General features: G+C 39.7%; 1 protein-coding gene and 1 non-coding gene across 3 annotated transcripts; both read right to left on the reverse strand.

Moving 5' to 3' along the window:
• Nucleotides 1-361: 361 nt before the first annotated feature.
• Nucleotides 362-41,287, reverse strand: LOC107813065 (uncharacterized). Of its 2 annotated transcripts, XM_016638272.2 has the most exons (4): nt 40,253-41,287; nt 40,082-40,132; nt 23,651-23,739; nt 22,630-23,022 (listed from the first exon to the last, which is right to left on the reverse strand). In XM_016638272.2, the coding sequence occupies exons 1-3, from the start codon at nt 41,070-41,072 to the stop codon at nt 23,729-23,731; spliced, it is 882 nt and encodes a 293-aa protein (XP_016493758.1). In that variant the 5' UTR covers nt 41,073-41,287; the 3' UTR covers nt 22,630-23,022; nt 23,651-23,728. The 2 variants fall into 2 exon arrangements, with proteins under 2 accessions (XP_016493757.2, XP_016493758.1); XM_016638271.2 differs by lacking the exons at nt 22,630-23,022; nt 23,651-23,739 and adding an exon at nt 362-1,189.
• Nucleotides 3,741-3,847, reverse strand: LOC142175053 (small nucleolar RNA R71). The gene has a single exon (XR_012704243.1). It is a non-coding gene; the product is annotated as a small nucleolar RNA R71 (small nucleolar RNA).
• Nucleotides 41,288-72,089: the final 30,802 nt, after the last annotated feature.

Below are 72,089 nucleotides of genomic sequence, written 5' to 3' on the forward strand. Positions count from 1 at the left end.
ATGCATTGGGGAGTTCGTTACATCTTGCAAGGAATCAAGCCTATGACATTTGAAGAGCTTGCCACCCGTGCTCATGATATGGAGTTGAGCATGGCCTCTGCGGAAAATGAAGGGCTGCCTGTCTACGAACCTCGCAAAAGAAGGGACAAGCAAGAAGTCAATAAATGATCAAAGAACAATAAATGAAATAAGATGGAATGATCAAACCAAAATGATAGTAAGTAAGCATTGTGTTTAACTTAAATGCCAATGATCGGTCTCGATTGAGCTCTCTAGATAGAGCTCGGATCCGAATAAACGAGTAAATAACTGAAGAACACTTAAAACGATGTTGTGGGCTAAAGTAAATTTTATTGCCTTGTTATGCGTGAAAAAGTGAGTGCGAAAAATGAAGGGGTTCTTCTCTTTATATAGTAGAGGAGATTTAACCCTAGTACAAGTCTAATGAAGTAAAAATCTTTGCCTTCTTTATTTCCCACGAAAATAAGATCTGCAGCCAATACCGAGCATGATCCGTGCCGCAATATCCGCTGATGGCAGATTTTTCGGCTTCTCGTTTGTCTCCTTCAACCGCCTTTCCTTTACCCTCGATTCTTCATCTCACTCGAGCTTGGTTACTTCCGGATTCGGCCGTGCTCGAGACCTGTTATATCATTAGTTCGTTCTTCGTTCCGATCTGTGGGTATCTTCAGGCTCACCCGAGCTAGTAGCAAGTAACGTCGTTCCTCGTTTCACAACAAAAAATCGAAGATAACTCTATCCTCGAATTTACCCCTATACAAACTTAAAAAATAAAAGAAGGGATTTATAATCAATCACAATATTTCTAATTAAATTAATATACTAAATTGAAAAAATCAGTAAAAATTTGTTGTCAGTACATGTGACGATATAATCAATTTCTTCATTATTGAAAGACAACTTAAAATTAGGTACGCACAAACAAAACTAGGTTTTAATACCAACCAAGGAATTGTGGCATAATATAAAACACAACCATTCATCTTCCAACTGTGCCCCAGGCGTTGATGTTATTGCTTTGTATTTTTCTTGGCGTCAGTTTCTCAAAAATTGAATTTGAAAATTCCGTTTTTGACTTTTTACAGCACTCGACAAAATCAAGGTCCATGTGGATTTTTGGAAGCAAACTGCTTCTATAATCCAAGTTTGATGGCGAGCTCCCAATTGACTACACATATCGAAAATATTGCATGTTTGCAGGGCTGTTAGTTCCCAAATACATTCAGGATTGCCAAAGAGATAGCAAGAAACATTAAATAATCAGAAATTTTACATGCTCCAAATGCTTGCTACTCAATACTACATCCGTTGCTATTTTATATTATAATTTTTGTCTCGACACAAAATTTAAAGAAGAAATGAAGACTTTTCAAACTTATGATCCGAAATATATCATAAAAATTTTGTGTGGTTATAAATTATTTTATTAGGATAAAATAAAAAGTTTAGGATTAAATTATTATTAAATATGAAAATGTATCATTCTGTTTTGACTCTAAAAAGGGAATTGATGGGACAGAGGGAATTCGTTATACTATTGCACCTATTGTTTTTATGATTCTGACTGTGAACATAGTATACCTATACAGTATGTATTATACTTATATATCTTTTAGCTGAAAGTAATAAGTACCATTGCATTCTGATGTTAGGCTAGAAACCCGTATTTAGCCGTAGTATTACATTCCAATGACTGCATTTTTACGTGCGTTTGAGTTCAAATGATAGTGAATTACACTTAGTACGTGTTTTATGCCTTGCAGGAAGTGATCCTGAGTTCAAAAGTTAATTTGGAGCTAAATTGATCAATTTGGAGCTTTGAAGTCTTAGTAAAAGCCCAATACATTAAGCCGCGATCGTGTTCAGAGGTCGTGTACGAAATCTGGATATTAAAAGAGGACGAAATAAGTTCATTTAGAGAAAATTACACTGCCGCGCCACATGGGGAGCCGCAAGGCACGACGCAGCAGTGTAAAATGATGCCTGACACGAAAAGAAGAGGCTGCAGACAAAGTCCACTAAGCCTGCGGCGCAACTGTTCATTTTTTACAGAGCCAAGTCCTATTTTGCGCAGGAAAGGGTATTTCGTCTGGGCCCGACCTTACTTGGTACAAATACATGTAAAAACGCTATTTTGAAGACTTTTGACATATCTTAGACCTAGGGAGGCTATTTCGGAAGGGAGAAAGCATTTGGAGCAATTTCCGGAGGAGATTGGCATCAAATTCTTGATTCCTTCAGCTTTGCTTTGTAACTTAATTATGCACATTATTTGGGAAATTATGAACACGATTATGAGTAGCTAAATATTTAGTCTAAGGTTTTGATGGAACCTATTGAAGGATGAACTTCTTGTTATGTTAATATAGTTTGCCCGGTTTAATCTCTATTTGTTCAACTACGTTTTTGTTGTAGTTAATTGATAGGTTCCTCAATTATCTATGCATATTTAGTATGTATTACTCGGGAGAGAGTGCATATTTAGGTAATTGTTGAACAACACCACTCCCAGCGTATATGAGGGATCAATAACTGAGGATTTAAAGACGAGATTAGGGATAACGAAGCCTTGGGTGTGATCTAAAGTGAGCTGTATTAAAAGCCAGGTAACGTAACTCGGGAGAGTGCGCCTAGTAAATTGTCGTGATTACTCGGGAAGAGATTTACGGTAATAAGAGTGCTCATGATCAATAGAGACGATTAGGCAAATCTATATGAAACATAACCGGAAGGGATTCCATCAATAGGGGAAATCACAACCTTAGATCCTTCTCTTAATTGTTTACAACTTAATCATAGTTAGTCTTTATTTACTTAATTGCAGTTCGTCATAGTTAGTAAAAATATTTTCAATTGTTATTCAAAATGTTTGGGAAGTTGATTACGTAGAATTTAGTGAGTCTGATAAGAGTAATTGATAGGTTAATTCCTTGTGGGTTCGACTCTGGGCGAAATACTCAGATTATATTTGCAACGTCCGCTTGTCCTTTTTATAAGGCATAGTTGGGCGTGATCAAATTTTGGTACCGTTGCCGGGGAATTAACGGTGTTATCAATTACAATTGAAAGAAAGACAAAAATTCTTAGTGTAGTCAGTTTTCTCTATATCTAATCTATACATTGAAATTTTAACGTTTGTTGACTTGATTGTACAGGTGCATGCCTTGAAACTTATCGAGAACTGGTGAAGTATTTGAAGCATTATCAGATCCCGAGAAAGTTTTCAAGGACTTGAATCGGGCCAACCGGAAAAACAAACAACAACAAACAACTGAACAATTCGAACCAGACATGGGGGATAACGTGGTAGACCCAGCTGCGCCATTAGCGCCAATGACACCTCTTGTGCCAGAGGCTGCTCTATTTGACTGGGCACAACCCACAACAGAGAACTTGGCCACAACGATTTTAGTCCCACAGATATAGGCTGAATCATTTCAAATCACAAACAACAGGATGCACTTATTGCAAAACAAGGGACTATTTTCAGGTTCACAAATCGAAGATCCTCAACAGCACTCGAAGAATTTCCTGTCAATATGCAAAACTTAAAGGCAGCCCAACGTAATGCAGGAAGCAATAAAGCTGTTGTTGTTTCCATTCTCAGTGACAGGAGCTGCCAGACCTGGCTAAACTCACTCCCCGTTAATTCCATAACGACTTGGGAGGAGTTAGTCAAGCAATTTGTGAACAAGTTTCATCCACCCAACAACACTGCTCAACAAATTAATGAAATTTTGAGTTTCAAACAGAAACCAATGGAGACACTACAAGAAATATGGGAACGATTCAAAGGGATGTTGGTTATATGTCCGCACCACTGTATTCCAGATCAGATGTTGGGACAACAGTTTTACATGGGTTTGGAAGATGGCGTGAAGGGTAATGTTGATGCTTCAGCTGGTGGAACATTTTTGAGCAAAACATGGAGAAAAAGCCAGAGTCTGCTTGACAAGATGGCACAGAATTCGGGGTGGACAACTAGGAATGCACCTACTTCAGTGGTTCACTTAGTGCCCTTAGATCCATCCAACATTCTTGCTGAAAACATGGCCACATTAATGACACAAATGAATATACTCACCAAAAAGCTGGAAGAGTCAGGGCAGAAGCAGCAGGTACACATTGTAAATACTACCAATGGGGGCTTATGCATATCTTGCATTAGTCAGCCAATTGGTAACCAGTGGAATGCAGAAAGTGATCATCATCACTACCCTGAGGACATGAATTATGTGTCTAATTATAGAGGCCAGAGACAAGGTGGTCAAAATTGGGGCCAACAAAATCTGTCGTACAAGCCAGACAACCACAACTCAACAATGGAAACATGGGAGGTATGAGACCTCACAATAATATGTCGCCTTACCAAAGGCCACATGGATATAATAATCAAAATCAACAGCAGGGTTATCATCCTCCTCAATAGCAGCATGGGTGGAAGACAGGAAGATGGGTTTGCTAGACTCGAGGCAATGATGCAACAGATTATTGGGTCAAATGCAAAAATGAGTGAAAGAGTAGATGCACATGAGTCAGCTATTAAGAATATTGAAGTGCAGATGGGCCAGATTTCGATGTCTTGGAATAATCGTCCTCTAGGGACATTGCCTACAGACACGCAGGTAAATCCAAAAGATCAAGGCCCGAAGCAGCTGATGGCAATGAGTCTACGTAATGGCAGAGACCTAGACTTGGAGAAAGAGAGGGCCTGGGAAAGCATACAGGCTGAGACACTTGTACCAGTGCCCATTGAGCTAGATGATTCAACGAAACTGATAGAGGTGACAGTGCAGCCTACCTAGGAAACACATAATGCACAGATTGAGGCTGAGAAAGAAATTGAGACAGCCCAGGAACTGGTAGTTGAGGTGGTGTCTGACAAAGAAAATACCCAAATCAATGGGAAGAAGAGACCTCCAGCACCATTCCCACAAAGGCTAGCCAAGTACCAGAAAGGGGAACAATACAGGAAATTCTTGGATATGGTGAAACAAATCCAGGTAAATATTCCATTGATTGATACGTTGAAGGAGATGCCTGGTTATGCAAAAATGATGAAGGACTTGATGTCCCAAAAATTCGATTTTCAAGACTTGACCATAGTGATTCCTACTCAGACCTGCAATGCTGTGGTGACTAGACCAGTTGCTGAGAAGTTGTCTGACCCGGGGAGTTTTACAATTCCCTGCACCATTGGTAACTTTGCTTTTGCCAAGGCACTTTGTGATTTAGGGGCTAGCATAAATCTTATGCCCCTGGAGATTTATAAGAGGTTGGGGATTGGAAGAGCTAGGCCCACCTCTATATTGTTGCAGCTAGCTGACAGGACTGTGAAAATACCTTCTGGTATCTTGGATGACGTGCTGATTCAGGTAGGGAAATTTGTGTTCCCTGCAAATTTTGTGATTCTAGATTGAAATGTGGATGAAGAAATTCCCATATTTTAGGAAGGCCATTCTTGGACACGGGGAGAGCTCTCATTGATTGTGAAACTAGGGAGCTCAAGATGAGATTGAACGATGAGGAGATAACATTCAATGTGCAGAAATCTATGAGGCGACCAAGTGAATTCGCCAATTGTTCTCTTATTGATGCCATAGATGTAATCGTAGAAGCTAATGATAAGACGTTAACTATTGAGGACCCTCTTACTGCATGTCTGGTAAATTCAGATGAGGTAAATGGGGAAGAATTGGCAGAATGGGTGCTGGCTTTAAAGGGCAGAGGGTTTTGTCATAGAACTCTCGAATTCAAGCCTTTGCACTTAGAAAACAGAGAAATTCCTCCAACCAAGCCATCCATAGAAGAACCACCAAAGCTGGAATCGAAGCCACTGCCCGCCCATCTCAGGTATGAGTTCCTAGGACCTAACTCCACATTACCTGTTATTATCTCATGTAGTTTGTTAGATGTGCTGGCACAACAACTTTTGTAGGTACTCAAGGAGTGCAAGACTGCCATTGGGTGGACCATGGCAGACATTAAGGGATCAGCCCAGTATACTGTATGCATAAAATTCTGTTGGAAGAGGGACACAAACCTTTCAGGGAACACAAAAGAAGGCTGAACCCCAACATGAAGGAAGTGATGAAGAAAGAAGTGAATAAGTGGTTGGATGCGGGAATCATTTTCCCAATCTCTAACAGCAACTGGGTTAGCCCAGTGCAATGTGTTCCTAAGAAGGGGGACATGACGGTGGTCAAAAATGATAACAATGTGCTGATCTCTACAAGAACCATCACAGGCTGGAGAATTTGCAAATGGCCACCCCGAAAGACCACTTCCCACTTCCCTTCATTGATCAGATGCTTGATAGATTGGCAGGGAGGTCCCACTTCTGTTTTATGGATGGGTACTCAGAGTACAATCAAATCTCCATTGCACCAGAGGACAGAAGAAGACCTCCTTCACTTGCCCATATGGCATTTATGCTTTTCGGAGGATGCCCTTTGGCCTATACAATGCACCCGCCAGACGAGCATCTATCACGACTTGAAGGAGCTGAAAACTCAATTAAGGTTGAAGATATTCTGGAAACCTTTCTAGATGAGTAGCTACTCGCTACAAGCCTTGAGGAAGTTCCATGGACAAACTTTGCAAATTACCTGGCATGCGGTATAGTTCCCTATGACCTTTCCTCTGTACAAAAGAAAAGGTTTTATCGTGACTGCCGCATGTATTACTGGGATGAACCTTATCTATTTAGAATATATGTTGACAATATGATACAGAGGTGTGTCCCTAAGGTAGAATAATCTTCTGCTTTGCAGGCATGTCACACATCGACATATGACGGGCATTTTGGAGGAGTCAGGAAGACAACGAAAGTGCTAGAAGTCGGGTTCTACTGGGCAACAGTGTTTAAGGATGCACATCAATGGGTGAAGGGCTATAATGAATGTTAGTGAACCGAGAACATTTCCCGTCGCCATAAGATGCCCATGAACCCAATTCAAGAGGTTGAAGTGTTCTATGTTTGGGGATAGACTTCATGGGCCCCTTCGTCAGCTCCTTTGGCAATAAGTACATACTTTTTGCTGTAGATTACGTGTCCAAATGGGTGGAAGCTGCAGCACTTCCCACCAATGATGCAAGAGTGGTGGTGGGGTTTTTAAAGAAGAATATATTCACCCGTTTCGGGACCCCGAGAGCTATTATCAGTGATGGAGGCACTCACTTCTGCAATCGAGCCTTCGAGAAATTGTTAGCAAAATACGATATATGCCACAAAGTGGCAACCCCGTATCATCCTCAGACCAATGGACAGGTCGAAGTGTCTAATAGAGAGATAAAGAGCGTACTGACCAAGACAGTGAATGCCAAAAGAACTGATTGGGCGAAAAAGCTAGATGATACACTCTGGGCCTACAAAACTGCAGTCAAAACACCAATTGGTATGTCACCATACAAGTTGGTGTTTGGGAAGGCCTGTCACTTGCCAGTGGAACTAGAACATAGAGCTTGGTGGGCAATGAAACAGTTGAATCTGGACATTGAGGCTGCGGGCACAAGTAGAGTCACAAAACTGCATGAGCTCGACGAGTTCCGATATCTTGCTTTTGAGAGCACGAGACTGTACAAGGAGAGAATGAAGAGGTTGCACGACAAGAACATTGTTGAGCAAAATTTCAATCCCGGAGACATGGTATTGCTTTATAACTCAAGATTAAGGCTATTTCCGGGAAAACTCAAGTCACGATGGTCTGGACCATTTCGAGTGGTCGAAGTATTCCCTTCAGGTGTCGTAGAGATTGCCTCAGAGAAAGACTCTCATACATTTAGAGTCAATGGGTAGAGATTGAAACTATATGTGGGCATGAATGAACCAAAGGAAGTGTCTGAGATCCACCTGACTGAACCTCAGAGGTCGAGCGAGCCTTAAATGCGCTCATCTGCGTTGTGCGCGATGTTAAATAAGGCGCTTATCGGGAGGCAACCCAATTGTTAACTGCACTAACCCATAATTGTAGTTTAGGATTATTAGAATTTAGGAGTTATGAGACTTGATTGGGTAGGTACAAGAATGAATTGGATATAAAATAAGTATATAATAGAGTTGGGGTGCAACCCGGAAGCTAAATGTCAAAAATAAAGCAAACTCTCTGAAAAATGGCCTACTGCACCGCATGGGTCGCTGTGCCATGCGCCGCACTAGGCCAAACGGGTCTGAGAGACAAAGAGGGCCTCTGATAATTAACACTATCGCGTCTCATGGGGCGCCGCACCCTGCGACACGGCAGTACAACTTTTTTTAAAAAAATAATATTTTTTTAGCTTCTTTTAAACTTTCTGTTCAACGCCCCCAACCCCTTTTTCTCTTTTCTCTTTCAACCCAAATGCCCTAGCCCTTCCCCCAAATACCCCATTCTCTTTTCTTCTCAAATTCCTCTCTCACACACACCTTCCATCCCTTCCATTCATCCTCAAAGTAAGTTCTCTACACTCTTCTCTTTTCTTTAAGTAATTTAGTGTAATGAGTAAAATAGTTTAATTTGAGCTAAACCCTAGGTAGTGTAGTGGTGCTAATTTTTTCAATTTAATTGCTTATTTTGGCTATGATTGATGCTTAACTTGTTGGGTTTCCCTTGTGCTTATACTTGTGGAAGATTTTTAGTATGTCTTGATACTTATAAATTTTTTTATTGTGAAGTTGTGTGGAGGTGCCTTAAAAGCCGAAAATTAGTGGTATATTTGTGCAAATTTGGAGCACTTTGTGACTCTGTTACATTGTGGTAGTGGTAGGATGGTTGATTGGTATAGTTGTACAGTAATCTTGGAAGAATTAAAGTTGTGATTTTGAGGTAACTTTGGTGAATGCCATGTGTTTGATTAAATGCCTCAATGACATATAAAGTGACATTGTAGCTTAGTGGAGAATAATTGCTATGAGAAACTGTGGTGCTAGGTGCTAATTGGAATATTCGATTCATGCTTTGTGCTTGTGTAGTGTTGTGTTGTATTTTGTGAAGTTTGTTAGTAGTGCATTAGTATAACTTCTTTTATTTCTCTTCGTAGTTACTAGATTAGCTTCTTAATTTTATATGTTAAACTAGCATAGTCCGTGGTTTTGTAGTTGTACTATTATGTTGGTGGTTGGGGGATTTTTGATTGCTTGTGGTGCACTTCCATCGGGGTAGTCTGAGTCCCTGATATACATTTTACTTGTGAACATGCCAATAACATAAGTATGGGGTGGTTACCCCGTTTGGTCTTGTTTTGGGTTTTCATGTTGTGGCTAATACTGTTCGTCTTGTGCATGTATAATGTCTCGCCGCCCGAGCAAATGCTCTAACATTGGTTCTTCTGAGGTTGCTTCTAGTAGTTGTCGTAGTGGGAGATGGGCACCTCCCCCCGCCCCATAGAGGAGGAAGAGGAGCGCATTGACCCTGATGCGGATGTGGTACCAGTATGCAAATATGATATACGGGCTGTCCCCCCCATGCTCGACACTGGTTTCAGACATTTGTCCCGTCAGCCAACCCGGATCCTGAGGTTGCTATTGACGATGGGAAGTTGGCCCGTAAATATGGTGAAATTTACAACAACATTTGGGCTTTGGGTTTCGACATCCTGTTCCATCCGGGTGATGTAGTGAATGTGAACCTAGTCACAGAATTTTATGCTAACTGGCAACCTGAAGCCAGCCTGGATGCAGTTTACGAAGTGGAGGTAAGGGGTAAAGTGATTCTATTCTCCTCCCGGGTGATCAATCGGATTATGGGATTCAGAGAGCATCCCCACAAGCTTTTTTAGAGGCTTCTCCGTCGGCCAGACTATCCAGCTATTCATCGCCTGTTATGTGGCGCTGACTGTTCTGTATCATGGACACGAATGCAAATGAATTCCACAAGGACATGAAGAAGGCAACATTCCAGTGGCCAGCCATGGTTGTTTTGCAGTTGATTAATGCCAAGATCACGCCGACTTAAAGTGACATTGATGTCCCCCAACTGAAGGTGTGTTTGATCTATGCCCTGTTGACTCAGATGCAGTTTGACCTGGGTAAAATCATGCTTGAGCATATGGCTAAAGTGCGACCACTTAGGGCTCGCCGTCTATATTACCCGAGTATGTTACTCGATTGTTGCGAGCACACCTTGTGGAAGGAGTACCACTATGACAGGACTATTCCAGTGTCTTACCCTATTAGGCCCTATGATGTGACGTCGGTGATAGACCCCTTAATGCGGCTGTTAATTCAGACCAGAGGATGGTCCGCATTGAGGAGACACTACAACTACTATTTACTGACTTGCACCTTCGGGTTGCTCGGGCCAACTTGGAAGAGTTGCAGCAGGATCACCCCCTTTCTACTATCACTCAGTAGTGGTTGGGGTTGGCGAGAGGAGGACAGCTGCCACCCGATGAAGATGTGAATTCCATTTTCTCAGATGATGAGGAGTATTTGTGCACCTTCGGGGGTGCTGATGATTAGGTCTTGGGCCTCAGGGAGTCACCTTTTCACTTTTGATTCTACTGTTTTGCATTGGGGACAATGCAATCTCTTAAGTGTGGGGTGGGGGGCTCTTATTTGATTGTATTTGTATTTTTTTTTTCATTTGCGAGTTGGTTTTGTTTGATTTGTTTCTTGCTTTCTTAGACAATTGGTCTGTAAACTATAATTCTAAATGCTATCAGGCCTGTAATAGTTAGTAATTAAGTTTGTAGTTCGAATCTTCCCGATGATGGATTTCGTCGACTGGTTTCTTGAGGGAGATGAGTCGAAAGAGAAAAAAAAATTCATATATGTGAAAATCCAAAAATATGTCTTTTATTTTAGTTTGTTTCTTTTAGGTAGTGTAACAATTTCCCCTTGGTTTTTCTTTGTGCCGCAGTTCTTTTCCAAGGGTTTTGCTTGAATCGGGTGTAGTTAAATCTTTTTATTTTTTAGGAATTAAGAATCTTTAGTTAGGAAGCTAAGTTAAAGGATCAATTTCCCTTGATTGAATATGCCTTGAGAGTGGTAAGGGCCTTAGTGTGACACCTAGGATCAATTCTTGACTCTTAAATAAGTGCCCTAAATCGTATGATTAAAACTGTGCTTAACTGCTTTGACTAGAGTGTCTTGATTAGTCCAATCCTGAGTGAGTTATGTGCCATGTGTGTATAAGGTTTTGTGTTATTCTGTGCATTGCATTTGATGTCTAGAACTTACCCCGTGTGTTTGCAAAGCGAAATAGTAGTTTTGTTCAGTCTTGGAAGTGATATAGGCATTTCTTTGTTGAGCCATATATACATATTTTACCCGCCTAATTGTGATGTATCGTAGTTAACCCCTTTGAGCCTATAATCATGTTTCTTTGTCAACCACATTACAAGCCTTATCCAATTGTTTGAATTAACCATATAGTTGAACCATTTCACCTCTCATGAGCACTTGAACTGTTATGAACTTTGTAAAAGTTAAAGTGTGGTTGGTTGGTTTAGCTTTTGAGTGGAACTAATGGAATAAGGAGAAAGGTGCATTGTGTTGAAAAAAAAGTAAGAGCCAGTGGAACGAATAAAGGTGCACTGTTTTGAACAAGTAAGAGCCACTTAAATTGAAAAGAAAATAGTGGATTGTTGTAAAAATAATAATTCCTTGATAAGTGGTGGCTCTTGATGTAAGTGTGCTTCAAGAAGAATGGGGGTAATATACATTGATGTGAAGGTGGAGTTTTGGTTTGACATAAGTATGGGTTTGAATGTTAAAGTATATGTATTAAAGTTCTTAGGGAGGTGTAGGCACTCTTATATCTAGATGTATCATACCCGTCCCGCAGCCTACATTACAACCAAATAAAGTCCTACTTGATCCTAGACTGAATGAGCTCGATTAGTAGAGTCGTACACTACGGGCAAGCCTATGGTGCATCTTTTGTGGCATATGAATGTTATTTCTGAGAGTGAGTGAATTCTTTCTATCTTGAGTTCCTAAATATTCTTAAAATTTATTGTATGGACTATTCTCTTTTGTTGTGTGAGGGCACTTGATTCATAAATGATAGAAAATTTCATTGACTTCTATGTTAGAGTAAGTGGGCGAGTGACCAATGCATGGTACTTTTGAGTCGAATATTAAGGGTGGGATGTTATGATGAGGTGCTCAGTCTAGTTTAATTATTTTTCTCATGATGTATCAGGGAGGTTGTTTGATGAAAGGTTATCCCTAGGTGCAGTGTAGTTCAAATGCTCGAGGACGAGCAATTGTCTAAGTGTGGGGTGTTGATGATAGGCTAGAAACCCGTGTTTTAGCCGAAGTTTTACATTCCAATGACTGCAGTTTTACATGCGTTTGAGTTCAAATGATAGTGAATTACACTTAGTACGTGTTTTATGCCTTGCAGGAAGTGATCCTGAGATCAAAAGTTAATTTGGAGCTAAATTGATCAATTTGGAGCTTTGAAGTCTGAGTAAAAGCCCAATACATTAAGCCGGGATCGTGTTTGAAGGTAGTGTACGAAATCTGGATGTTAAAAGAGGACGAAATAAGTTCTGTCTGAGAAAATTACACTGCCGCACCGCATGGGGCGCCGCAAGGTGCGGCGCAATAGTGTAAAATGATGCCTGACACGAAAAGAAGAGGCTGCAGACAAAGTCCACTAGTGCGCCGCATAGTGCGGCGCTGCTGTTTATTTTTTACAGAGCCAAGTCCTATTTCTCACAGGAAAGGGTGTTTCATCTGGGCCCGACCCTACTTGGTATAAATACATGTAAAAATGTTATTTTGAAGATTTTTGACATATCTTAGACCTAGGGAGGCTATTTCGGAAGGGAGAAAGCATTTGGAGCAATTTTCGGAGGAGATTGGCATCGAATTCTTCATTCCTTCAGCTTTGTTTTGTAATTTAATTATGCACATTGTTTGGAAAATTATGAACACGATTATGAGTAGCTAAATATTTATTCTAAGGTTTTGATGAAACCTATTGAAGGATGATCTTCTAGTTATGTTAATATAGTTTGCCCGGTTTAATATTTATTTGTTCAACTATGTTCTTGTTGTAGTTAATTGATAGGATCCTCAATTAGCTATGCCTATTTAGTATGTATTACTCGGGAGAGAGTGCATATTTAGGTAAATTTTGAACAACACCACTCCCAGAGTATATGAGGGATCAATAATCGAGGGTTTAAAGGTGAGATCAGGGATAATGAAGTCTTGAGTGCGATCTAAAGTGAGCTGTATTAAAAGCCAGGTAGCGTAACTCGGGAGAGATTTACTGTAATAAGAGTGCTCATGATCGATAGAGACGATTAGGCAAATCTATATGAAACATAACCAGAAGGGATTCCATCAATAGGGGAAATCACAACCTTAGATCCTTCTCTTAATTGTTTACAACTTAATCATAGTTAGTCTTTATTTACTTAATTGCAGTCCGTCATAGTTAGTAAAAATATCCTCAATTGTTATTCAAAACGTTTGGGAAGTTGATTACGTATAATTTAGTGAGTCTGACAAGAGTAATTGATAGGTTAATTCCTTGTGGGTTCGACTCTGGGCGAAATACTCAGATTATATTTACAATGTCCGCTTGTCCTTTTTATAAGGCATAGTTGAGCGTGATCACATTCACTGCCAATATATTGAATTTACCACTAGCTAATTACAAATAGGATGAGCCAATGAGTTAAAAACATTAACTACAATATTGTTTTTGGAAAATATATCTGATTAGATTGTTACAGGTTACCTATTTCATTTGGGATATCAAGGATGGAACTACTCCACTCCAATGTTCTTTTTTTTTTCTGGTTAATCATGATTCCAGATCTGGCTGTGGCTTAATTTCCTCAGCTAAATTTATTACTTATTTTTTTGTTTTCCAAGTGTTGAACAGACAAATCTGTTTACAATTAACGTTTTAAAAGCTCTTATTGACAACCCACTCTTTAAAATACGTTTTAGATGAATATTAAATGTCGTACTATAGATTGCAAAAGTACTGTGACGTAGGTGCACATATCAATTAGGAAATATGTATACGGTCGAAATCGAGGAGCATGATATTTTGAAGTCTTAAAACGGGCTACAGGTTTGAGCCCGGGAGACTCGAAGTGGAGATCGGATCCGACTGAGGGATACCCTCCTCGAGGAAGCTAATCGAAGGCCTGACACGATCTATATCGAGGGCATCACAATCTCGAAGTCAATCAAGAAAGAGCGAAAATTTCTCAGGAACACGTGGACCAAGGGATTAATTAAAGGATAAGGTTTGTACGAAATGATACAGATCCATACTAGGCCGTTATATACCTGTACCAATAGAATCCTTTACTTTTATGAGGAATGTACTATATTGGAGTTTTCCCTTCCTATATAAAGGGGACCCCAATAATTTTGTAAGGCATCAGATCTTTCACTGCAATAGAACATTCTTATTCTTTTCTTATTTAACATGCTCAGTAATTATTCTTCGGCTTTATTGCCTTTACTTTATTGTTCTTACTTTGTTGGTCTTACCTGACCTCGAGGTCCCTGGATAGACGAGCTCGAGGCCCCTATTTCAACAATATTGATTTGATTCATTATTCCTTCATACTTAAGCTCAATATTACCTATTTAATCACTAGTATTAGAATATATCACGTATCTTTAAAACCACAAATTATCTTTAACTTTTAAACCAATTTTTCGAGGTAAACAGTTTGGCCCACCGTGGGGCTAAAGATAATAGTGATTATTTTAGTGCTAATTTTCTGATAACACACATTATTCTTCACACTTTTTGTTGTCAAAGTTTTCTTAATTTTTGGCCAAAATATGTCTAGCACACAAAATGCACCTTCTCATGACAGTGATGGACTTGGAGAAGACAACGGCATAGGGCTCGGTGTACCACCCATAAACTCGGAGGGAGTGCCTAACGCGGAGCTAGTTGATATCAACTCCCATAACACCCTAAACACATAATCAGGCACAGACCCCATAGAGAATGGACACAGGGAAGCCCAGGTTGGAGGCCAAGAAACACGAGGACCGAAAGAAGGAGGAGTCAGCCTCCAGGTGATATTCGAGATGTTGCAAGCTCAGCAAGTCGCCATCGCTCAGCTTCAGAGTCAGAATAGGACTCCTAACACCGCCGAACCAGTAAACACACAACACGAACCTGTGCTTGAAAGGCCTGATGAAAGTGGCATGGGGACTGACCCCACAATCATGAAAATGCTCGAGGAACTGACTAGAAGAATCGAGTCAGGAGAAGAGAGGATAGAAGGCAACGATAAAAAGGTGGAAACTTACAACTCCCGGGTGGATCAAATACCGGGAGCACCTCCAGTTTTGAAGGGCCTAGATGCCAAAAAATTCATACAAAAACCTTTCCCCTCGAGCGCGGCCCCAATGCCCATTCCCAAAAAGTTTTGCATGCCCAATATACCGATGTACAACGGGATAACAGACCCTAAAAAAATATTACTTCGTACATTTGCGGGATCAAAGGAAATGACTTGAATGATGTCGAAATCGAGTCAGTATTATTGAATAAGTTTGGAGAAACGTTGTCAAAAGGAGGTATGATCTGGTATCACAACTTAGCTCCTAACTCTATTGATTCATTTGCTATGTTGGCAGATGCTTTTGTAAAAGCACACACCGGGGTCATAAAGGTGGCCACAAGAAAATCGGACGCATTTAAGATAAAGCAAAGAGACGACGAAATGCTAAGAGAGTTCGTGTCCCGATTTTAGATGGAAAGAATGGAATTACCCACGGTCTCCGATGACTGGGCGGTTTAGGCCTTTATGCAAGGTTTAAATGAAAGAAGCTCAATAGCATCTCGACAGCTAAAGCAGAACTTGATTGAGTACCCAGTTGAGACATGGTCAGATATGCACAATCGGTATCCATAAAAAATCAGGGTTGAGGATGAGCAGTTGGGAGCCCCGTCGGGCTCAGTTCACCTAAACAGGTTCGCAGCCAAGCCCCCGAGGGACACAGACTGGGGATCAAGATTCAACAATGAATGGTGTGAGCACCTAGTTTTTGTCCTACATGAAAATAACTCCTAAAATTAGACCAAAAATAATTTCAATTGATTTTTAGGAGTTTTTCTTTATTTAGTTGCATTTCATGCATGTTTAATATTTTTTAAAATCACAGAAAAATCATAAAATTTATCACATTTTAATTTCATGGCATCTTAGGTTCAATTTGCATGTAGGAACTAATTTTATTAAGCAAAAAATTACAAAAATGGTCATGTTTACATATTTAGATTTTAGCCTTTAAAATTAGCATTTTTTCTGTAGTTTTACGGTAATTAGTTGTTTTAATGTTAAAAATAGATAAAGAATTTTAATTTCTACAAAAATAGATTGATTGAGGATTTTAATTAATTAAAAAAAAGAAAAAAAAGGAAAAAAACAAAAAAAATAAAATAGGAAGAATATATTTTAGTCTTGTTTCTTTTAAAGTACTTGGCCTGGGCCAATTCCTAAAAAGGGACCAATTTCCATCTTTCCTGTCCAACCCCGTACCATACCCAATACCTTCCTAGCCCAAACTATATTTTCATTAAAAAGCAAGACCTAGACCTAAGGGACATCAGATGAAAAAAAGGAAAAAGCTCCCTTCTTAAAAAAAATACGCATCTGAGAGAAGGCTTCTTCTCCATTTTCACGCTCGCTCAACTCATTTTTGCTTTCATCTTCTTCCACATCTCTCGCACACACACGAAAAATACACACGCACATATGCGTTCAACAACAAACGAAAAAGAAAGAAAGAAAAATTCGAAATTTTGGTTTTAAAAGAGCTCGAAATTTTGGTTTTAAAATAGGTGATTTAGCCTCAAGTCACTGTTCAATGAAGCTGTCTAATGTTGGTTTTGTGATGCAGAAGCTCCAACCAGTTGTGGTCCTCGCATTTGTTTGGATCCTCTTTTCGTTTCTAGAATTAATCCTTGCACGTTAGCGATTACCTATTGTTCCGAAGATGGAGGAATAAATCGAACAAGAAAGGTCTTTTCTATTCCTCATATCATTTACTAAATCTGCTTATGTATATTAGATGAAGAAGTATCTTATATTTCTTTCATTTGTGCTAGCAAAATTCATAATTCAATAAAGGCAAAAAAAGTATTTTTTTCTCTCTTGGCATATTTGTATGCATGTTGTTCGATAAACTGAAAAAAGTTATCTCTTTGAAATAAGAATATGCATTTATTTTTAGCTAGGATAAGTAAAAAATAAAAAGGAGAAAAGACCTCTATTTCATGCAAATCCCGGATCTAATTTGTAAAGAAAATGAGCACAACCAATACTATTAATATGATGAGGACGTAATATTATATGAGTTTCAAAAATAGACCTACAGTTTCTGAATGCATCTAAATAGCAATAGTTTTGTACAAAATCATCCACTCCTTTATGTGTCCATTTACAGAAGTCAATTTGTGCAATACTTGATGTTAAGTTTCTAAAGTGTTTCCAAGGCAATTGGACTTACTGAATGACCCCTCAAAGTTCAATTGGATCCCATTTCGTAGTAGCATGTGATCTATGAAAGTCCAAATTGGATGCTCAACCTTTTGAACCCAATAACTTTGTAGTTTAGTTGCAAAACTTTTCTAGATTAATTAATGAGGTTTTCATTTGATTATATAACAATTTATCAATCTGCCAACCTTTAGGTGTTTTGGTTACAAATGATTCCATAAACTCTTTGGACCTCCGCAATGTACCTCAAACTTTAGTTGGTTAAACAAATTATGAAGACGCGCTAGTTTCTCTAGGCGCAATTAGTAATAACTCATCGTGTCTATGGGGACGGTTCCCGTGGCATGCTCACGATACCTAATCCCCAAAATCAGGTATGTATTTCATGTGACCGGATCATAACAACTTTGAACAATAATAAAATATACATGTCGCGAGTCGCGAGTGAATTTCATGTAGCGTGGTTTGCGGTTTGTCCCGAAACGGCAAGTGTGCGGCAATCGTACCTTGTTCAAGAAATAATTTCATAAATCCTAAAAAGCAATTATAAAGTTAAAAATGCACACACTAGGTTTAAAACATGTAATTAATCAGATAATTAGGCCAATTATTGATAGTTAAAGCGATCATGCTCGAACCACGGAACCCGGGAATGCCTAACACCTTCTCCCGGGTTAACAAAATTTCTTACCTAGTTTTCTGGTTTCGCAGACTTTTAAATAAAGTCGATTTTCCTCGATTTGGGATTTTTAAAATAAACCGGTGACTTGAGACACCAAAATAATTTTTCCAAGTGGCGACACTAAAATTAAATAAAAAATAATCCCATATCGAATTATGTCACTTTGATTGGAAAAACTCCCTTATACCCCTTCTCGTGTGGTAAAAAGGATGTGCGACAGCTCTGGCAACTCTGCTGGGGAAGTTAGAACCCCGAACTTCTGGTTCAGGGTTCAAGAATTCGAGCTTGTTAATGTGATTTTTATTTGGCTTTATTTATTGTTGATATTATTGTATTTTGTGGACCTAATGTGCTAATTGCCATTTATTTACCGCTTTGATATTACTTGAACTGTATTTAAATGTCTTCTTACGCCTCCCTTCTGAGTCTTCTAAAAAACGGTGCACACGTTCGCGTGACTCACTTTTTCTGTTAGAAGTTATACCAAATAGAACGAGGTTGGGCCATCAAAAAGGCCTGACAGACTTTCGTGCTCCCGGTACGTTTCCCCCTCTTCGGCTCGAGTCTGTTCGCTCTGGTAAGCCAGGTCTAGAACATAATCCCAGGTTTAAACTTAGGATAACGTAACCTAATGCCGGATCCCTAGTAGGAACGTTTGTTTGCATCACGTGCATTTGACTTTGGGGACTCAACACAGGGAGTTGGGTCAGTCTAGGACAGGTATACCCAAAATAACAGACCATCCTGATGCATCCTACGTGCTATGTGAACATTTATTTGTTTCGACTTGCATGTTGACCGACTAGGAAAAGAAAATCAAGAGAAAACCCAAGAGTGTGTTAGGTATTTGGAAAATTCCGAAACTCTACCGAAATTTTGAAAAAAATAGAAGAAAAATAAGCCAATGTTTTCAAAAAGCCATGTTTCCCTTGTTCCGTCAAAATTGACCGAACTACGCGGGTCTGATTCTCACCGGATGTGAGATACGCATGCAAACTTTATCGGTTCCGACCCCAATCTTTAGAAATCTTTCCTTAGAAAATTCAAAAAAAAGTTTTTTTAAACTCAAAAAAGTAGTTTCTTTCTTTCTTTCTAAAGTCTTTCATACGAAAAAATGAAATAAAAAAAACAAAATAAAAAAAAATAAATCAAAATCCAAGATACGGGCTTCCTTCATTTTGAAGTATTTTTCCCAAAAAATCAAAAAAATCCGAAACAAAAATCCAAAAATATCTTTTCTTCTTTGGAGTCTTTCTTTTATAAATGTCATAAAAAATTGAGAAATAAAAATCCAAAAAGTATTTTCGCTTTTCTTTTAAAATACTTTCGTATATTAAAAAGAGAAAAAGGAAAAAAAAGAGAAACTTAGAAATCCAAAATATTTTCTTAAAAGCCCCCCTTTCGAAAATTAGAGGCAACATCCAAAATTCAAAAAAATACTTTCTTTCCTCTTTTTTAGAAAAAGAGAAAATAATTGAAAATTCAAACAAAAATATTTTCTTTTTTACTTTCAAAATTCCCAAAGTTCAAATCAAAAGCAAATAAATGTTTAGAAGTTTTTCTTTAAAAAATTTAAAAAAAAAATCAAAATTTAAAAATTCAAAGAAAATATAATAAAATGTCCTTTCTTCTTTTAAAGCATTTCTTTCGCAAAAAAAAAATAAAAAAAATGTTTTTCTTTTATCTTAAAGCTTTCCTGGTCTGAGTTTTTATAAAAAGTAAAAAAAATAGTTAGTTTATTTCCTTTATTCCTGATCTTTCCGAACTTCGCTAGATCTGATTCATGCGGCGTCATGATACGTAGACAATCCACATCGGATTCGATCATATCCATAAATAAATTGAGTGAAAAATAAATTAAAGAAAAAAAGTTGAGTAGAAAAGAAAGAAAAGAGTGAAAAAAGAAAAAAAGAAAAAGAAAAAAAAGAAAAAAAAAGAAAAAGAAAAAGAAAAAGAAAAAAAAAGAGTGACATGAAATAAAAGTGACAAAAACAAAAAAAAAAGAAAAAAAGAAAAAGAGAGTGCCAAAATAGAAGAGCGACAGAAACAAAACAAAAATCAAGAGTGATTAGAGAAAAGCAAAAATGAAGAAAAGAGGTACCGATTGAGAAAAAAAGGATTAATTAAGGTCGGGATGAAACATGCAACTCGTTCAAGACATAGTAGAAACGTTTAACTATCTAGGTGCATTGCATCCAAATATGCAATTTCCTATCTGTTAAACGTCTCAAAACTAATAAGGTTGTTGGGTGTGCAAATTAGCCAGATTTTTTTCAGGTGGTTGGTTTTATTGGTAATCTGGCTTCCCATCCTTATTTCACAAGATCCAAAGGAAAGGTTCCTATCAACTCTGAAAGCCATCTACAAATCATCGATCTTGAGGATAGCCCAACACTGGCTATCCCACAACCAGAATCAGCAGTTGCTGAAGAGAATAGGATGCTGCGTCTCCGCATATCGGAAATGTGGGTCGCCTGGTCCAATGGTAGGGAACCGCCAAGTGCAATCCTTGGGTTCCGTAAGTTGATCCCCAGGTCAGGTGAGGTTACCAACGCCTATGTGCCCAACCCGCTCATCCCATGCGGGGACCCTCCAATGCCGTTCAATGATCCTGGCATGCCTTCTGTGGTTCGCCCCCAGGCGCCACATTCCTGGGCACCTCCAATATTGTTCTCTACAACACCAGTCTGCACCAGAGCATAACCAACTTTACCACGACCGTATATTGATCCTCCAATGTTCACCATTCAGGGTCCACAACTTCAATCAGAAATAACATATGTGACCCCGTATTCTTTCACTCAACCTCCGCAATATGATCTCTCGGTGGAGCAAGAAAAGGTTGTTAAAAATCCCTTGCAAGAGGAAATGGCTCAGAAAATGAAGAGCCTAGAACAATGCTTGAAAAACATACAAGGTCTGAGTGGCCAAAAGAGTGTCTCATACTCTGACCTCTGTATATTTTCCCATGTCCACTTGCCAACTGGCTTTAAGATGCCAAAATTTGGAAAGTACAATGGGAATGGAGACCCGGTCGCTCACCTGAAACGATACTGTAACCAATTGAGAGGCGCTGGTGGAAAAGAGGAGCTGCTAATGGCCTATTTTGGCTAAAGCCTCACCGGAATCGCTTCTGAGTGGTATACGGATCAAGAAATTAGTCATTGGCACGTGTGGGATAATATGGCCCGAGATTTTGTCCGCCAGTTACAGTATAATATGGACATCGCTCCCGATAGAAACTCTTTGTCCAATTTGAAAAAGAAAACCGCGGAGAGCTTCCGCGAATATGCTGTCAAATGGCGTGAACAAGCTGCCGGGCTAAAGCCTCCAATGGACGAAATTGAAATGGTCGCTGTCTTTCTATAGGCCCAAGAGGCGGACTACTTCCAGAACATGATGTCCGCTATGGGAAAGCCATTTGCTGAGGCTATCAAAATTGGGGAGATGGAAGAAAGTGGGCTAAAAACGGGTCGAATCTGGAGTCATGCTGCTTTTAAAGCTACACCACCAGATGTTCAAAATGGTTTAGAGGGTTTGATAAATGGAAATGGGAGAGAAGAAGGATCCATGATGGCTTCCAGCTAGATGGGGGCCCACAGGTCATTCAGCTAATCATATATGCTTCCTGAGGTCCCTCAATATTATTATCCCCTTCACGATGCTGCTCATGCCGTGGCACCGCCTCCTTATGCGGTGATGAGCGTGCAACCTTACACGCGGCCACAATATTATCCATAAAACCGAGCTCCACCTCTCAGAAATGCCCATCCTTACGAAGCTTCATATAATCCTCAACCAAATGATCCCCAATACAATCCTTGCCCAAGAGAGTCTTTCAGAAAGAATTAGTTCACCCCTATTGGTGAATCGTATTCAAGCTTGTTCCAAAAGCTAATCAGGCTAGATTTATTGTAGCCAGTGGCCCCGGCCTCGAGTCCCCAACGCACCAAGCTGATGCTCGATATGAATACCAATCTGGAGCAGTGTGACACAGTACAGAAGACTGTTGGACCCTCAAAAGGGTAGTTAAAGATTTGATTGAAGTTGAAAGAATTGTTTTTCAGGATGAAGAAGCTCTTGATGTGATGAACAATCTGTTGCCTGCCCACAATAGTGGGCCAATAGTAGGAATGATTTGTGAATATAAGGAATTTGATCCGGCACTGAAGGCTATTGCAGCCATTGCCGAGACAGAAGAAAAGCCAAAAAATGATCGCCAAGCATGAAAGTTACCCATCAGACAAGAGTCTTAGTAGCCAGTCTTGCTATCCTTTCTGCGTCCGGATTATCTTAGGGTGTGATCCGGATGTTTTATTTATTGTCTTACTTTCCAATGTAAACCCTTCTATTTTCAAAAAATTGGAAAAAAAATCAAAAATCAAAAATCAAGAAAATCAAATGAAATTAATATTTTATTGTACAGGAATGTCTTTTTTCTTAATCTTGTCATTTTTCTTATTCTCATTTTAGTTCTGTTGAATGCAGATTTCAATAACATGACTTGCTTGCGGACTTCATGCCCAGATCTTAAAACATTGTCAGACTTCGAAATAATAAGTCAAGAATCAGAATACAATGAGGATAAGTCTAAGGAAATAAAATAAAGAGTTGGAACAGTTGAAGAAAAATTAGTTCCTGATTGGAAAGGTCCATACATTGCAACAAGAGTATTGGCAAAAAGAGTGCGTTGTACTTGGGACACATTGAAGGAAATGTCCCCCAAACAATTGTCAATGCAAATGCAGCCAAAAGGTGCTACGTTGATCCTCTATATGGTATTAATATTCTCCGGTTGGGATGATGAAGACTTTCATTCTCGCTAACCAAACACCGTTAACCTTTTTGTAAACCATTTGAGTCGGTTACTCTTCTTTGATTACCCTCTTTGGAACCTGAAAGTATTATTGAAAAAAAAATTGAAACATTGAGAAAAATGAATTGAAAAAAATGAAAAAAGAGAAAAAAAAATACAAAAAAAACAAAGGTGGAAGAAACGACAAAGAAAATGAAATGAAAAATGAAAAAAAGAGAGGAAAAGGAAAGGAAAAAGAAAGACAAAACAAAACAGAAAAACAAAAGAAAATCAAAAACAAAGTTTCCTGAACTGCGTTCGACTTGATTCCGAAAGGATACATAAGCAGCCTCTCTTTGGGGTTCAGCCACACCAAAATAAAAATCTAAATTCCCCAAAAATGAACTGGGGCAGGTGTTATAATGGTTCAGCGATGATACCGCCTGAATGGTTCCAAAGTTGTAATTCAGTCCAAATCATTTTTACCCAAATCCTTTCAAGTCCTTTAAATTAATCGACAAAGAGGTTCAAAATGGGAGGATACAGTTACTTGGATCCGATGCAATCAAAATAAGAAAAATAAAATGAGAGAGTCTTATTGGTGAAAACCTACACAGGCACTGTAAGGCGACGGTAAGCACAGAGAAATAAAATAAGAGAGTCTTGTTAGTGAAAACTCGCAAAGAGCACTATAAGGCGACAATGAGAAGAGAAATAAAAGAGGTCACCTGGTGAAAACCCGCAAAGGGCGCCCCTGATCGAAAAGAGGATCCTCATAGCTCGGGGTGTTCATGGTTTGGTTTGGATCAGGTTTTCCCTAAAAAGAAACCAACCAAGTAAGTCGATTTTTTAAAAATTAGAACCAAACCAAACCAATTAAGTCGGTTTTTTCTCGATTCGGTTTATGTTGGTTTTTCGATTTTTTCGGTTATTTGTCAGTTTTTCTTAAATATAAGACATACACTACCAAACATACATTTCGGAGACCATATTTTCAACGTAACATTATCAAATCAATTGCCCTTTGAGAAATCTATTATATACCAAGATATATTGATGATAATTGAATCAAATAGTGATGAATAATTTAAGAACTCAGTTAAAAATATACTCCCTCTTTTTAATTTATGTGAACCCGTTTGACTGGGCATAGAGTTTAAGAAAAGAGAGAAGACTTTTGATCTTGTGGTGTAAAATGAGGCAAATATATTTTGTGTGGCTATAAATCATTGTGTAAAGGTAAATTGTTTCTAAATAAGGAAAGGGGTCATTCTTTTTGGCACGGACTAAAAAGGAAATAGGTTCACATAAATTAAAACGGAGGGAGTATTATTTTTAACACGAAAGAAATTCTTACACTTAACAAAAGAAAACTACCAATTAAACTAGAATGTAAAGGTAAAGAACTGTATTAAATGTGCAAACGATTAATATTACTATAATTTTTTTAAAATTTTGCATAAAAGTATACATATATATATAGGTGTAATAATAAATTTAAAATAGCTACTCCTATATTCGGTTTGGTTCGAATTTTTTTTAATTAAAACCAAATCCAAACCAAATTTGATCGATTTTTAAATTTCAAAACCAAACCAAACCAAAAAGTATCGGGTTTTTTGGTCGGTTTAGTTTGGTTTTTGGTTTGGTTCGGGTTTTCAGATTTTTATGAATACCCCTACTCATAGACATCGGCATCGACAAAGTCCTGGCAAAGTTTCTCAATTTTGAGGCAAAAGTTGTGATGAATTTCTGAGAGTCGGACGGTTTACACGGATCAGGCATCCAGTCCAAAAGGCATGTCATGTTCATTGATGTCCGCATATACTCCAGATAAGTCATTCTTTCCTTTTCCCGAAAGGGACACTTCTTGTTTTAAACTTATTCTCCATTCCATTGTTTGTTTTCTTTGAATCTCTATTGGTCTAACTCTGTTCCAAAACTAAGACAAAGAAATGATAGTAAGACTGATTTATAGGGTTCTCATTTGATGCAAGCTAATATGCAAAAAGGCACCCATCCTCGTCGGGGGCATCAAGTCAACCTCGACCGACCATGGAGGCTGATGTTTTGAAATTGAAAAACTCCTGAAAAGAAAGGAAATCAAAGTCAAATACCTATAAAGGCAAAATGAAGTTAAAAAGATTGAGTCCCACGTGGCTAACCGTCTTGGCAAAGGCTTGAAAAGCCAAGGCACCCAAATGATCTAAAATTGAAGTTGGAAGAAAGAAGCCAGAAATGAAAGGCCTATGAAGGCGAAACAAGGTTGGAAAAGGTTAAGTCCCACGCGACTAGCCGTTGCGCCAAAGTTTGAGGAGCAGAAAGTTCCCCAATGCTCCGAAGTTTAAAAAAAAGAAGAAAAAAAAGAAGTCAAAAGGGAAAGGCCCACGAAAGAAAAATAAAGTCGAAAAGGTTGAGTTCCAACCGACCAACCGTCATGGCAAAGTCTGGAAAAACCAGAGGTTCTCCAGGGCCTGAAATGAAATCGGTCCTCAGGGAACAACCAGTTGCAGATGAAAGGGGTCGAGATCAAGCGGTTGAAATAATCAAGGCCACAAAACAAACCACCATTTCGAACTGACAAATTGTTCCTTGTTTGAAAAAACACGAAACATGTGTAATTCAAAGCAACCTTGCAAGAATAAGGTGCAACAAAAAGAAACTGCGCAAGGGCTAGAAACAGCTTTGTAGCAATAATCAATCCAAAAGGGAAGTCTCCTCCAAATTCTTTCCTGCATTTTTACCCATTTTCTTAAATTAAAAAAAAGAAAAATGATGAAAAAAAAGAAAAAAAAAGAAGAAGAAAAATTCATAATTATGGTAGCCTAGGGTCCCCAATCTCTAGCTATATTTTTTTAACGTAGGGTCCCATTCCATAATCGCTGCCAGCATAACCTGGTAGTCTTTTCCAGTATAGGGTCTCACTCCTTAGTTGATCCCTGGTATAACCCGTGGACCTTTTCCGGCATAACCCTATGGCCTCCCCAGCATAACCCGAGGACCTTTTCTGGCATAACCCGATGACCTCCCCAGCATAACCCGAGGACCTTTTCCGGCATAACCCGATGACTCTTCTCGGCATAACCCATGGACCTCCCCGACATAACTCGAGGACCTTTTCTGGCATAACCCGACGACTTTCCCGGCATAACCCATAGACCTTCCCCAGCATAACCCGAGGACCTTTTCTGGCATAACCCGATGACCTCCCTGACCTAACCCGAGGACCTTTTTCGGTATAACCCGATGACTTTCCCGGCATAACCCGTGGGCCTTTTTGGCATAATACGATGACCCCCCGGAATAACCCGAGGACCTTTTCCAGCATAACCCGATGACTTTTCCGACATAACCCGTGGACCTTTCCGGCTTAACTCGATGACTTTCCCGGCATAACCCATGGACCTTTCCGGCATAACCCGATGACTTTTCTGGCATAACCCGAGGACCTTTCGAGCTTAACCCGATGACCTTCCCCGGCATAACCCGAGGACCTTTCCGGTATAATCCGATGACTTCCCTGACATAACCCGAAAACCTTTTACGACATAACCCGATGACTTGCCCAGCATAACCCGAGTACTTTTCCAGCATAACCCGATGATTTTTCTAGCATAACCTGGTAATTTTTTCCAACATAGGGTTCTATCCCCTAGCTGATGCCAGCATAACCTGGTAATCTTTTTCAACATAGGATCCCACTCCCTAGCTTTGCCAGCATAACCTGGTAATCTTTTCCGGCATAGGGTCCCATTCCTTAGTTGATGCCAGCATAACCTGGTAATCTTTCCAACTTAGGGCCTCCAATCCCCAGTTGATTTTATTTTAGATATAGGGTCTCCACTCCCTTATCTCTTTTTTCCAAGGATACACAATCCCGATTTTATTGCTTTCAATAAAGAAGTAATTTAGATTTTTGTTACAATAACTCAAGAAATTTTCCTAGTGAAAATCGAGACAAATTTCGTTTATTTGTTTGTTTTGGTTCCTGAACAGGTTTTTACCTTAAGGCACAAGTTTCGAGGAGACTAAAAGAAGAAGTCTCGATTCAAATAAAAGAAAAGAAAAACAAGGAAAAGAAGTGAGCTCTAAGCGTAGAAGCGGAGAAAAGATGCAGACTGCTCAAGATATGATTGAAGTCACAAACTTTGCATGTCCCACCTTGATCCAAAAAGCCGAAGAAGAATGAACCAGTGGTTGCAGCTAACGAGCATCAAGATTCAGATCAGAGTCTGCAGGAAGAACCAGCCAAGACTCAAGATCAAGCTTTAGAAGGTTTAAGGATAGGAATCTTGTAACTCGTAGTTGATAGGCTTAGCTAGTTTAGCTTTTTATTTTTTATTTTGGGGTAATAAGGAGCTCAGCAAGTAGAAACAACAACAACAACAGTGAAATCAAAGTTTCTTGGTAGTCTCAGCTACCAAACTTCTAGAACTATACTAACCTGGTTCCTTTAAAGCCAAGGATATGTAGGCAACCTCCAAAGCAAGGTTTGGTCAAACTTTTTCAAAAATGCTTCCAAATGGAGTTTCACACGGGCGAAAATTGCTCGTAGTTGCTCTCTTTATCTTTGCCCGAAAACTCTTCATGTTTCCGAGCAAAGAGGGGCAGCTGTGAGCACCTAATTTTTGCCCTACATAAAAATAACTCCTAAAAATAGACCAAAAATAATTTAATTTGATTTTTAGGAGTTTTTATTTAATTAGTTTCATTTCATGCATGTTTAATGTTATTAAAATCATAGAAAATTATAAAATTTTTCACGTTTTAATTTCATACCATCGTAGGTTCAATTTGTACGTAGGAATTAATTTTATTAAGCAAAAAATCACAAAAGATAGTCATGTTTACATATTTAGATTTTAGCCTTTAAAATTAGCATTTTTTCTTTAGTTTTAAGGTAATTACTCCCTCCGTTCTAATTTATGTGAACCTGTTTGATTGGGCACGGAGTTTAAGAAAAAATGAAGACTTTTGAAATTTGTGGTCCTAAACAAATAAAAAATGGCCCAGAGTATTTGTGTGGTTATAAAAGCTTCTTATTAATGGTAGAAATGTAAGTTTAAGCTAAATTAATACCAAATTTAGAAATGAGTCATTCTTTTTGGAATGGACAAAAAAGGAAATAAGTTCACATAAACTGGAACAGAGGGAGTAGTTATTTTAATATTATAAATAGATAAAGAATTTTAACTTCTACAAAAATAGATTGATTTATGATTTTAATTAATTAAAGAAAAGAAAAAAAGGAAAAAAAAACAAAGAAAAAGAAAATAAGAAGAATATATTTTGGTCTTGTTTGTTTTAAAATACTTGGCCTGAGCCAATTCCTAAAAAGGGCCCAATTTTCCTCTTTCTTTCCCAATCCAATATCATACCCAATACCCTCCTGGCCCAAACTCTATTTTTATTAAAAAGCAAGACCTAGACCTAAGGGACATCAAATGAAAAAAAGGAAAAAGCTCCATTCTTCACAAAAATAATAGAGAACGGCGCATCTCACAGAAGGCTTCTTCTCCATTTTCACGCTCGCTCAACCCATTTCTGCTTTCATATTCTTCCCCATCTCTTGCACACACATGAAAAAATACACACGCACATAGGCATTCAACGGCAAACGAAAAAAAAAAAGAAAGAAAAATTCGAAATTCTGGTTTTAAAAGAGCTCGAAATTCTGGTTTTAAAAGAGGTGATTTAGCCTCAAGTCACTGTTCAATGAAGCTGTCTACAGTTGGCTTTGTGGTGCTGAAGCTCCAACCAGTTGTGGTCCTCGCATTTGTTTGGATCCTCTTTTCATTTCTAGAATTAATCCTTACACATAGCGATTGCCTATTGTTCCGGAAGATGGAGGAATAAATCGAACAAGAAAGGTCTTTTCTATTCCTCTTATCATTTACTAAATCTGCTTATGTATATTAGATGAAGAAGTATCTTATATTTCTTTCATTTGTGCTAGAAAAATTCATAATTCAACTAAAGGCAAAAAAAGTATTTTTTTCTCTTGGCATGTTTGTATGCATGTTGTTCAATAAACTGAAAAAAAGTTATCTCTTTGAAATATGCATATGCATTTATTTTTAGCTAGGATAAGTAAAAAATAAAAAGTGAGAAAAGACCTCTATTTCATGCAAATCCCGGATCTAATTTGTAAAGAAAATGAGCACAACCAATACTATTAATATGATGAGGACGTAATATTATATGAGTTTCAAAAATAGACCTACAGTTTCTGAATGCATCTAAATAGCAATTTTGTACAAAATCATCCACCCCCTTTTATGTGTCCATTTACAGAAGTCAATATGTGCAATACTTGATGTTAAGTTTCTAGTGTGTTTCCAAGGCAATTGGACTTAACGAATGACCTCTCAAAGTTCAATTGGATCCCATTTCGTAGTAGTATGTGATCTATGAAAGTCCAAATTGGATGCTCAACCTTTTGAACCCAATAACTTTGTAGTTTAGTTGCAAAGCTTTTCTAGATTAATTAATGAGGTTTTCATTTGATTATATAACAATTTATCAATCTGCCAACCTTTAGGTGTTTTGGTTACAAATGATTACATAAACTCTTTGGACCTCCGCAATGTACCTCAAGCTTTAGTTGGTTAAACAAATTATGAACATGCGCTACTTGCTTAAGGTGCGATTAGTAATAACTTATCGTGACTATAGGTATGGTTCTCGTGGTATGATCACGATACCTAATCCCCAAAATCGAGTGTGCATTTCATGTGACCCGATCATAATAACTTTGAACAATAATAAAATAAACATGTCGAGAACCGCGAGTGCATTTCATGTAACATGGTTTGCGGTGTGTCCCGAAATGGCAAGTGTACGATAATCATAACTTGTTCAAGAAATAATTTCATAAATCCTAAAAAGTGGTTATAAAGTTAAAAATGCACACACTAAGTTTAAAACATGTAATTAATCAGATAATTAGGCCAATTATTGATAGTTAAAGCGACCGTGCTCGAACCACGGAACCCGGGAATGCCTAACACCTTCTCCCGGGTTAACAAAATTCCTTACCTAGTTTTCTGGTTTTGCAGACTTTTAAATAAAGTCAATTTTCCTCGATTTGGGATTTTTAAAATAAACCGGTGACTTGGAACACAAAAATAATTATCCCAAGTGGCGAATCTGAAATTAAATAAAAAATATTCCCATATCGAATTATGTCACTTTAATTGGAAAAACTCCCTTATACCTCCTCTCGGGTGATAAAAAGGAGGTGTGACAAACGGTATTAACCATATGATCGAATAAACAACGGCCCAAACCACAATACCTCTCAGGCGATCGAAGAAGTGACCAAGGTTCAGGTTTTCAGGGGCTCATGAGCAAGAACGGGTTCGGTAAGCACATTTACCCCACCGAAGCCCCCGATTATCAGAATACAATTTCAGCATAGATGCATCAGGGATCGTCTCGACTATTGGGAGAATCAAATATACTAAGCGGCCCGGCCAATACAGACCGACCCCTACCAAAGAAACCCGAACTTGATATGCAAGTATCATGGCATACATGGGCACAGAACGGAGGACTGCACACAGCTAAGGGATGGAGTGGCTAGGTTATCAATGAGGGCCACCTTCGAGAATTCCTAAGTGATCGGGCTAAGAATCACTTCAAGGAGATGGATGTAGGCAGAAAGAGTGAACCAGAAGAACCCCAACATGTCATTCACATGATCATCGGCAGAGTCGACGTCCCGTAGGGACCAATATTCAAACACACCAAAGTATCCATCATAAGGGAAAAGCGACTCGGGATTACTTGCCAGAGGACACCCTGACATTCAGCGAGGAAGACATCGAGGCTTTATCTTAACTTCACAACGATGCACTGGTAATTTCTACCCTTTTAAATAAAGTTCAAGTTAAATGTGTTCTCGTGGATCCAAGTAGTTTGGCGAATATAATCAGGTCCAGGGTCGTGGAGCAGCTCAGGTTGCTCGATCGAATCATACCGGCGTCTCGGGTCTTGAATGGCTTTAACATGGCAAGTGAAATGACGAAGGGAGAAATCATCCTCCCAGTCAACGTGGCCAGAACCATAAAAGACACCAAATTTCATGTCATCGAAGGTGACATGAGATACAATGCTTTGCTCGGAAGGCCATGGATCCATAGCAAGAGGGCGGTACCATCGACCCTCCACCAAATGATAAAGTTCCCAATGAAGGATGGCGTGAAAACAGTATATGGAGAGCAACTTATGGCCAAGGAAATGTTTGCAGTGTACGACTTAGTATCGATGTCGATTCCATCCACATCGGAGAAGTCAAAGGATGAACAGGTGACCAAATAGCAATCACAGATTGTGCCATCGGTTGAGCCCGAGGGACAAATGTCCAATGAACAGGTGGCCGAGAGCGAAGAATAAGATTTCCTCACCCCTCAAACTTTCGTTGCCCCCGATGAATCAGATGCAACGAAATCCATGATTAAAGAACTCGAACAGGTCATATTGATCGAGCATCTTCCGGAACAAAAGGTATACCTGGGGACGGGGTTAATCCCCGAACTTAGGAAAAAACTCATTCAATTTATCATCGATAATATTGATTGCTTTGCTTGGTCCTATTTAGATATGACATGAATTCCACTGGAGATTACTACCCATCGACTAAGTGTCGATCCTAGGTTTAAACCGGTGAAGCAGAAGAGGAGACCTCAATCTGAGGTAAAACATGCATTCGTCAAGGAATATGTAACCAAACTTCTCAAAATAGGATCCATTAGGGAAGTAAAATATCCCAAATGGCTAGCTAACATAGTGGTAGTCCCTAAAAAGGGGAATAAACATAGAACGTGTGTAGATTACAAAAACCTGAATAAAGCATGCCCTAAAGATTCTTTCCCATTGCCCAACATCGATCGTTTGATCGATGCTACGACTGGCCATGAGATTCTTACCTTTCTCGATGCCTACTCCGGGTATAATCAGATTCAAATGAACCAGAGGATCGGGAAAAGACTTCGTTCATCACGAAGTTTGGTACATACTGCTATAATGTAATGCCCTTCGGGCTAAAGAACGTAGGGGCCACATATCAATGTTTAGTTAATAGGATGTTTGAGCATCAAATAGGCAAATCCATGGAAGTTTATATTGATGATATGCTAGTTAAATCCCTGCACGCAGAGGACTATTTGACCCATTTACAGGTAACATTTGACATCCTTAGAAAGTATAACATGAAGCTCAACCCCGAGAAATGCACTTTTAGAGTCGGCTTGGGCAAGTTCTTGGGCTTCATGGTATCGAATAGGGGCATAGAAATCAATCCCGATAAAATCAAATCCATTGAAGAAATCACTATGGTGAACAACGTAAAAGTCGTGCAGTGGCTGATCGGACGGATTGCTGCCCTGGGTCGATTCATCTCGAGTTCATCAGATCGGAGCCATCATTTCTTCTCCCTACTTAAAAAGAAGAACAACTTCGCATGGACCCCAGAGTGCCAGCAAGCCCTAGAAGAATTAAAACGGTATCTCTCGAGCCCTCCTTTGCTCCATATTCTGAAGGAGGGTAAAACACTCTAATTGTATTTATCTGTGTCAGAGTTAGCGGTAAGTGGAGTGTTGTTCGAGAAGAGCAAGGTACGCAATTTCCTGTTTATTATGTGAGTCGGACCCTAGGGGGTGCTGAAACTAGGTATCCACATTTGGAAAAATTAGCTCTTGCATTAGCAAGCGCATCTAGGAAATTAAAACCATATTTTCAATGCCATCCTATATGTGTACTAACTACATATCCACTTCGAAATATCTTGCATAAGCTCGAATTATCGGGTAGATTGGCCAAGTGGGCCATCGAACTTGGAGGATATGATATCAAATATCAACCTCGGATGGACATCAAGTCTCAAATTTTAGCAGACTTCATGGCCGACTTCGCTCATGCCCTCGTACCCGAAGTAGAAAAGGAACTCTTGCTAAAAACGAATACATCGGTGGGGGTTTGGACCCTCTTCATGGATGGTGCCTTGAATGTGAAAGGGTCCGGGCTCGGCATCATTTTGAAATCACCTATCGGCAGTGTTATTAGGCAATCTATTAAAACTTCTAAATTAACTAACAATGAGGCCGAGTATGAAGCCATGATCGCAGGTCTTGAACTAGCCAAGGGCCTTGGAGCAGAGGTCATCGAGGCAAAATGTGATTCCCTTTTGGTGGTAAACCATGTAAACAAAAGCTTCGAGGTTTGAGACGATCGAATGCAGAGGTAATTGGACAAACTTCAAATAACGTTGCACCGCTTCAAAGAATGAACACTGGATCATGTACCTCGAGAACAGAACAGCGAGGCTGATGCACTAGCAAACTTGGGATCGTCAGTTGAAGAAGATGATATCGTCCCGGGGGCTGTCATCCAGTTGTGAAAGTCAGTGATCGAAAAAGGCCATGCAGAAATTAACTCGAAACGCTTAATATGGGATTGGAGGAACAAATACATCGATTATTTAAAGCATGGGAAGGTCCCCTCGGACCCAAAGGAGTCAAGAACACTCCGAGCCAAAGCGGCTTGATTTTCCCTTGATGAAAATGGAACATTATACAGAAGTACCTTCGATGGACCACTGGCAGTGTTCTTGGGACCCATGATACAGATTATGTACTCTGGGAAATACATGAAGGCTCCTGTGGGAACCATTCTGGTGTAGACTCTCTGGTTCGTAAGGTGATCAGAGCAGGATATTATTAGGATAGCATGGAAAATGATACCAAGGAGTTCGTTCGGAAGTGGGATAAATGCCAGAGATTTGCACCAATAATTCATCAACCCGGTGAACAACTTCACTCGGTCCTATCCCCATGGCCATTCATGAAATAGGGGATGCACATCGTCGGCCCCCTACCAACGGCGCCAGGTAAAACTAGATTCATTTTTTTTATGACTGACTATTTCTCAAAATGGGTTGAAGCACATGCCTTCGAGAAGGTAAGATAAAAAGAAGTCATCAATTTCATATGGGAACACATCATATGCCAATTCGGGATACCCGCCAAAATAACATGTGACAATAGAAAATAGTTCATCGGCAGCAAAGTGACAAAATTCCTCGAGGAACATAAAATCAAAAGGATCCTATCGGCACCTTACCACCTGAGTGCAAATGGGCAGGCCGAGTCCACCAACAAAACCATTATTCAAAACTTGAAGAAAAGGCTAGATGATGAAAAGGGGAAATAGAGAGGTGTTGCCTGAGGTATTATAGGCATACCGAACAACATCGATGTCAAGTACGGGGGAGACCCCTTTTTCTTTGGTATATGGATCCGAAGCTTTAATCCCAGTAGAAGTTGGGGAGTCCTAGCGTAAGGTTTTAGCATGCCACCGAAGACTCAAATAACGAAGCAATGACCACTTCTCTCGAGCTACTAGATGAAAAATGTGAGGCTGCATTAATATGAATGGCTGCGCAAAAACAAAGAATCGAAAGGTATTACAACAGAAGGACAAAACTTCGATATTTCAAAGTCAGGGACTTAGTACTGAGGAAAGTCTCTCTTAACACTCAAGACTCAAACAAAGGGAAGCTAGGTCCCAATTGGGAAGGACCGTACCGTGTCCTCGGAGTCATAGGGAAAGGATCCTACAAACTCAGTACAATAGAAGGCGAGCAACTACCAAATAATTGGAATATATCAATGCTCAAGCGATATTACTGCTAAGCTCGAAGACCTTGGGTATGAAAGCATTCGTTGCACTCTTTTTCCCTTAGATCGGGTTTTATCCCAAATGGGTTTTACCGGCAAGGTTTTTAATGAGGCAATACCTATATTCTACGCAAGGGTCACTCAACGAGTATTCAAGGCTTCTTTTCAATCAATCTTGAATACTGGGGGGCATCACCCTCGGAGGTTATAGCTCCAGAAAAGACATTTCGCGCCTAATAGGGCCTCGACATGAGAACTTTGTAATGGGCCAAACGGTCAAATGAACCGTGTCCATATAGAATAATTGAGCCCCAATGGCAAAGCGTGTACGCATGTATTAACTATTTAAAGAAGCATTTTGGTTATATCAAAAAACACTTTGTATCTCATACAAGCTCTATACTTACAATCCTACGGGAAGTGGTTCAAGGGCCAAAACACCCCGAAATACCCGGGGACTGTCATTAACAGTCAATATATCGAAGTCATCAAAAAATCAGACTTATAAGACCTCAAAGAGGCATTATAAGACCTTAAAGAGTCACCCCTCTCGAAACGAATGCCAAGGACAACTCACTCAAGGACTAACTTTTCGAACAAGTTCAGAAGGTTATCAGGAAACGAGTCCAAGTGACAAACCCGAAGGCTACGACCATACTAAAGACTACGGTCGCACAAAGGCTATGCCCAAAATAACGTGATTCGGAGATGTCCGATTTTCGCTATAAAACTAAAGGCCTTCAAACATTGAAAAATCGGTTAAATCAGGCTAGCCCCGGCAAAAGCAAAATATAAGGGGCCTTGAAAAATTCGGCCCTTGAAAAATCTAAGGGCTTCAATAAATCAGCCCCCGAACAATCCAAGGGCTTCGATAACACTAGCCTTCGGAAAACCCTTAAGAGGGATTCAATCATGTCCACGCAAACAAAACAACTAATAAGGTTCCGATACATCGAGCCTTCAAAAAACCCAATAGGTACAAAAAACATGCTAAGGCATAACTAAAATTTTATTAAGTATTTTAGCCGAAGTGAGGGAAAACTATATAGCCATTTTTACAGGCCGAAACGGCCCAATTTAAAGAGCCTAAGGGCCAACCTAAAAGAGTATAAGGGCCAACCTAAAAGAGCGTAAGGGCCAACCTAAAAGAGCCTAAGGGCCAACCTAAAATAGCCTAAGAGCTAACCTAAAGAGCATAAGGGCCAATTCTAAAAAGAGAGAGCCTAAGGGCCGATATAAAAGAGCCTATGGGCCAGTTTGAAAAAAAATATAGGGTCAAAGACCTATGGGAGTCTAAGACCCCAATCTCGTTTAATCCGGACCCAAAGGCCCCGAGCTCGCATTAATTTGACTTTATGTTTGGCTCGGGGATCATCTTAAACCCTAAGGGATATAATCCCGAGCAATAAAAGCCTAAGAGCTTATTGCGAGTCTAAACCAATACTCGAACTTAACAGGTGAATCATAGAAATTTTTTATGAACGGAGACAAAATAAATAGTCAGCACAAATCAAGAACAGAGCAAAAAGTTACTTTATATTCATCCGGGAAATTTACAAAGCATGTTACAACGAAGGACTCTTATATAAAAATAGAAACCTAATATATTTTCGGGGCCACGTCCCCGGGAGTGCCGCCTTCATCTCCGATAGCTTTATCTTCTGGAGTCTCTTCCCCTTCGGGAGCATCCTCTCCACTTTCCTTGTCCCTGAAACCACTCACCACGTTCTCATCATTAGAGAAGACAAGAAACCTAGCATCAGTTTCCCATGCCTGTGCCTCGGCTATCTCCTTGGCAAGGTCGAACCCTCGAGCACGGACTTCCTCGAGAGTCTCCCTCTAGGATTGACACTTAGCCAATTCATTTCTTCGTTTTGCCCAGTTGGAGGCCGCCCTTAACTCAGCTTGAATGGACATAACTTCTCTCTTGTATATAGCAATGGATTTATCAGCCAAAGCTTTCGTCTTCTCGGCTTCAGCCTTGGCTTGTGCAGTTTCAGCCTTAGCATATGCAGCTTCACTCCGGGCTTTAGCAAGCTCGGCCCCTAGCCCCTTGAGTTCCCTGGGTTGAGCCAAGCCTTTCACTTCAGCACCACGGAGCTGAGCTTCAGCCGAGGTCAGTTGAGCCTTAACGACTTCCTTTTCAACGGCAAGTTGATCCACGTTCTCCTTCCACTGGAGGCAATCAACCCAAACTTGATTCACCTCGTCCCGGAGCTACCCAATCATATCCAACTTTTGCTGTAGCTGAGATATCGAAGTATTAGCTTCCAAAGTAGGGCCAAGAATGCCTAACTTTGTTAAAATCAAAGTTACCTGCTCATCCAGCTCGGACTCGCTTTTTTGAGCTTTGGCCAAAGCAATTCGGAGATCCTTAAGCTCCTCTTCCTTCTAACTACAAAGGAGCCTCTAGGACTTCTCTTCACCCGAGACTCTCTTTAGCTTGACCTCACATTGTCTCAGTTCATCCTTGAACTTTGCAACAACCTATACGTGAAATAATGATGCGTCAGTAGAAGAGGAAGACAAAGGGAGAAGAACTTGCAATAGATAGGGCATGTCTTTACCCGAGAAAAGAGACGCTGGGCATCTTCAAAAATGGAGGATGCATTATTGAAATCATCGGCAGCCTCAACTCCAGTGTAGCAACTCTGGAAAGGATCGTCCCCGATGACCTTACTTGGATCGGTCATATGCAAACTGTCGGTTTCCTCGATTGCCTCCCTAGAATAAGTTGGCAATAAAAGGGAACGACCTGTTGTTTGGCCCCGAGCTCTTCGCTCGGGGCATTCTCATTAACCTTGGGGCCCTCAGCATTTACCCCCTCAAGCATAGTTGTTGAAGACGGAGGGACGATCTCAACCTCCGGAGACATGGGGGCCTTACCCGCCTCTTCTCTTCCGGCATCCACACCACAAGGTGGATTTTCTAGTTCGGAAGGCTTGACGGTCTCGACTGGCCTCCCAGTCTGAGTCACCAGAACTGGTTCTTCCTCATTATCCTCCTCACCACCTAGGGAGTCATGGGCTGAGTCTGCGCCCGTTTGAGCAAATCTTTTCTGCAGCCTTCGAATGGAGGTTTTCTTGTCTTGGGGGTCTTCGGGATTCGAGACCCTCTTTCTTTTATTATCCTTCTCGAGCTTTGAATTTGAAGGCTTCGTTGTTTCCCCGGGCGGGTCCGGTCTCATCTCGGAAGCATCTCCAAGGCCATGGTTCTTGGCCTCCCATTTGCCCTTTGCCAAATCACACCACTTATGCTTGTCATAAGAGGATGTGGCAGCTAGTTTCCTAACCCAATCCTCAAGGTCAGGCACCGCCAAGGGCGCCCTAGCATTGGCTGCCAAAAAAAAGATGAGTAAGCTATGAAAAATGAAAAAAACAAGAATAAATACAAAGGAAAATGCGGACTCCACTTACGGTTAAACTTCCACCTCTCCGGGAATGACATTTTTCCCTCGGGGATGATGTCCGAAGTCCTTACTCTAATATCGACTCATCCAACCTCGATCTTTGGTTTCATCAATACTAGCGAAGAAGGACTTCGTGGTTCGACGCTGCATCTTGATAAGCTCTCGGAATAACTAGGGTCGATACAACCGAACTAGGTGGCTGAGGGTGAATTCGAAACCCTTGGCCTTCTCAGAGAAGTACCGCAACATGATAATGATACGACAGAACGAAGGGTGGATTTGGCCAAAGGTGACTTCGTATGTCTTGCAAAAGTTGATCACCACTGGATCGAGGGGGCCCAATGTGAAGGGGTAAGTGTAAACACTCAAAAGCCCCTCCTTGTGGGTAGTTATGCTTTCGTCAGGCTTCAGGATCTGAATCTTGACATAGTCCCCCCATCGACGATCCCTCATAATATCCTTGATGAGCTGCTCCATTATTAGGCTAATGTATCGGGGTACGTGCTCATATCGGCCTTCGACATTGGGAGGATTCTCGATACTAAAGTCCTTCTTGATAATGCAATCACTAGGAGTGATCTCTTCAAGTGTCGGCGGCGCCACCGGTTTGGCCAGCCGGGAGGCAGAGGATGATGATGATGTATCCTTTTTAGGGACCGTCTTGGAAGTTTTGGCCATGGTTGTAAGGTAAGGAATGCAGGTGAACAGGGATGCAGTGTTTCCGGCTAGAGCTTGGTATTTAACGGCATTTAAAGAGGCGGAGGAGATAGGTGATTGAAGAAAGAGATGAGGATTGGTAGAGATTGAAGAAATGTAAATTTATTTACTAAAGGAAGATGCCCCATATTTATAAAGGGGCAACCACGGTTCGAAGGCGTTAGTGGCCAACCAGCATTGACGTGCATTTAATATTTTTGGGGAAGTGGGCCGATGGGACGTTTCGGTCACTTCGAACGTTGGTTTCACAAGGATGATGTCATCACTAGAGGCGCGATGAAATCGAGGTCAAAATCGTTTCATATCATTCCATTCTAAGAAACGCGAGGACTATCTGTATGCAATCAAAATCGAGGAGCATGATATTTTGAAGTCTTAAAACGGGCTACAGGTCCGAGCCCGGGAGACTCGAAGTGGATATCGGATCCGACTAAGGGATACCCTCCTCGAGGAAGCTAATCGAAGGCCTGACACGATTTATATCGAGGGCATCACAACCTCGAAGTCAATCAAGAAAGAGCGGAAATTTCTTAAGAACACGTGGACTAGGGGATTAATTAAAGGATAAAGTTTGTACGAAATGTTACAGATCCGTACTAGGCCGTTATACACCTGTATCAATAAAATCCTTTACTTTTATGAGGAATGTACTATATTGGGGTTTTCCCTTCCTATATAAAGGGGATCCCAATAATTTTGTAAGGCATCAAATCTTTCACTACAATAGAACATTGTTATTCTTTTCTTGTTTAACGTGCTCAACAATTATTCTTCAGCTTTATTGCCTTTACTTTATTGTTCATACTTTGTTGGTCTTAGCTGACCTCGAGGTCCCTGGATAGACGAGCTCGAGGCCCCTACTGTTTCGACAACATTGATTTGGTTCATTATTCCTTCTTACTTAAGCTCAATATTACCTATTTAATTACTAGTATTATAATATATCACGTATTTTTTAAACCTCAAATTATCTTTTAACTATTAAACCCATTTTTCGAGGTAAACAAACATTTGCATCTTTTATATATTTTGGATATAATTAAGATCATGTAGGTGCAGCACTTCCTACTATAACTCGGGCTGAACTGAAATTTGATCTAAGATCAAAATTATTTGGACTCAGCGGTTTTAGAAAACGCCTAATTTGCCAAATCGAGATTAACTCGAGTTAATTTAGTGAATTATCTTGGCAATACTATTATTCTCATAAACATAGACAGCTTTAGATAAGTTCTGTCCATGAGAAATGTTATGATGGCAATGCTTATTGCTTAATTTTCTCATGAGGGTAATTATGACAAATCTAAGATTCAGATAACATAGGAATTAATAGGCAGCTAATCAAGGATGCATACCTGTTAGTGCATCCATGAACGACCAAGTTCTTCTATGCGAAGCTGAGGGAACTGCACGACAAACAAGTTCAGCATTAATGTAATCACATCGGAACAATTGTCAAACATACGACTCTGCACCCACTTACTTAAAATTCTAAATGTGCCTATAAATTTCATATTGTTGCTTACCTGAATCGCAATTGGAAGTAGAATTCCAGCTACCACACATGCACAAAGTACTGCTAAAGTCATTGACATCATAGCCACAAGATCCACCAGTTGCCTCACAAGCTTTACAAAAGGTCTCATTTCCTTGAACCGAATACTTCACCCTTATCCCATAAGACCATTCATCAGGGCCAGCCAGTCTCAAAGGTGCTAAATTATAAGCACTGCTGTACCCTTGACAACCAAGCCTGGTCAAATTTACATCCTTGATTGCTTCATATGCAATTGCACAGCATTTGGGCGGGCCTGATCCATATACCGAGCCCGCCCGTTGCGGCCCAATTAGGCTCCATACTGGACAACCATAGTAGTCATCACAGCCCATCCCAGCAACATTCCTGCAGGGCAAGTGCTTTCCAGAGAAACCTTGGAAGAGTGGTGATTCTGCCTTGCAATGTAGCAGCATGAACACGTTGTCCGTCATGGGGCTCAAGTACGGCTCTCGCCACCGCTCGACGACAAATCCATTGCCCCGTTTGCCGAGCATGATCGACGTGCACGTCGACATGTGAGGTTCGTCTAAGGTGAGGGAACGGTATGCATAATCAATGTCCAAAACACGGTACGAGCCTGAACTAATGTGAAGCATTAGCACATTATTGATGCAATATAAGAGGTCTCGGTAGCCCTGGTGGCCGCAGCCCGGTTGAAGTGCAAAAGGGTAATCGACGGTCAAGTTTCCGCAGTATGATCGGCAGCCATGTGCATGGCCATAGCTATGAGCTTTAGGGACTAAAAATTGAAAGACAAAAGAAACAAAAGCTATGAGTAGATAAGCCATGGATCAGAAGAAAGAGATATGCGGGAAAACTTTTGTTATGACAGGAAAAGAGTGACTCTGTATAGGATGGTACTAGTACTAAATTTGTTTGTAAATCTTGATTGATACTTTGCTTTGAGTGCATGATACTGAGGGGGGTGTGACACTTTGTTGGAATGCTTTGTTTGGAGAATCTGAGGTGAATTCCAAATGGGGTTTTCTACTTTTCCTCTCTCTTTTTGGAAGACCGTCATGGTTTCTTAAAGAATATTTGGCTGATTTTGTGAGCTTTACGTTTGTTTATTCACTGCTTTCTGCTCAACTTATATATACTATAGTTTCTCATGTCCTTTCGCCTCACGTACCACATGATTCTACTCCTGTTTTCTCCAAATTACTCGCCATGTCCCAAAATAAAATAGTTGGAATTGCAGCATGAATGATAGACGTCTTAATTTATGTGAATGTAAAAATTGATTCTTTATCTTTCTTAATAATTTATTTTAAGTGGAATGCAGAGGGATGAACATAGGCATTTTTGAAATTTTTGAGTAGCGTTAAATTGTACATTCTGCATCTTTTGTGTATGCATTTGATTAAGTTGACAAAAAACCAGTGCCTTTTAAAATAAACTCATTCGCGTCCCACCTCTTCCTGTGTGCAGGGGCGGATTCACGTATAGTGTTTCACGATCGTGTACGTGCCACTTGTTTGACCAAAAAGTATAAAACTTTTCGTTAAACTAATTAAATAAGAGGATAGAGGGTAAATCCTACTTAAAGATAATAACTTTAAATCTAAAATAGGTTTATGCAGATAATGTGGGGCCACGTTAAACTGGATATAATGCAATACCCATTAAATGTTACGGTTGTTAATGGAATGAGAATAATGATAGGCAATAAATACAATAAATAACACTAAACGTAAATAAATGGGAAGATTCACCCAATATTGAATGAGGTGGATGATTCCTCCTTCTGACAATGATGAGTGACAAGAAACTTATAAGAATATTGAAGACTTTCTCGGATCTGGTGAAAATGATACGGAATAATCCAAAAAGACCAATCTATTTAGAAATGTGTTCTATGTATTTATCTCGAGAGCTTGCTTTTCAAAAGAGTTCTTATCATATAGAATCTTACATGACTTTTGCCTTATCTCTCCTACTATTTATATGGAATATTCCCAAAGAACACTAAAAGGTACAAACAAAGGGAATATTCAATAGAATATTCCCTTTGAAGGTTGTAAAGCTATACTAGCCGTTCCTTCTATCCATGTTGCTCGACCTCGGCCTTGACGAACCACTCAGCAGCTTGTTCTGTTAACCAATGATCAACCTCGTCCAAACCGCCCATATTGATTTGCAGGTCACTTATGACAATTGTCTCTGCGTATCGAATTTCTCTAGTTCGATTTTGACCTATACAATTAGTCCCTCCACTTATCAAGGTCGTCTTTTGGTTAACCTCAATGAGCGGACTTCATTAGTCGTAGTCTTAGAAATTCGGATGGGGGGATTGAGTGGTGATGATCGCGGCTGAGATGGTGATGTGGAGTTTCGAGGCCACACTTAATGATGTGGGTTCGCCGTGACGTCACAGCCTCACGCGTCATCATTACGCATCTTCCCGATGCGTTGCATCTCTTCCCGTGTCCCTATCATTTCGATCCCTGTGCATTTGACGGTTAACTATCTCGATCTGAGCTCCAGTGTTTCTCTATAAATAAAGGGGGAAACCCTTTTGAGCGAACCTTTACATTTTCCTATCTTTGAGCCTGCATCTTTGCCTCTCTTCTTCTTCTTCTTTCTGTATTCCTACTCCAGTTGCTTCTATCTTTCGCATTCTTACTCCCCTTTCTAGTTCGAGTGATTCCTGTTGTTTCTGCCTCTTTTGAGTTCGTATCTTCTGTATTTTCAATTAACTAAAAATGGTGGATACACCCCTTGTCTTTGATGAGGTTCCTGAACCAGCTCCACTAGCAGTGAGAATGCCCCATCACGATGATGATGTTGTGGTCACTGTAGAGGATAAAAGCTTTCTCACTGTGGAAGAAATCATTCCTCGTAATTCAGGCTCCAGGTCAGACTTCTCGAAGTCACCTACAGACGAGCCTGAGCCTATGAATTCCGAGATGGAAGCAACCCATCTTGCCGAGTTTAGGTCCAAGTACAACATCCCTGCTCACATCGATCTGGTTCCAGCTGGGAACAACGTGATCCATATTCATCGTCTTGTGTATTGCGCATTTTACGTGTACCCGTTCTAAGTAGGCAATTCTCTTCCTCTTCCCACGTTGGCGGAGGAATTCTGCCGCTACTACGAAATCTGTCTGACCCAGCTCTCTCCTTATATTTATAAACTCTTCCTTATGTTGATAAAGTACGCGGAGCTGGCCAACCGTGGAATTTCCATCTACCATCTACTACATCTTTTCGCGCCAAGCTTTCACCAAGGTACGATGATAAACTTTCGCCACCGTGGGACCAAGGGATTATTGGCAAAGATGAACGATAAGGCAAATCGTCAGTTTTGGTTTAACGTCTTCTACATTAAGACCGAGAACGTGGTGGCGAAGCGCAGTAGATTCCCTGAGGCGTGGAACTTCGCCCGTAAGTGTTTTTGCTAACTAATTGTTTGTTGTCTCTCTTCGATGACTTAATCATTTTTCTTCCTTTTTTGTGCAGCCGAGAATGAGCCTCCTACTTTGGTTGCCGACATTCGCGACTGGGTGAGTCAAATTTTGCCCCACACGGTGGAGATATGTGAGTGGTCATTGTTGAACAAGAAGTTTGGATGTAAACCTTCTTCGACCGGTAAGTCAACTTGTTTCGATCTTCAGTTTCTTCGACCTTCATACCATCTTCTTTTTCACTTCATGTAGTTTTTCTTTGTTGTTAGGTCGGAGGGATCCGAGGAGAGTGAAGGCTCCTACCCCCGCTTTTCGTCAATCGGGTACTTAAATCGGGTGTCGCTTGATGCGACTGCAGTCGAGTCTGTTCAGACTGCTACTTCTCCTCAGACCCCGGGCCTGCGTAGGCCTGGCCATCGGGCAGCTGCCCCATCAGTAGAGACTCCGACTTCTCCTATATTACATTTAGTGGAGGAGTCGTCACCGAGCGAGGAGGAAGCAGCTCCATTAAAGAGGTGGAGAATAGAGGTTGGCGGTGAGATAGTAGGAAGTGAAGGGTTAACAAGGGGTGAGCCTGAGCTGGCAACGGCCGCATTTGAGGGCAGCGTGGCTTCGAATGCTGAGACTTTTCCCCTGATAGATGTATAAATTGCTCCCTTGCTAGAGGTCGCCGAGGAAGGAGGAGGGCGATCAAAAGCAGTGGAAGTTATTCTGAGGAGTGATCCGTCACCGTCAGGGCAGGTCGATGTACCTTCCTTTTCCGAGGAGAGGGGAAAAAATGTGGCCGTAGTTGGTTATGATTCCAGTTCTGACATCGACCTCGAAGTGGTATGGATGTTCTGTGGGGTTTATTCGTGTAGATATGAGAACGGAGGGATCTACTTGTCATGACCCAAATCGATGGGCCGTGACGGTCACCCGGTACCTTACTCAACCGAGTACCAACGTAATGTATCTTTCGTATCATTCTATCATAGGTAAATGAACCGAAATAAAGCATAAGGGAATACAAACTTATACATATGACATACTGGCCTATAAGACCAAAATGAACACTCGTACACTGAACATAGGCCGACAAGGCCGTACAATCTTTCATATACACGACATATATCTACAAGCCTCTAAGAGTACATAAATATCATAAAGGTCGGGCTAGGACCCCGCCTTACTAATCAATACATGTCCTACTCATACTGACCACATAAGCAACTCTGGAACAAATGAAGCACACCAACACCTTCCGCTGAGCTAATAGCCTACTTGGAGGGCTCTCAACCTGTCTATCGGAACCTGGGGGCATGAAACGCAGCGTCCCCGGGCAAAAGGGACGTCACTACAAATAATGTACCGAGTATGTAAGGAATGAAAATCAGTAAATAATAGACATGAGAGAAGCTTGGAGTAAAACACTAAACATGTATGTCTGAATAGCTCTGTGAATCATTTAATGTTATAATGTCATGCATATACGTATAAATGTTATACCATGCACGGGTATATGCGTTCATAACATCATCAAGCCTCTGAGGGCATCCCATCATATCATCTCTACCACTATGGGCAAATCATCAATGTATACCAGCTGATCAGGTGGTGGTGCATATATAACACCGTAACCTTTCCCAAATATATATATATATATCTAACACCATCTGGTCATGGGTCAATGTGCATGTATAAATAAATGCAATGCATGAGAAGTTCTTCAATAAAACCTTTCGGAATGTCATAAGACCATTATGCTTTTTGATTAATATCATGATGTAGAGTTTATCAACTTAAGTACTTTCTAAGACCCATGAACATATGATAAAATAATAGGACATATGGGGAATCAAGAACATAAGCATCTCTAGCATTTCTATGACTAGAGTCATTTATGAAAATTGTGCATTTGCTCATTTCGTTTGTATCGTATGGATCATGCCGAAAGGAAAGAAGGGATCGCCTTAACATACCTGAGCCGGTTCTCTTGACAATCCCTCTAACACATGTCTTTTCTGAAGAACACATAACGACAGATCGAAGTAGGGAAAAATCCTTATGATATTCTTGATAAAGATTGCACCGTGTTCTCTTAGAATCACAAATTCTCACGTTGCTAAGTAGTCTTGTATGAATTTTTGTAGCAAATTCCATATAATCTCTTTGTGAATTTAATCATAACCTTGTATGATATTTGCTGAAGCCATCACGTTGAGATTATGACTTTTGTGAATTCCATCCATAAGCTTAGAAAGCTTATACGTCTTCCTTAATTGTTTTTATCAAAAAAGGTGATGACTTGGCCACCAATCTCATTAATTGTGCCACCTAGCTACATAGTGTAAGAGTCACTCATTTGAGTTTTAGTTGCATCTAATTTTCTGCCACGTTTTGGGACACTTTAAGCTTTATCCATAATCTTAATTACTTAATTAGCTTAATTACTTAGTTAATCTCTCACTAAAAATTCACAATTACACAATTATCCATATAATTAGGAGTTATCTCAAATTACTTAAAATACTTTTAACACACTTTATATGTCTTACTATCATGGTCATGTGGTACCTTTTATGACACTAGTCCATAAATACCGGGTATTATAGCTCGAACCGCATTTTATCCCAAAATGTCAAACTTCGACGAAATTCATTTTCTTCGATTTGCTTACCCTCTCACCTTCATGAATTTACTCATCACTTGTTTGAAGTAGCATAATGCTTATAATATCCAAAAAATCTCATTCTCGAACTTACGTCGATTAATGTACGATGAAACTTTAACATACAAAAATGCGAGATGTAACATCTCATTTTCGAGCTTATATCAATTTACTTATGGCGTACTTCCACGTACGAGAACATGAGGTGTAACATCATTCCCTCCTTTGGAATATTCATTCTCGAATGTTGATTGACGCACTTATCATTTTCATAACTTATGTCTTCTGAATACTTTAGTACTCTCCTTGCCATCGAGGCAACTGCTCTGTGAATAATTCCAAAGGCCAGGACATGCCCCCCTTTAGGTCTCTTTTTCTCAACACGACTTGTAGCCGGAATCCTTCCAATCTCATAACTGTTGCTACCTTCTATCATGCAGCCTGTACGACACTGACCTTGTATGTGCACCTATGCAACTCTTCTCTCTTTTTTTTTCTCCAACTTCTAGCCAATCTCTAAACCTCACTTTGCAAACATATACATAGCTTGATAAAATGTCCTTCTGGGCATCTATAGGTGTACTGAAGTTCTTCGCTCGGTACTTTGTCAAACATACGAATATTGCTATACCTTTTTCATAGATCCGTGTATCCATTCATAATGACTTTACAACATCTAAGTAGGTCATACTATACCATAACTCTTACTTTGATTTATCGTTACTGAGGTCTGCTACCAAACTCCAGGTTACTCTCTTGCTTATCCTTAAGACTGATGTCCTAGTATCATCTCATACTTTGTAACTTTTATCCATCCATCGTTGATTCACCTCAATTTTGATCTATTATCTACCACTGATAACTTGAAACTTCTTACGTTATCACTAGGGCCGACGTCTCATCGGGGAACATTTGAAATGATTAGACTAATCCACCTGGGGGTGATACCATGCTTCCATAACCGTATTTCATAGCATCCCAATGTGATTTACCTTACATGGGTATTTTAATTTCGCACAATTCATGAATCCCTTTTTTTTCTTCAAATCATTGCTCAATCGAAGTCCCAAACATCATCCTTTATATTTCACAATTACACCCTCCTTCTACTACTAGGGCAACATTCCACCTCTTCCAAATGATATTAGTCTTAGACTCCTTTAAGTTCGTTCAGGCTCTGCTGAGCTTTCTATAACTTAGAGAAACCATTAGCTCTCTTATTTTCATGGGCTTAATCCTGAGGACTTATATATTTTTGGTCACTTCTCAGTCGCCTTTTCTAATCCTTACTCCTGTCATAAAACCTTGTCGCTTTACTATACTTTAAATTGCAACCTATACATATCTATTTATACTACTCGCAACCTCCCTTCAACTTGCTTGCACCATAGATTTCCTTATGTTATTCTGGAACATCAAGCGAGACATCACATCGTCTCTAACTCTTCTTTCCTCTCTTGGATAGATCTCTCGGTACCTAGAAACTATAGTCCAGAAGATATGCCACTGATGATGCTGCTATCATTCATAGATACAGAATCCCCGCGCTTCTAGCCTTCTATCGGAAGTATGAACTATTCACAACTTTCTGCATTTGAGTATTTCACACGTTGTTTACCTTTACCTTAAAATCTCACATTGTATCTTCTATCTCTTTCATGACCTCCCTTCCACATAGGTATAATTCACATCCACAACTTGAAGCTCTTATTATAATACTTGTAACTTTGGTGCATACACGATCCGATGGGAGCTTCATATTGACTTCTTTTGAGGCTGCTACTTTTCTAACTAACTTTATCGTAGAGCCGTTATAGAATATGGCTACTGTACTATCTCTCTTGTACCTCTTATAATCAGACTCCTAATTTATTTGGTTGATGTAGCTCTTTAGTTTTTTCTTCCTTCTGATCAGCCTTCATGTAGGCTTAAGCTATCTTCCAATCTGCGGCCCCTTGTATTAGTTATTACTTTAGCCTTTCATGGGCGCTATGGAATATCCATCATGCAATCTTATAACAGTTCAATCCTTTGTCTATGTCCTAGGCTAAATTATTTCTTTTAACTTATACTGAAGTCTTCTACGATTGTATGAATGTTAGTATACATGCTTCATGAATAATATTCCGAAATCTTAAATGCATTCATAACGTAACTACTCTGTATCATTGATCGAATAATTCCTTTCGTTCCTTCTCTACTTTATTCAAACGTAAGTAATTACTTTTCCCGATCTTTTTGCCCCTTTGTTGCGTGCATACTTAGCTTATCTTAGTTCCCACGTATGCCAGAGTTTTCGTTCAACTTCATATGATCTCGAATATTACTTTTGATTTGTCTTCCCGCTCAGTAGCCACGGTAGGTGCCACTTTCTCATGGAGTGCGTACGATGTTGTTGTGAGACTGTTTTTACATGACCATTTCTCCTTCAAGTTACCATGTTTAGGTTGAAGCCTTCTTCCTTATTTTTTCAGCTAGTCTTTCATTGTAGTACTTAGGGAGGACCTTCTGACTCTTGTAAAGCTGAGAGCTTATTATATCATATCCGATGGAATTTTTGATGTCCTTTCTCACTTATAATTATCCGTAGTTACCTACCTCCACGCCCTTGTGCTTGTAAGGTTGCTTCTGAACTAATATATTTTGATTGTCTTCCTATTGGAATCCTCTTTTATTTTCGTAACACTCATACGGTATCTTTAACTTTCCCAACTCTTATTTGAATATACCTCAAGTATTACAATGTCATATCTGCGAGACTGAATTCCCCAAGTTGGGGTTCACTATGTTTATCTTGCACGATCTGTTGATTTGTCTGTATCCTCTTGTCTAGACATAACTAGGCTCTTCCTGAATCAACTACTAATTACTCATTGGCCCATTTTCATATAAATATTTCGCATAATCTTTCTTGGGTTATTTCATTTGTCTTAACTTGCGTCTCCCACTGGCTCCTTATTTATAAATAACATCTCGGGCAGGAACCCTTACTTCCTATCCTTGACGTTGTGTTTGCATAATGTCCTGGAATCGTGGCATATCTGTAGGCTTTGAATAGGTGCAATTTCATCCCATTCTCATTTTTGTCACATTCCTTCTTTCCCATTCCATAGTTACTAGAACCACTTAATTCTTACTTAATATCACGTCACTCTATATTCCCCCCTTTAGGGAGTACTAAGAGTTGGAGCTACAACAATCTACATATAGATGTTTTACCTCTTCATTTTTGGTGTCTTTTCATATCATCGATGACTCTTACTCGCCTTGTAGTAATCCTTCTGTACTAAGGATAACGAAATTCCTTACTCGTGAGGGTGACAATTACTATAACTGGCACATATAGTCTCTTAAGCTTAACTTTGCTCACATTGCTTGATTTAGGGAAGCGTCTTCCTGAATGACCATGTCACGACCCAAACCGATGGGCCGCGACGGGATTCCGGTACCTTACTCAACCGAGTACCAACGTAATGTATCTTTCATATCATTTTATCATAGGTAAATGAACTAGAGTAAAGCATGACGAAATACAAATTTATACATATGACATACTCTCATATAAGGCTAAAATCATCACTCGTACACTGAACATAGGCCGACAAGGTCATACAATCTTTCACGTATACGACATATGTCTACAAGCCTCTAAGAATACATAATTTTCATAAAGGTTGGGACAAAGTCCTGCTATACTAAACAGTACACGTCTAAATCATACTTACCAAACAAGCAACTCCAAAGCAAAAGGAGCACACCAACATCTTCCGTTGAGCTGATAGCCTACTTGGAGGGCTCTCGACCTGTCTATCGGGGCATGCAAGCATGAAACGCCGGTCCCTAGGTAAAAGGGACATCAGTAAGAATAATGTACCGAGTATGTAAGGCACATAAATCAGTATATAACAGCCTTGGAAGAAATATAGAGTAAACGACTCAACTTGTAAGTCAGGATAACTTTGTAAATCATGAAATAATTATAGTGTCATGCATATCCGTATGAATGTCATGTCGGGCATAGGTTCATGTGTTCATCATCAAGCCTCTAAAGGCATTCCATCATATCATCTCGCCCACTATGGGCAAATCATCAACGTATACTAGCTGATCAGGTGGTGGTGCGTATATAACGCCGTAACCTTTTTCCATATCCCATATATATATATATATATATATACATATACATATACATATACATATACATATATACACGTATATAACATCATCTTGTCATGGGTCAATGTACATGTATAAATGAATGCAATGCATGAGAAGTACGTCAATAAAATCTTTCGGAGTGTCATAAGACCATTATGCCTTTGATTAATATCATGAAATAAACTTTTTTTTCAACTTACGTATTTTTCTGAGACCCATGAACAGATGATAAAATAATAGGACACATGGAAATTCAGGAACATAGGCACATCTAATATTTCTATGAATAGAGTCACTTATGGAAGTTGTGCATTTGCTCGTTTCATTTGTATCGTACGGATCATGCCAAAAGAAAGAAGAGATAGCCTTAACATACCTGGAGTAGGGAAAAATTCGTGTGATATTTTTGAGAAGGATTATACCGTACTTCTTTACAATTGCAAAATCTCACATTTTGAATTGTTGAAGATGCTGTACAATCTCCCGTTTTGAATGGAATATTGAAGCAACTATATTGCTAAGATGATAAAATTTTTTGGTTGAATTCTTATTAAAGATTCGTTGTCTACCAGACATCAATTCGCATGGAGATAACAAACCATACCTCATCTGATAGAGCTTAAAAGAAGCTTGTTCTTTTGTGGTCACACACATGCTTAAATTATACCATTAGGAGCTTTCTCCTAGCTAAAAGAACCTTTGAGTGAGGTTTGGATTCTGAATCATGGGTTTTAGGATTTTAGAATGGGAGAAATAGTACAGAATACGTGATAGTTAATGTAGTGCCAAAATAGTCAAAAGTCTAGCTACTAAACATTTGGTCAGCAGCGAAATTTCTACCAAACATATGAATTTTCCCTTCCCATTTTATGATTCTAGGGAGGTGGAGGTTATTTCTTTGTCAAATTGAGTGGTCCCCACTAATGGCTTAGTTGGCCAAAGCATAATCCATATCTTGCCATATTTCATGTGATTTCAAGAGTCATATCTATATAAACTCTTTGGATGCCATGTTAGAGGGGTGCAAACCTTATCCAAAATCATTATTAATTAACCACTAATCCTTAATTAACAAATTCATCTCCCACTAATCCATAATTAACCGATTACCCGATTATACACATAATTAAAAAATTTTCCTAATTACTTATAATACTACTCACTTTAAACACACCTTAAACACCTTACTATCATGGCCAGGTGGTACCTTATATGGTACTAGTCCATAAATATTGGGTATTAACGCTCAACTCGTATTTTATCCCAACATGACAAACTTGGATGAAAATTCATTTTCTTTGACTTGCTTCCCCTCTCACCTTCACGAATTTACTCATTACTTGTTTGAAATAGCATAGTCCTTATAATTTCCAAATAATCTTTTTCTTGGACTGATGTCAATTACCTTACCTTAAATTTAACGTACAATACTAAGGGTGCAACATCGTCATAATTTAATATTGCGAAGCATAACATCATCGAAATATAATACTGCGGGACGTAATATTGTGGGGCGTAACATCATCCCTCCTTTGGAACATTCGTCCTCGAATGTTGACTGATGCTCTTATCGTTTTCATAACTTATAGCTCATGTGAATACCTCAATACTCTCCTTGCCATTTTGGCAGTTGTTTTGTGAATAAATCCAAAGGCCAGGGCATTCCTCCCTTTAGGCCTCTTTCCTGCGCCATGACTTGTGATCGAATTCCTTCCAATCTCGTAACTATTGGTACCTTCTATCATGCAACCTCTACGATACTGACCTTGTAAGTGTGCCTATGCGACTTTTCTCTCCTTTTTCCTCAAGCTTTTAGCCAATCTCTAGGCTTTACTTTGTAAACATATACAAGGCTTAATAGGATGCCTCTCTAGGCATCTATAGGTGTACTAAATTTCTTCGCTCGGTACTTTGTTGAACTTGCGAATATGGCTACATCCTATTTCATAGACCTGGTTATCCATTCGTACGACCTTACTACATCTACGTAGGTCATATCATACCATAATTCTTACTTCGATTTATCGTTACTGAGGTTTGCAACCAACTCCATGTTACTCTCATTGCTTATCCTTAAGACTGATGGTATAATCTTATCTCATACTGTTGAACTTTTATCCATCTATTGTTGATTGACCTTAAGGTTGATCCATAATCTACCACCGATAACTTGATCTCTTATGTAACACCGCCGCTAGGGCTCGCATCTCATCGGGGACACCAAGAGTAATTAGATTGATCCACCTAGAGGTGATAATATACTTCCATTACCGTACTTTATAGCATCCCAATGTGACTCACATTATATGGGTATTTTAGACCTTTACAGTTCATGCGATTCTCATCAAATCATTACCCAATCGAAGGCCCAAACGTCATCCTTTATCTATCACAATTACGCCCTTATTCCACTACTAGGGCATGCTACTAGTCTTAGACTCCTTTGAGTTCATTTTGGCTATGTTCTCTTATTTTGATGAGCTTAATCCCAAGAACTTATCCATTCTTGTCACCTTTTCACTCACCTTTTCTTATCCCTACTCTTGTCTTCCTAAAACCTTGTCGCTCTACCATACTTTATCTTGTGACCTAAATATATATATTCATACTTGTTCGCAACCTTTTTTCAACTTGCTTACACCATAGATTTCCGTATGTTATTCTGGAACATCAAGCGAGACATCACATCGTCTCTAACTCTTCTTTTACTCTCTAATTAGACCTTTCGGTACTTAGAAACCATAGGCCTGAAAGGTATGCCACTGACGATGCTGCTATCATTCCTGGATATTGAATCCTAGTGCTTCTAGCCTTCTATCTGAAGCATGGACTATTCACGATCTTCTGCCTTTGAGTATCTTGTACGTTGTTCACCTTTACCTTACTTACCTTAAAATCTCGCATCGTATTTTTTACCTCTTTCATGACCTCCCTTCCACATAAGTATAATTCACGTCCATAACTTGAAGCTCTATTATAATACTTGCACCTCTGGTGCATACACAATTTGGTGGGAGCTTCATACTGACTTCTTATGAGGTTGGTACTTCTTCTCACTAGATTTATCGTAGAGCCGTTATATAATATGGCTATTGTATTATCTCTCTTGTACCTCTAATATTAAGAGTGATTCTACAATGTTCTCAATCATGATGTCTGTAACTTTCTGGGTCCAATAAGCAGACTCCTAATTTACTTAGTTGATGTAACTCTTTAGTTTCCTCTTCCTTGTGATTAGCCTTTATGCAGGCTTAAGCTATCTTCCGATCTGTGGCTCATGGAATTTTGTTATTACTTTAGCCTTTTGTGGACGCTATGGAAAACCATGATATAATCTTCTAATGATTCAATCATTTTTCTATGATCTGGACCCAATTCCTTCTTTTAACTTATATCAGAGTCTTATATGGTTGATCATTAATCGAATAATTCCTTTCGTTCCATTTAAACTTTCTTCAAACATAAACAGTTGCTTTTCCTGGTCTTTTTGCCCCTTTCTGCGTGCATACTTAGCTCATCTGAGTTATCACGCATGCCGAAGTTTTTGTTCAACTCATATGGTCTCGAATATTACTTTTGGTTTTACTCCCTGCTCATTAGCCATGGTAGGTGCAACTTTCTTTTGGAGTGCATACATTTTTGTAGTTAGACTGATGTTACACAACCATTTCCCCTTTAGGTCCCTATGCTTTGGGTGAAGCCTTCTTCCTTATTTTCTCAACTAGTCATTCATTGTAGTACTTGGGGGGGGGGGGATCCTCTAACTCTTGTAAGGCTACGAGCTTATCATATCGTATGCCTGACGGAATTTTTGATGTTCTTCGTCGCCTATGATTACCCGTAGTTACTGTTTACCTTGAAAATAGTAACTACTATTAGATTTGATTTTGTGGTTCTAAAAATACGTGATTTATTTTTATGCTAGTTGTTAGGAAATAGATGCTAAGTATGAGACTAGAAAATAAGGAAATAACTTGAAGGCAATATGGTTAAGCAAACTGAGTGACTGAGAATTGGGGCCTCGATCCGGGTTATACGGGGCCTCGAGGTCGGACTAGGTACTGAGTTGTGGACAACCGATGAAGGGTTAACAATTTTGAGAGCTTTTATGAAGGCTTTTTATGATAAATAATGAGCAATAAATGAAGAACAATTAATAGAACATAGTAAACATAAGCAATAAATGTAAAAAATAGAATTAAGGGAGAATGTGTTTAAGTTAGAGAGCAGAGAATGTTCTTGTATTGAATGTTGTATCTAATCTCCCTGGTAAAAAATAGCAAAGGTCCCCTTTATATAGGAGGAGGGAATCCCAACATAGTACATATGCATTTATTACAAAGAAATGTAGCTGGTATAGCTACCTAGCAGTCTGGTACATATCGGTACTATTCTTTTAGGTGTTGTCAGTTTGGACCACGTGCCTAGGGAACTTCCTGTTTATCCATGATAACCATCGACTTATGCTACCCTGAGGCCGAGCATAAAGAACCTTCGAGGTCGAAACCATGATCTGTGCCTCCGAGCCTCCGAGGCCTTTTGAGGTGAAGCTGTGGAAAGACATAATGATCATGAAATCGGGCTCTCCGATTTTACCAATATACAGATAGTCCCTGCATTTCTCAAAGTAAAATGATAAGAAACGATCTCGAATTCCTTCCCCTTCGATACTTCCATCACGATGGCAGTAGCATCATCATAGCCTTTAAAAGCCTTTGAATTAATTACAGCGGTTAGCTGTCCTTTGGCCCGCTCCAACGTCCGTGTTAGACCTCTATAAATACTTTTTCTTTTGCTCCTTATTTTCCACTGCACCACTAAGCCCTCAAAAGAGTTCTTCTTACCTCTCCCTTTTGTTCTCTTCTGAAACGCGATTTTCATTTCTCCTATGAAACTTATTAATAGGAATGGCGAAAACTTCCATCTCTATTCCTCAAGAAGACGTTACTTCTTATTCCTCACACTCGTCCAAGGGTAAAGCAACAATGCCACCTCGCGTTGGGGAATGCATTCCAGGAGCTTTTGAAATGACCTCCGATTTTAAGACCGAAAATCCTTCTTCGAAGCCGGGACGGTGCGAACCTGTGTCTCGATATGTTAGTTAAATAGCAAACGTCGAAAGGGTGAAGACCGACTGCCGTTGGTGGGATGTGGTGCTTGTGGAGATTCTTTCTCGGGAGGAGGACATAACGACATACAAGGCCGGCTTCCTCAGTATGTATACTTATCCGTTTACCCTTGGCCCGGTGGAGCCATCCTCACCTTCAGTAGACCTCGGTAGTTATCGACGTCTACGAACGATATTGGGTAACTCTCGGCCAAATTCATCCTTTATTCTGGCATTTCGTTTACATGACCAGATATTACGCGAACACGATTAAGGGGACGCCCTTCACTCTCAATCACCTGATCAGAATGTATAGCCCTCGATTCTTCTGTGGGGGCCTGATTAAGCTCCACTGTCGGGCATCGAGAGCCCTTTTTGCTCGTACTGACGTGGTTAGGAACAGAGGGTGGATGAGCCGTTTTGTCCGAGTTAGGACTTCAGACCTGATTCTAGAGGAGAGGATGTCGTTCCCCCAAAGGTGGAACATGAAACGTAAGTAGATGTGCTAATTAAATGTTCTCCTATTTTTTCTTTGGGTACATGTCCCTAATAACTGACTTCTTCCGTTGATGCAGCCGTCGCCATCTATCCTAATGCGGTTAAGGACCTCTCGGGCTGGGTCAACCAGCTGGATTCGATTTGTTAGTATGATATTTCTTGAGATTCTTCATCATCCCTCAGACTAAGTCCGGGTTAGCCTTTTCAGGCCCTGTTGCTAGTCCTCGAGTAAGAGTTTGCTTTATCGTCTGGAAATAAAGATAACACTTAGAATTTCAAAGATAGTCCCCGAGTAGAGAGTTTGCTTGAACTCGGGCAGCCTCAAAACTTGCTTTTGAAACTTGAATCAAAGATGGCCCTAAGGTGTTATAGACGACACCCGAGCGAGGATACACTCGAACACGGATGGTCCCTAGGCTTAAAGTATTATTTGAGAGAGAACTGGCTCGGATTGGGTGAATGACCCATTTTTGTAATAATAATAGACACTCCAGAGATGTGTACTATCTCGAGACTAGGCTTATGTGGATATCTCCTTAGAGCTCATACATGTAATAATAGAGATCCTTGAGATCAGGCACCGTCTCGAGGCTAGGTTGGCGTCGATAACTCATTATATCCATATTTCACTTTGACAAAGACCCTCAAGATCAGGTACCATCTTGAGACTAGATTGGCATTGATGGATCTTTAGAGTTCATTGTTATCGTAATAGAGATCTTCGAGATCGGGCACCATTTCGAGGCTAGAATGATATGGGAATCTTTGATCTCTCAAGCTTTGTATAACAACATCAATCTTATGACTCGGTCATGAAATGATTAAGGTGATCCCGTCGGTGTATTTCTCCGAAAGTGACAATGGCCTAACTAGAATTAATTGGCCTTTAGAGTAGACAGACAGTTGCCGCTTGCTCTATATATGATTTCAGTTTCCCCTTATTTGAGGGTTTCGCTACTTTGAGCGGCTATCCTTTTTATAGATCTCTCCTTCCCTGTGCCGGCCTTTTCATCATTTTAATTCAAAGTTTTTTGCTTGAGTTTTAATTATCCTTCTCTCGTTTCACCATAGTTATGGCTGCTATGCCAAAATCCGTTTACCAAGAAAAGGAGGGTTCCGCCTCTAGCTCCCGCTAGATTGGTGTTACACCGCCGGCGTCTGGCGAGCCGACCCTGAGATGCTTCATCTCGAGGTGAGATTTTTGTCAAAGAGACCTCTCAATGTTCAAGGCCATTGGGAGCATATGTCGAAGTTCATTTCTCTAATAGGAAAGGGGCACCTCGAGGCAGTGATGAGAGACTACGGATACCTTTCCCGGAAGAGAGCATCATGGCTCATGTCGAGGGATTTTTGAATTGTATACATGTATCTCTTTATATTAGGCCCTCTTGATTGGGTTGTGCTCGAATTTTGTAGAAGACATCAAGTTACCCTGGCACAGGTTCACCCGTCGTTCTTGAGTGTAGTATCGATGACGAGGTTCTTTGCGGAGGAAACCGGCTTGAGTTCACCCTTAGCCATCTCATCAGGTTATATCGGCCCTTTCATCACTGAGGCCTGATAACTTTGTGATGCCGATTCAACAGGCCCTTTGTTGTCGATGATGAAGAAGATGGGGACCGAGGGTGGATGAATCGATTTGTCCGAGTAAGGACTGTTGATATTATCCTTGTGGAGTTCCTGCTATTTCCTGAGAAATGGAATTTTTCAAGTAAGTGGTACACTTGCGTTTTTATCATTTTGTTCATGGTAGAGATAGGCTCCGTGAAGATGTTTTCCTTTCCCTTTTTTGCAGCAATCTCGTGGATGCCATACGAGGTCCCAGATCTGGAGGATTGGACATTGAAGCTGGTAGCTCACGCGACCTACGATGGGCGTAAGTGGCGAGGTCTGTCAAAGAATAGATAGGAGGAAAACACCATTGTACGTGTTGTGCGGTTCACTCCCTTTGAAATGTGATTTCTTTTACGTGTGTTAACTTCGTCACCACAGGCATCGGAGAATTTTCTGATATGAGACCATGTCCCCTCGGGGAGGAGGAAGGGTCGTCGGCTTTGGGGTCAAGGACTGATAACAAACGGAAGGAGTCCTCAAAGGACGAGGATGCTTATAACGAGGCAAGACCTGCTCGGAGGCTCAAAGAAGACGTATCAGCTGAGCCAACAACATCTAAGGCTTCTATCCTCGTAAAAATGGTTCCTCCTTCACCACCGTCTTCCTTTCTCGTCGAAGGTACTTTGAGGGATACATGTGTTCTGCCATTGTCTTCATCTCCTATCGAAGGTACTTTGAGGGATGTTCGAGACCATGGGCCGCCTAAGCCAAGCGGGGTGTCGAGTGATCCTATTCCTTTCGGGAGTGGTTCTACTGGGGTCGATGAGACCAGGCCAGTAGATGTGTGCTCAACTTTTGAGGAGGCTCAGTGGCTTAGTTCTGTTGTGAGTTTTGGTCGACTGTTTTGGTCTACCCGGTGTAGATCTCGGAGGGAAACCCTTGAAGAGATTCATGCTAGGGGCTTCGATCTCTTGGAAGAGATAGTGCAGGCCAAAGCGGATGAATATGATGCCAAATTCTTTGTATCTGATACCGAAGATAATAGAAAAGGAGCCGACGGGCCCGCAGTCCCCGGGGGAAGCAGACTAGGCCTTTCTTTTTGATTCATTGTACAAGGCTCTCAGAGATCATTTTGTAAGTGTAGCCTTGCATTGTTTTATATATAAAGAAACCTTTCGGTTTTCTCCTTTCATGAATTTCCATTTGCTTGAGTATGTATTTCTTTGTTTTTGAATTTATACGTTTGTCGATGATTGGCCAGGTGAACCACTTCGAGGTGGTACCCTTAGGTTTACAGATCTGCCACGGGTCTTGTTGGGCTGGCCCATAGGCTTTTGCGTATTTGGTCGGTACGACCTCTGATCTACGCTAGCGACAAGGTCTCTTACGCATTAGGTAGGTAAGATCTTTTAGTTTAAGCTGGCGACAGTGACTCTTACACATTGGGTCGACACAACCTTTTAGTTTAAGGTAACGATAGTGGCTCTTATGCATTTGCCTTTAGGCATTTTTTAGTTAACTATTTCGGGCTCAGTCTCCGAGTTGGATTTCGATTCGAGCTCATTGACCCTTAAGTTTTCAAATTTTAAGCTGGATCTTAGGCTCTTACGCTTTGGGTCGGTACAACCTTTTAGTTTAAGCTGGAGATAGTGGCTCTTACGCATAGGGTCATTACAACCTTTTAGTTTAAGCTAGCGACAGTGGCTCTTACGCGTAGGGTCGGTATGACCTCTAATATTGTTTTGTTTTCTCTCGTTAAAAACTTTTTGAAGTTTTCGTGTTCGCCCGACTGTTCGACGGTTTGATAACAACCTCAATTGTGAGCTGTTGTGTGGTGATAAATGAGCACCTCGGGAGGTTTCGCTCGATGGATGAATTGTTTCGAAGCCTATTGTTTGGAGCTGATATAATCGAAGCTCTTTTGCTTATGATGGGGGTAGCCTGATTAACTGGTTCTTTTCGAAGTGTTTTCGAAGTAATTGAAGGCCTGTGATTTTATAGCGACGGTCGGGCATCCCTGAGTCATGTTAGTTTGGCTGGTACAGTCTTGTGATTGTAGTCATTATGTTTGGACGTAGCCTTTCAGTCCTCGAGTGAAGTAGTTTAGGCATTTACATCGAGGGTATGCCTTTTTAGGGGTCTTACAAGTTCGAATGTATAGCCTTAACTTTAAGATCGGGATTATGCCTTTCGTAAGTTCTTACAAATTTTAACATACCTTACTTGAGGTCTTATATATAAGTTACTTGGTACAAATATGGTTCATGCCTTGCTTGAGGTCTTACAGATAGGTTACTTGGTACAAGTATGGTTCATGCCTTGCTTGAGGTCTTACAGATAGGTTACTTGGTACAAGTATACATGTTTTCATTGCCAAGGGCTCGATTATTCTATGCGGACACAGTTCGTTCGACCATTTGGCCCGATACATCATTTTCCTACCGAGACCCCTTTTTGGCTAATCTTGACTTTTTTGAGAAGGATGCCCCCAGTGTTCGAGGTTGATTGAAGAGAAGACTTGAATACTTGTTGAGTTCTCCTTAGGTAGTATATAAATATTGCCTCGTTAAAAACCTTGCTAGTAAAACCCTTCTTGGGATAAAACCCGATTGAAGGAAAAGAGTGCAATGTATGTTTTGAAACCTAAGGTCTTCTAGCCGGACAACGCTTCGACTATTCTGATTGGACACCTGCACAAAGGTTAGTGTAAGGTGTAAATAAAAAGGAGGCAGTTATACCTTAGTGGTGATGGTGTTTTGAGCCTCGATATGCTTCAAACGTTTGCTCCGAGGACGTAGTACGATCCTTTGTTTGCTTTATTCGGGTATAGTCGAGAATGTGTCTCGTAATTGTTAATTCACTATTTGCTTATTCTTTGGCTCCTTTGTGGTTGAAGGTGTTGATGTCGGTACCACATCATGCACCACGAACATCTCCTTCGCTGCATGTCGTTGGAAACTTTATCATTTGATGAAGGGTTGATAGTACTGCTCTCATGCAATGTATCCATGGCCTCCCGAGCAAGGCGTTGTACCTTCATGCCTCCTTTGATGACATGAAACTTCACATTTTATGTTATTCTAGCCATGTTGATTGAGAGGGTGATTTCCCCTTTGGTTGTCTCGCTCGCCACATTGAATCTGTTAAGGACTCGAGAGGCGGGCACGATTTGGTCAAGCAGTCCGAGCTGCTCCACGACCCTTGACCTGATAATGTTGGCCGAGATACCTGGATCCACAAGTACACGTTTAATTTGAAACGTATTCAACAGAAAATAAATTACCAGTGCGTCGTTATGAGGCTGAGACAGGTTTCTCGATGTCCACGTCACTGAATGTGAGGGCGTCCTCGGGTATGTAACCTCGAGTCCAGTTTTCCTTGGTGATGGATATTTTTGTCCATTTGACAATAGGTTCCTGTCTGATATCACCCAATAATCATGTGAATGACATGTTATGGCTCTTCTATTTCATTTTTCCTATTCGCCTCTCTTTCCCTAAAATAGTTTTTGGCTCGGTCGCTGAGGAACTCTCGGAGGTTCCCTCTGCTAAGTAGTCGGGCTACTTCTTCTCGAAGCTGTCTTCAATCTTCGGTCCTTTGACCGTGTGTGCCATGGAATTCGCACACCATGTTTGGGTTCCTCTATGACAGATCTAATTGTATGGGCCTTGGCCATCTGGTGTCTTTGATGTTACCTATGGCTGATACGATGCCCGAAATATCAACGTTGAAGCTATATTCGGATAATCAGGGTGCCTCGGTCGGCCCTGTGTATCTATAGAATCCGGCTCTATTTACAACTTCCCGAGGATTCTGACCTCGATCTGTTCTTCAGCCGTTTCGGGGTATGTTACGCCTTGGGGCATTTCTTCGATCTTCAATGTACGGTTGGTACCTTTCCTTGTTTGGTTTTGGCTCTTTTGTCAAGGGCCTGCTAGGATATATTGAGCCCGAGGGGGCTCCCAGTTGGTCTTCCTCGACCCTGATTTTTGATTGATATCGGTTGTGGACATCGGACCAAGTCACGATGGGATATTTAACCAAGTTCTACTTCAGCTCCTTCAAAGCCACGTTTCGTTCGTTGAGACATTGGGTGAAGGCTTGCACTGCCCAGTCATCGGAGACTAGGGGATAATTACATTCGGTCCATTTGAAAGTGAGATACAAACTCTCGCAATATCTTATTTTCTATTTGTTTGATTTTGAAGACGACGGACTTCCTTGTAGCACCCTTGATGGCACCGGCATGTGCCTTAATAAAATAATCCGCCAGCATGGCGAATGAATCTATCGAATTCGGGGATAGTATGTGATACCACATCATGGCCCACTTTAAAAGTGTTTCCCCGATTTTCTTCAACAGGACGGATTCAATCTCGCCGTCCCTAAGGTCGTTTCCTTCATGACACAAGTATAAGCAGTGATGTGCTCGTTAGGATCCGAGGTCTGATTGTACTTCAGGAGATCAGGCATTCTATATTTCTTTGGGATGGGATTAAGAGTCGCACTTGACGGGAATGGCTTTTGCACGAATTACTTTGAATCAACACCCTTTAGAATCGGGGGTGTGCCTAGGATCTGATCGACCCTTGAATTGTAGGTCTCCACCTTTTTGTCTTTAGCTTCTATCTTCTTCTCGTCCGATTCGATCCTTTTCGTGAGGTCCTCGAGCATTTTTATAATAGCAGGGTCGGTTGCGGACCCATTGTCGCTTGGTCTTTCCAACACCTGTTTGGCCTAAGGGGCCGTTTCCGGTGCTGTCGTGTTGGAGTTTTTTGGTGGCTTTATAGTAGAGCAATCCTGCAACATTTCAAAAATAACGTGAAAGCTAACCTCTTGTTCTTCCTGAGCTAGGGCTTTTTGGGCTTCTTGTTGGTTTTGTTGGCGTATGCTCCTGTTAGTGTGGGAGCTTAAATCGACATGCTGGGCGTTTCGCGAGACCGCATCCATAGGAATTGGTTTTGGTGCATCCTCAGGGTTTCGTGGTGGTACACCAATACCTGGAACGGCTACATCATTCTCTCCATGGTCCTCAAGACTGTTGTTTTCATGTGCGCTCACTGAGTTTGACATTTTGACCTGAAATCAAAGATTCTTGGACATGAAAAAGTGTTAAAGATAACTTGCGTTATATAGTAAACCAGCAAGAAAACAATCACTATTATTCTTAGCCCCACGGTGGACGCCAAACTGTTTCCCTTGAAAATGGTAACTACAATTAGATTTGATTTTGTGGTTCTAAAAATACGTGATTTATTTTATGCTAGTTGTTAGGCAATAGATGTTAAGTGTGAGATTAGAAAATAAGACAAGAGCTTGAAGGTAGTATGTTTGAGCAAACAGAGTGACTGAGAATCGGGGCCACGAGCCGGGTTATACGAGGCCTCGATGTTGGACTAGGTACTGAGCTGTGGACAGACGATGAAGGGTTAATAGTTTTGAAAGCTTTGATGAAGGCTCTTTATGATCAATAATAAGTAATAAATGAAGAACAATTAATAGAACATAGTAAACGTAAGCAATAAATGTAAAAAATAGAATCAAGGGAGAATGTGTTTAAGTTAGAGAGCAGAGAATGTTCTTGTATTGAATTTTGTATCTAATATCCCCTGTAAAAAATAGCAAAGGTCCCATTTATACAGGAGGAGGGAATCCCAACATAGTACATATGCAGTTATTACAAAGAAATGTAGTTGGTACAGCTACCTAGCAGTCTGGTACAAACTGATACTATTCTTGTAGGTGTTGTCAGTTTGGACCACGTGCCTAGGGAACTTCTTGTTTATCCATGATAACCATCGACTTGTGCTGCCCTGATGTCGGGCATAAAGAACCTTCGAGGTCGAAACCTCGAACTGTGCCTCCGGGCCTCCGAGGCCTTTCGAGGTGAAGCTGTGGAAAGACATAATGATTGTGAAATCGGGCTCTCCGATTTTAGCCATATACAGTTACTTATCTCCACGCCCTTGTGCTTGTAGGGTTATTTCTGAACTAATATTTTGACTTTCTTCACAATGGCATTTTTCCCGTAACACTCATATGGTACCTTTTTAACTTCACCAACTCCTATATGTATATATTTCAAGGATCACGATGTCATAACTGCGAAGTTAAATTCCCCATATTGGGGTTCCCTATGTTTATCTTGCACGATCTATTGATTTGTCTGTATCCTCTTGTTTAGCCATAGTTAGGCTCTTCCTGAATCAACTACTAACTACTTGTTGGCCCATTCCTGTATCAATATTCCACGATATCTTTCTTGGGTCATTTCCTTTATCTTAATTTACCTCTCACACTGGTTCCTTATTAATCAATAACATCTCGGGCAGGAACCCTTACTTCCTCTCCTTAACGTCATGTTTACATAATGCTCGGGTATCATAGCATACCTGCAGGCTTTGAATAAGTGTAGTCTTGTCCCTTTTTCATTTTTTTATCGAATTCTTCCTTTACCATTCCATAATTACTAGAACCCCTTAATTCTGACTTAATGCCACCTCACTCCACATTCCCCTCTTTAAAGAAGTAATAATATTTAGTGCTATGATGATCTACCTATAGATGTTTTACCTCTTCATCATTGGCATCTTCTTACATTATCGATGACCCTTACTCGCCTTGTGGTAATCCTTCTGTACCAAGGATAACAAAATTCCTTACTCACGAGGGTGGCACTTAGTGTAACTGGCACACATAGTCAATTAAGCTTAATTTTTTGTCACATTTCTTGCTTTAGGGAAGCGTCTTTCTAAATGACCATTCTCTGAATTTCTCATGAATCTTCTTCTATAGTCCATTCTATTATCGCCTGAATGAAATCTGAAGCTCTCATGATGCCGACTATTATCCAATCACACAATCCGTAATTCACGTTTAGTTTGTCTTGTTCGCCAGCCCATACTGATTTCTATTATTCTGGGGTCTAACTTTTCCTTCCGGTAGTTGTGTTGGAGTCACGAACTTATTTCTCGAAGTGAAGATATGACTTTATGGCCTATAGTTTTTTGTTGTCTCAAGGCCTGTCACCTCTCATCTTTTTCTTCACTTGACTATAGACTCTATAATACTGTCATCTTTTTGACCTACCGTTATCATCCATGTATCACATATTACTCTTAATGCTTCATTAGCTCTCTTCTTATTTCCTGCTAACATTACTGTCTTTCACTTTATTCTGAAAACTTTAACAAGATATTTTTTTAATTTTAGCTCCCCTTTGCTCCATCCACTGGCTGTTCGAGTTGACTAGCATTATCTCTTACCAAGTGTCTGTTTGGATCTAGGCATCGTCGTATTATGAATAAGATAGAGTTCAGAAAATTGAGTTTCTACAGCTGAGCCCTACCACACGATCTGGAGTAGGAAGAAAGAGTGATAGTCCTAAATGCCCTGTAGCCTCCTACTTATAAGTGTGGTGCACAACACACCCATAAACAAGACTCTACTAGACACGGCTTGTAGACTCCCTGAGACAGAACTGCTCTAATACCACTTTTGTCGCGACCCAAACCGATGGGCCGTGATGGGATCCTGGTACCTTACTCAACCGAGTACCAACGTAACGTATCTTTCATATCATTGTATCATAGGTAAATGAATCGGAGTAAAGCATGAGGGAATAGAAATTTATACATATGACATACTGGCCTATAAGGCCAAAATCATCACTCGTACACTGAAAATAGGTCGACAAGGTCATATAATCTTTCACGTGTACGACATATGTCTACAAGCCTCTAAGAATACATAATTTTCATAAAGGTTGGGACAAAGTCCCGCTATACTAAACAATGCACGTCAAAATCATACTAACCAAACAAGCAACTCCGAAGCAAATTGAGCATACCAACATCTTCCGCTGAGCTGATAGCCTACTTGGAGGGCTCTCGACCTGTCTATCGGGACATGCGGGTATGAAACGCAGCATCCCTAGGCAAAAGGGACATCAGTAAGAATAATGTACCGAGTATGTAAGACACATAAATAAGTATATAACAACCTTGGAAGAAATATAGAGTAAATGACTCAACCTGTAAGTCTGGATAACTCTGTAAATCATGAAATAATTATAGTGTCATGCATATGTGTATGAATGTTATGTCGTGCATAGGTTCATGTGTTCATAACATCATCAAGCCTCTGAGGGCATTCCATTATATCATCTCGACCACTGTGGGCAAATCAGCAACGTTTACCAGCTGATCAGGTGGTGGTGCATATATAATGCCGTAACCTTTTTCCATATCCCATATACATATACATATATACGCATATATAATGCCATCTGGTCATGGGTAAATGTACATGTATAAATGAATGCAGTGAATGAGAAGTACGTCAACAAAATCTTTCAGAATGTCATAAGACCGCTATGCCTTTGATTAATATCATGAAATAAACTTTTTTTCAACTTACATATTTTTCTGAGACCCATGAACAGATGATAAAATAATAGGAAACATGGAAATTCAAGAACATAGGCACCTATAATATTTCTATGAATAGGGTCATTTATGAAAGTTGTGCATTTGCTCGTTTCGTTTGTATCGTACGGATCATGCCAAAAGAAAGAAGGGATAGCCTTAACATACCTAAGCCGATTCTTTTGACAATCCCACTAACACACTTTAATTGCGATAACACGCAACAACGGATCAAAGTAGGGAAAAATCCGTATGATATATTTGAAAAAGATTGCACTGTACTATGATAAGAAATTTTGGTTGAATTCTTATTAAAGATTCATTGTCTACCAGGCATCAATTCGCATGGAAATAACAAACCATACATCATCTCTGATAGAGCTTAAAAGAAGTTTGTTCTTTTGTGGTCACGCACATGCTCAAATTATACTATTAGGAGCTCTCTCCTGGCTAAAAGAACCTTTGAGTGAGGTTTGGGTTCTGAATAATTGGTTTTAGGATTTTAGAATTGGAGAAACAGTACGGAATACATGATAGTTAATGTAGTGCCAAAATAGTCAAGAGTCTATCTACTAAATATTTGGTCAACAGAGAAATTTCTACCAAACATATGAATTTCCCCTTTCCATTTTATGATTGTAGGGAGGTAGAGGTTATTTCTTTGTCAAATTGAGTGGGCCCCACTTATTGCTTAGTTGGCCAAAGCATAATCCATATCTTGCCATATTTCATGTGATTTCAAGAGTCATATCTATATAAACTCTTTGGATGCAATCTTAATTGGGTGCAAACCTTATCCAAAATAATTATTAATTGACCACTAATCTTTAGTTAACTAGTTAATCTCCCACTAATCAATAATTAACCGGTTACCCGATTATACACATAATTAAGAATTTTTCCAAATTACTTATAATACTACTCACTTTAAACACACCTTATACACCTTACTATCATGGCCATGAGATACCATATATGGTACTAGTCCATAAATATTGGGTATTAATGTGCAGCCCATATTTTATTCAAACATGACAAACTTGGACGAAAATTTATTTCTTTGACGTGATTTCCCTATCACCTTCACGAATTTACTCATTACTTGTTTGAAATAGCATAATCCTTATAATTTCCAAATAATCTTTTCCTTGGACTGATGTAAATTACCTTACGACAAATTCAACGTACAATACTGCAGGGTGCAACATCGTCGTAATTTAATACTGCGAAGCGTAACATCATCGAAATATAATACTGCGGGACATAATATTGTGGGGCGTAACAGACCATTCTCTGAATTTCTAATGAATCTTCTTCTGTTGTCCATTATGTTATTGCCGGAACGAAATCTAAAATTCTCATTATGTAGACCACCATCAAATTACTCAGCCCCTAATTCATATTTAGTTTATCTTGTTCACCAACCCATACTGATTTATATTATTCTGAGGTCTAACTTTTCATTCTGGTAGTCGTGTTGGAGTCACGAACTTATTTCTCGAAATGAGGATATTACTTTATAGCCCATACTCTTTTATTGTCTCAAGGCCTGTCACTTCTCGTCTTTTCCTTCCCTTGATCATAGACTCGGTAATACTGTCATTTTTTTATCTACCGTTGTCATCCATGTATCACGTCTTACTCATAATGCTCCATTAACTCTCTTCTTATTTCTTGAAAATATTTCTATCAATAACTTTATTTTGAAAAATTTGAGAAGACATTGTTTTGCTTTTAGCTCCTCTTGATCTATCCACGGGCTCTTCGGGTTGACTAACATTCTCCCCCTACTAGGGACAGGGGCCATACTAAGGTAATATTTATCCCTTCTAGGCTTCCAGTGCCTATGTTTATAGTACTCAGATCCAAATGTACTATTTTAGAATGCACCATTTGGGTGTCTCACAAGGAGATTTATTAGCACATTTCCAATATCCGTCATAAATGTCAACTAACGCAAATAATCCACCCATCATTTTGGGTCACTCTAACCCTAGCCGTATCCTGATATCCGTCCTTTTCTTATACTACTTCTGTTAGACACCATGGGGCATAAATGAGATGGGTGTAGCCAATTGTACATACCTTTGTTACTGTTGAAGGTAACTCAAAAGGCTTATATTCCTATGTCTGAATTGTAAATACTGATAATCTTCATTAACAGGGTGCCTCGTACCTTTCTTCATCTTGCTTCTTTTACTTGTTGAAACTTGTATATATCATTTGAATCTCTCATTGCCTTTCACCATAGGGGTAGATAGATATTCTTGCCTTAAGGCTCCTTATCAAGAGGCTTACACACATGATATACTGAAGACCTTATATTTACTCATCATAAACATCATGAAAAATCGAGTTCCTCTGACTCAATTCTTCCATAGCCACATTCAATCTCTTACCAACTGTAGGTATCGTCTTGTTACGAATGAAATGGAAGCTGTGAGTTATAATTCTTATAAGTGATCTCTACTACACGATCTAGAGTAAGAAGAAAGAGTGACAATCATAAATGCCATGTAGCCTCCTACTTATAAGTGTGGTGCATTACACACCCATAAACAAGACTCTACTAGACACGACTTGTAGACTCCCTAGGACAGAACTTCTTTGATACCACTTTTGTCAAGACCCAAACCGATGGGCTACTCCCGGTACCTTACTCAATCGAGTACTAACGTAACGTATCTTTCGTATCATTCAATTATAGGTAAATGAATCGAAGTAAAACATGAGGTAATACAAACTTATACATATGACATACTAGCCTATAAGACCAAAATGAACACTTGTATACTGAACATAGGGCGCCCAGGTTGTACAGTCTTTCACGTACACGACATATGTCTACAAGCCTCTAAGAGTACATAAATGTCATAAAGGTCGGGCTAGGGCTCTTCCTTACTAATCAATACATGTTCTACTCATATTGACCGCATAAGCAACTCCGGAGCAAATGGAGTGCACCAACACCTTCCGCTGAGATGATAGCCTACTTGGAGGGCTTTCAACCTGTCTGTCAGAATCTAGCGGGCATGAAACACAACTTCCCAGGCAAAAGAGACATCATTACAAATAATGTATCGAGTATGTAAGGAATGAAAATCAATAAATAATAGACATAAGAGAAGCTTGGAGTAAAAGACTCAACATGTATGTATGATTAACTCTATGAATTATTTAATATTATAATATCTTGCATATGTGTAACACTCCGTAATTCTTAATCACTTGGGTGTAGACGAGGACTATTAATATGATGGTTGTTGATACCCAATTTTTCCCTATATTTTTTTATGTAAAATACCTTTCAAAATAGCAAGTATAAGCATATATGAGTATTTTCCAGGGCTGCATTGTTTTTCTTAAATTTTCTAATATTTTAAAATCAATTTACTGCCCTATTTTATCAAGAAAATCCAATAATTATCCCCAAAATTATTATTTTGGTGATTCATTTATTGGAGTCTTATGTTTATATTAAAATATAGCTAAGGTATTTTTACACATTTTTTACAAATTTATTTGATATTTTTTAAGGATAGAATTGCATAATTGCAATATTAGCCATTTTAGATTTCAATTCGTCTCATATTCATAAAATGAGATTTTATATTTTTAAATCAATAATCATGTGTTATAAATCATTTTGATGCTTTCAATTTATTTTTGAAAATTAATTTACTATTTTTTATAATTTTAAAGGGAAGAATAGGCTATTTAAATAATAGCCCAATCCGTTTCAATTTTAGCCTAAAATCAGACCCCTAATTGGACCCCAATTTCAGCCAATTTCGATTAATACCCGACCCAGGCCCCAATTATCCCTACCCGACCCAAAACCTTATTAAATCCTGGCCGTTGATAAAAAAAATCAATAGCCCTCATCCGTCCTTACCTTTTTAAACCAAACGACACCCCAATGCCCCTCTCATTCCTCACTCGTCTCTATCTCTCTACTTTTGGTTCTCTCTAGAACCTTCCCTCTCCCCTCCTCTCCGATGATTTCTGTTCATCTTCTCTAGCTATCTTCTAACCTAAATCTATGGTGGTCTCACCACCCACCAAGCCACCTATGGCTCCTCAAGTTTGGTTAACTGAAGCTTCATGACTTGACCACGAAGATTTAGGTCCAGACCTCTGTTGATTCAATTTTTACGACCATCTCCGGCCCTGCTCCAGCAAGTTATGTCTGTTTCGAGCCTAAAAACCCTAGCTTTGAGTTTTTTCTGATCTCTTTAGATCTGGTCCAGATCTATGCTTTCCCTAAGTTTTTAAACGATTTTCTGGATTTTCTTTCAAAAAAAAAACTATACTTTCGAAACCATCTCTTTTTCCGATCTAGGGAGTTTCTGAAATATTTTGATGTTTCTCTAATTTTCTCTTTCTTTTGTGTGTTTCTTCTACTATATTTTCCTCTACTGTGTTCTCGCGTGTTTCTTCTACTGTATTTTTGCTCTACTGTGATTCTTGTGTGTTTTTTCTACTGTATGTTCCCATATTGTGTTCTTGAGTGTGCCTTATTAAGTTTACTACACTATGTTCTAGTTAAGTTTCTTCTAATATGTCTTAATGTGTTTCTCCTACTGTTCTTATCAGTTTCTCCAGTATGTTTCGTATTAGTTTCTTCTACCATGTTTTCTTTGAACTCTTCTGCTATGTTTCGTATGCTACTCTTATATCATGTTTCTCATGAGTTTTGTTGTTGAGAGTAACATGTCAAAGGTTTTAGTTCTTTTCTAAGAACTCTGAACCTGTTTCGACTCTATTACTTGTCCTCTCATCTCTGTACTTGATTGATAGTAGAAACCCTAGAATTTGGGGGTTCGTCCTAGTTTGGAAACCATTGGCTATGTGATTTGCCTGAACTATTTTTATTTCAAAAACCCTAAACTCTTTCAGACCAGTTTCGAGTCTCTAAACTGAGTTTTGAAATCCTTGTTTTTCATATGATTCTGACTTTTACTTTACACTGGATCATTTTGCTACTTTTCTTCTACATTGCTAACCTATGTGACAACCATGCTCCTGTAGCCTATTATCTACTGATTTTGCAATGACACGACATCTTCTTTCAGCTTAACATGTATGTATGCTCTTTATATGTGATGAACTTCCCTCTAAAATGGTTTTCAAATCTTGATTAATTTCAGACTTCCTTCTTAACAGGTTTGATTGAATTCTTTCCATTGTTTGTTGATTTCCCTATGATGCGACTTAAGATAAAATCTTTCTCAGCTTTTCTGACATGGTTCATTCATAGACCAATAATTACAAAGTCTCTGACTCTTGATTTACTGGCTACTAATTGATTTTCTTACCTTATTTGTACAACCGTGTATTTCAAAATTATGTCCCTTAAATAATTTTTATGTATTTGCCCCTAATTGCATGCTTTGCACAAAAGGTTTATTGGACTTCTTCCCTTAAGTAGTTTTCCCATTTGAATCTGAATTCCTTAATTAAAGGAAGTCTCGTGTGATTGATTCTCAATTGATAATCAGTTCCTTAATTGTTTTCTTACCTTATTTCCGCCTGATTTTCACACTATAAAGGCACGCCTCTTTCACAAACTCGGGGCATTCACAATCTTTCTGAACTCACATTCATACACAATAGTATTCTCTCTTGTCTGCATTGTGGCCTATTTACAAGACCTACTGCTTTTCTCTATTTGTTTCTTTGAAATTGGTATGTCCCGATTTAAGCTTTTGTACCACAACAATGTGTTTATTTACTGCTTGGTATCCATGTCTACTTACTATTTCTGTACTTGAATTAGCATGCTGATTTCTTTCCACATGCTCCTATTATGAATCCCAAAACCCCTGCCCCCTATGTGTTTGAGCTATGTTTAAGGCATGACAATATTCAAATTATTGTCCATCAACTAAACTTGATCCCTCGGGATCCTAGCCTCTAATAATGTGTTCTAGTAGGCTTCTGGGTGTATTAGCACTCTCCATTGCTGGGTATATCCATAGCCTACCTAGTCTTTTCAACTTCCC

This window comes from Nicotiana tabacum, chromosome 20, assembly GCF_000715075.1.
Source record: "Nicotiana tabacum cultivar K326 chromosome 20, ASM71507v2, whole genome shotgun sequence".
Lineage (NCBI taxonomy): Eukaryota > Viridiplantae > Streptophyta > Magnoliopsida > Solanales > Solanaceae > Nicotiana > Nicotiana tabacum.

What these genes read in the sequence shown, in the direction of transcription:
- LOC107813065 (XM_016638271.2), bottom strand. Translation starts at nt 41,072, where the DNA reads ATGGCTTATCTACTCATAGCTTTTGTTTCTTTTGTCTTTCAATTTTTA. An exon ending in TACTTCCAATTGCGATTCAG is followed by an intron (nt 40,133 to 40,252) that starts GTAAGCAACAAT and finishes TTTGTCGTGCAG; the next exon opens with TTCCCTCAGCTTCGCATAGA. An exon ending in GTTCATGGATGCACTAACAG is followed by an intron (nt 1,190 to 40,081) that starts GTATGCATCCTT and finishes CGATATGTGTAG; the next exon opens with TCAATTGGGAGCTCGCCATC.